We start from the raw sequence: 70,762 nt of genomic DNA, 5'->3' as shown, positions 1-70,762 counted from the left end.
ACACTAGTTGGAGTGCATGCCAGGCCTCTAATGGCCTGGCACTCATTAGCATTTGATTGTTACTGGAGACCTATATGACATGAAATGATGGTCTCGCTCCAATTCCTGGTGAGCAAATGTCAACACCATTATCACAGTAAACATCCATCTTTGTGGTCTTACCAAAAAAGCCAAAGACTGAATGGGAAGAAAGGCTGATCTATGTCTCATTGTCAGTGGAGGGGACTTTCCAGGACAAAGCTGGGGTGAACTAGCAGGGTTCAGAACTGTTGCCTGTACAAGTCCTACTTAATTTTTTAGCAGATGGGACAGGATGCAGGACAGGATACAGTGCAGGAAAGATGCACCAAAAGAGAGAGAATGCTGCCAGACAAAGGTAGGAAAGAGAACTCTGCAGATAAGCGAAAAACCATCATGGCCTGAAATTGCTAAGTGGATAGTGGAATAACACAGAAACAGAAACTCATTGTAAGTACATAACTGAGCAGGACACTGTAGCAAATTCAAGGAATATTTACCAGATTTCACAGGCCTTTCCCTGCAGTTTACATTTTCTTCACGCACTAGGAACCAATAGCAGCGGTAAAGGTAAACCCCTCAACTTTTCTGTGTCAATTAATCCAACAGCCTAAGGCAGAGCTTTCAGCACTCTGGAGTCTTCCTACAGCTTCCTCCTATAGCAAACACAAGAGCTTTCTGCACAGTTTGTGTAAATTCACAACTAAATGCTTTATCCTGGCTACTTACTAATTACTATTATTTGCTCTATCGAAGTTTTGTTTTCATGACAAATTTTCATACCATTTTCATGACATTTTTCATACGAACCACTTGAACTAACTGCTCTTCCAAATACTGGTTATGGGTGAGGCCTCCTCCTCTGAGATAGTCCTTCATTGTCCTGTATAACCTCACTGCGTTTCTTCTCACTGTACAAGTCTTGGTTTAATGCTAGAACCATAGCACAGACAGTAAGACTACAGAGTGACTCTCCTAAGGAGATTATGCGAAGAGTCACTTAGCATTAAGTTTCTATTTGAAAATGGAAGTTTTTTTATTCTTAGTTATGCTAACGAGAACCAGAAAAGATACTTCATATTTCTAATACTAAAGTGGAACCCTTAACTGTTTGAGAATCCTTAGTCATGCCCTTCTGCTACTGCATAGTCCTCATAAATTCACACTTACATGTTAACAACTTCTTTTATTTCTGAAAATAGATATCAGTCTGAAATACTTTTGTTTGGTTAGCAGTATCCAGATGCATTAAACTTCTATTATGTAAAGAGGATTTGTACTTTATACTAAAGTTTTCAGGAGAGAGATATTTAAAAGATTATGAAATACGCTTGTGAAAAAAATATGTTGGAACATATCCATCAATATTTCAGTACAAATTGTTGAAGCACCAGAATTACATCATGCAATTATCTTTCAGAATGTATAGCTCCTAGCACTGATCTTTATGTTTAACAGAAAAAATGGTTTAATACTTAGTAAATGAATGTTAATTGAGGTGCTGGAAAAAATTCTGTCATAATTCAATAATGAAACTAACACACCTTGTGCATTTGTTTAAAAAATGCTATTCTGACTGTATCAAGCATGAGTGGTCTTTTATGTGATATACTTACTGACACAAACCTTTACACAAAGTCTGATGCTTTCTGACTATTGATCAAAGATCAGATCTGGTCTCTCATAGCAAGCAGTGCCATACTGTATATGCAGTAAAGTCAGTGGTGCTTAAGATGAACTAGACAACTGGAGTCTGGCTCCAAGAAAGCATTATGCAAAAGGACTTGGATTTCTCTCAAGGGTTCTGTTTCTTTTACAGAAAAAAAACAATTAGAGACAATTCTGTTACGTCACAGAGTCAGTCATATTTTGTTTGGGTTTTTTCTTCTTATATACAGCCTTTGCAGAAATATTTCCTAGTTGTCTATCCATTGATCTTCCTATTTTACAAAGTGTTTGACAAATCAGTCTGGGGTTTGATCACAAACTGTGTCAATACGAGGTCTGTTTATGGCATGTATATTTAAGATGATAAACAGGGCAGGTTTTGCAATGGTAATGCAGGACATAAGAAGAGCCCAAACAAAGAATCCCATTGACATAGCTGTGTTTTGGATCTGGCCCACTGTGAATTTGAAGACAGAATAAGAAGCAGGATGACTATCCCCTTCCAGTAAATATGCAAAGTTCTCTCCTCACATACAATGGAAACAGTTCTACACTGATGTAGATCATGGTCCATGGATAATCAGCCCACTATTCACTTCCCCAGCTTTGCGGAAGCATAATCAGGAAAGCATTATGAAGAAAAACCTGCCCTGCAGGGATAGACTTGCTTTAATAATGTTTATGACTTGTTCATATTGTATTTATGCCTGGAAGTTGATTTCTTGGGTTTTCCCACCCTTCCCCCTCTTTCAGCCCCAAAGATAACTTTCAGGCTGATTCCTTCATCAGAACAAACAGGGGAAGCACCAGTGACTGATGGACAGTACTCTCCTCTCTATATGCTCAAGATCACATCTGGAAATAATGCTTGATTTTATCTAACGCACAGGTCAAAGCTCACCTTTTCCTGAAGTTCACAGATTAACAGGTTTGGACTGCAAGTTCAACACTCACCCTGGTCAGCTGCTGGCCTCCTGTCGCGCTTGTCTTGAAAACAGTCCAGATTCATGCCACAAACAGCAATAATAAAAGAAAATGATTGAAGACTTCCCCAGTATCTGCCAGGCTCACAATTTTTACCAAGCCTTACAAATGTGTCATCAACACTAGTTCTTTTAAAGCCATCAATCTTAGTCACCCAAATCCATCAGAGGAAACAAATCCCAGAGAGAAACCAATCTGCAGAGCAATTGCAGAAAGACAGGCTGTGAGAAAAAACATGCAGAAATTTGCTTCGTCTATGTACTCTCAGACACGTTCCGCAGGCAGAAATCTGCTGGGTTTGCTTTTGCTGTGTTATTCCACTCTTGATTTCATTGCTTGCTTCTGCAAAATCTGCCTCAGACTTCCCAATTTCCTGATGCTTTCAAAAGCCACCAAACACTGCAACTTGATTTGGCTCGTGTGGCAGTTAAATTTGATGACATTCAAAGGTATGCACCGAAATGAAATTTCCAGGGAAGAAGATATATAGGAATTGATAGGTTATAGGCATTTCTTGGGCTTTTTGTTACATTTCAGTGTTGTCAAAGTGCTTTGACTAATGCTACTGTAAGCTATGAAAATTCCCAGGTACCACTGATTTTGTGGCTGCCTGTTTGCTCAGGTGCAAAGCACCTGGGTATCCAGGGGTGACTTCAGTCACTAGAAACAGAACCTTTCAGACACAACTGCTACCCGAAGGGCAACTGGCCTCACCTGGACTTGCAAATGAGGAACACTCCTGAAAACAGAGCACAGCCCATTTAAACACAAACACTCCAAAATGAGACAAGGCCATCTTTACCATTTTTTGAACCAACCCATCCTGAAGCATGGAGCATGTTTGGGCTCCTCAAACTCCAGGCTGCACTGTGGCTCCTTCCAAGCCCCGGACCAGGTGCCCCCTTCACATAAACACTGTGAAGACCAGGGAAATTTGATCCAGAGAGGCTGAGCCTGAGACTGCCTTGAACTGCACTGAGCATAGCTGCAGAGCTCATAACCAAAATGAGAAAGATGGCTTTTACTCACAGCCTTGGGGCATGCTCTGACTTCTGCAAGGAGATGGAGCAGTAGGTGTCACTTTCAATGGCTCTGATGACCTCTTCTTGGCAGCAAGCGCGTGCATGCAACCAAGGGCAGGTGGAGGGGAGCATCTACGGCTCTCGTGCCTCACAGCTGCACTGGACTTAAATCTTCGTTCTGTTTTATAACATTAGGGTTCCTCCAAAAGACATAAAATAAAAAAGTCAGTCATGTTTTCACTCCCCGAGCACCTGTGTCAGCCTACAAGAAAAGCCCCTGAAAACCACGAGGTTTCTTTCTTATTTACCTCCTTCATCTTTGCTTATTTTCTATGAAGAAAAGTAACCCAACCTTGGCTTAGTATAAACGTAGCCAGAAACAAAAACCCTCTTGAATTCCTCTTCATTATAAATGGATTGTCAATGTGTTAAATAAATCAGTGAAAATGGAAATCCAAAAATAAATAGCCATCCTGCTGTTGCTATGACAACTCAAATTTTTTACCTGGACAGAGATTTTATATTTCACAGTTAGTAATCACTGAAAAGGAGGTTAACATTTTTTTAATCCTGTCACATTTCACTACCTAACCCCAACATAAAAAAAAAAAGGGGGGGGGGGGGATTATTTTTGGTTACTTTTTAGCAAATGAGGGAAGATCAAAGAGAGGAGCTATTTTTCATTCCAGACAGGAGAAAGAAGATATACAATACCATTTACAACAACATAGTTTATAACATCTACTCAGCCCAGAAAGGACAGAGCGCACAAAATGTTACAATAAGATTTCAAAGGCTTTAATGTGGCCCTGCTATGCAAAAAGCATGGCATATATAGAATATGATTAACGTAGCTTAAAACCGTGTTTTGGCTTTTATGTTAAGGCAATTTCACTATGGTTAAAAGCGACAGCATCTCAGAATGTCAGCAGGGAGTAAATATTTTGCAACTTGTGCCATCATTCATGCCAGTGAAATGTGTGTTTGAATGACCCAGCAGGCAAGGCTGCAAAGTTAATACACTGCCTGGTCCTTCAAATGGCAGAAACCAACCCAGTTCCAAAGTCCACAGCTAGGGAAGGCCCAAAGCACTGAAGAATCAGGTCCACACATTACAGAGGAACTAACTTCTGGGTTCCATCTGCCACATGGGGCAGGAAGAAACACTCTTGTCCTCTGGAATGGCAAACAGAGAAATTCAGCAGAGGAGAGAGGCAAGAGCCACTAAGGGGACCCCAGGTATCACAGAGCTCTGAGCTGGTATCACCTGGAAATGCCTCAGCCAGCCCAGAAAAATCACATAACGCTATTTTATTCCATTTTACCTGCTGTAAATAGTCTACTTAGTAACTCATTGCCTGGAGGCTGGTGGGTGTATTCACTACAAAATGGGTCAAATCAGAGAGTGCCTTCATCTCTTGGCTGGTACACACTTGCAAGCAAGCCTTTCCCTCACCCCGACAGGTGACAAAAAAATCTCAAACCTCTAAAATGTTCAGAAATTCAAAATGCAGTTAAAAAAAAACAAAACAAAACACCTCTTTAAAACAGTGTCACTTCAGTATGTTTCCATTGGCCAATTCTATTGTAAAATGTTTACAGTAACAAGACAAATTTTTAACACAACACTGTTTTGACCAAAATACTTTCTTCAGTTTGAAACTTTGTAACTTGTTTCCAAAGAAACACTTAGAATTTGGGGTAGGGGGGAAGCAGCACAGAATCAAACTGCTTCTTGTGAAAAAATACCTTTTGTCAGAAAATGTCTTGACCTGCATCAACCATAATTAATTAAACCCAGTCAAAATCTAGCCTAATGGCAATAAAATGCTAAATACTCCCCAAATCAGACACAATATCCTCAGCAGCAAAGTGATACATTCTCACAGAATCATACACAATATATCTGGCCATGTTAGATATGCTTGCATAGTTTTGTTACTAATGTATGCTCCTAGTAGCCCAAGTCTGTATCCAGTTACTCTTACTTTATATAGATAAGTATACACACATATGCATACACACTGTGATTGTGAAAGTGCTCTAAACAAATATGGGTGTTTGCATCCTGACTTGCCTGAAAAGCAAAGCAGACTGTTCAAGCAGCAGCCTGTGAAAGCAAGCATTCAATTCCACTCAGAGGCTCGTTTTCCTCTAAATGGGCCTCTCAGACTCGGTGACAACTCTTAGCTGCCTGAAAAAAAAAAAAAAAAACTGGCATAAAAAAAAAAAAAAGAATGTATTTTCCAGTGCAAAGTAATCCCTGTTCCATTGCCATGGCACCAGACATCCGTCTCTTTCTTTCATTGACCAGACGAGGTCCTCCTCAGCCCCTAGCTTCTTAAAAAAAAAAAAAATTTTTTTTTTTTGTTCACGCCTGTGTGTGTGCCTGAATTTGTTTCCTTGGTAAGAAAAGGAGTCACTAAAGTATTAGTTTAGGTTGATTGATTTTTTGGGGACAGAATAGGTTTCTGGGGCTTTGTAATCTCTGACATGATCTCAAAACAGAGGCTCTTCAGCATGATACAATATTGAAATAATGAAAGGAAGGCACAGCTTGCCCCTCGGAAAGACAAACAGCACAGTTTACAGACTGGAAGTAAAATCCTTTCCAAAAACTGTGATTTCTTCAAGGTAGAGTGAAGGTTTGTGAAATACAGGAGGAATACAATGTAATCTCTTTTTCTTTTAACTTTAGAGGAGTTTGTACACATGGCATAGTTCTGAAATACCCTTTATCATGACAGCAGCTGAGAACCTGTCTGTAGAGTGCAGCAAAACATAAAAAGAGAAGAAAAGCAAAACCAGTAACTAAGACAGTTTAACATGAAAAGGACAAGGGGAGAAAAATAAATATAACTATCATCAAAGACATACCAGTGCTAAAAAACATGCAAGTACTGCGGAGGTTACCAGACCCGCCTTAGCTCTGCCCCCAGGTTTTTGGGTGCCCTCCTGTCCTCTCCTACTTCCCCAGCTAAGGAAAGCCAACCCATTTCCAGCTTCTTTGGGTGAACAGAGTAGTACAGAAGTGCTGGGCCATGACTCAGCATCTCTTGCTTTGTTTCAGTAGATTATTGTATTTGGGTGAGTTTAAAAGACATATCTGATTGCACCTCAGTGGCTCTAGGAAGCTGCAATTCACCTTGTATGCAGGGAATGTTGCAGGTGCTTGGCTTTTTCAGGAATGACTCAGCACCTTGGCAGGATCAGGCTTTTTTGTGGCAAGAAAAAACCCACATGCATGCAACTGGACGTGCTGTGTGTGCTGACTTTTCTTTAAGGGAAAGAGAATCTGTGCTTACTTAGGGATTTTGTAGGAAAAACAAAAGAAAATTTCTCTCTCAGACAGAAGGATATACATCTTCGGCTGTGTGTGTGTGTGCGCCTTCCCTCTAACAAGAGTCCTGACAAGACAGATGGCTTAGAATTGCCTAATGCCACAGTTCACCTTTTTATTTCATAAAAAAAATCAATTTTCTGTGGCATCCGCAGGCCAATGCAGGAGGAAGAAGAGAAAGGGAGCAAATGTATATGCAGTGCACACAGAGACTGTGCTACTGACGGCGCACGCGCCAGCACACACACACACACAAAATTGATTCCCTGTGGCTCCTGCAGCCTATCAATTTTGCATTCAGTGCAGACCTAGAGTGAATTTATTATTCCTCAGAAACTTTCTAGCAGAAAGGGAGATGGATACATTATGGCAGAGCCCAGGGTTTCAATCAGACATCTCCTGCAGTCCCCCTGCCGATTTTGACTCATCCCTTTCCACAGTACTTTGAAGGTAAGAGGGCACCTGATTTAAGACCAGCAGGTTCAACATTAAGGGTCACATGAGTGTTACTGGCGTTGTGGAATTTCCCAGAGGCACTATTTGGCATGGAGGCCCCATTATACTACAAAAATCTTGATATTTAGAGTGCAAGACACAGCAAGAAAAAAGGGAGAAGGAGAAACAGAGCTGAGGTGACTTAAAACACACTAATGGTATCACTAGCCACCAAACCAAGACACTGAGTCCAAGCCATTTACCAACCTGTAGCCCATAACCAATTCCTGCTACCCAAGGCCAAGGGGACCCTTTTCTTGGACAGGCAGGGCAAAGTTACCTTGCAACGTTCTGGATGCTTTGGCATTGACATCTCTCAGAAATAATCTCCCACTCCAGTAAGGAAAATATGTCTCCCACAGCTGGCACAACTGTGAAACAAACTTCTGTCTGACACTTCCATGTGTGATAGGAGCACACACAGAAAGCCAGAAGAAACTTTATTCTATGATAGGGATCCATTTCAGGGTTAGGATTTCTAGGGCCCTAGGAAATAGAGGATATTTTTCTGTTCCAGGAGAATCTGGGCACCGGGAAGATGATTCTTTGGCTCATTTTATATGCAACACTGGGTTCAACATCCATGTTCAGTCTCTTTTGCCATGTGCAACCAGGAATTACAGTAAATTGAGCCCAGGAGGGACAAAAGAAGAGAGAAGACTGCTCATCTCATCACTCTCCCTGGAAAGGATGGGTAGCAGTAAGAGAATGCTGCTTCCTTAAGCTGGGGTGGGGGTGGGGGGGAGGCATTAAGTGATCTCTCTTTGCTTTTAGTTCTTTCTTTCAATTTAACCCAGTTTGTAATTCAATACCTTCCCAAGAATATTTTCCTGCCTCCTTTTAAATTGTCTGGGTAGGAGTCACAAACTCCAATGTGATTACTGCTGCAAAAAGGAAGAGAAACATGATGGAGCGAGATGGGCAGATGTTAGACAATTAGTCAGGAACATGTTTGTAGCTCAATGACCTTTATGATTAGATTCAGTTTCTGGAAGACAAAGCTTGGATATGGATATAAAGTTGGCTGTTTACCCCCACCTCTGCTTTTAGCCAAACAGAATCTTGGTACCTACACCCAGAAATATATTGCAGTACTTCCAGCCCAGAAGTTTCAAACCTGATCTCCCACGTCATTCTCTCACCCTACGTGCTGTAATGGATCTGCTCTTAGCTAGGAAGACTGTTCATGGCAGACAGATCAGGTACCTGATGTGAACATTTTTGCCTGTTGTCTATCCATGCCTCACACAACCAACCCCTCCTGAGGATGCTCTAGGATTGGCTCAATTGCCTTCTGCCCACCATGATGTCTATCTAGACAAATAAGATTTAAAGTGCTACCAAATTTCATGCCTTGACTTCTCATAGGAACAAACGACAACACCAGCTGCCAGACAGGGGAGAACCAGTCTCCCTCATTGTCACTTCTGCAAGGCGCACTGAACAGAAAGCCACACCAAACGTAGCTGAGCTGCATCCAGCGGCACATACATCCAGTTCAGCTCCCTTATGCAGCGTGCAAATTAACACCAGCAAATGAGTTACGCCAGGGTGAATCTGATACACAGCAAAATTACATCCCGCTGTAGAATTCCAAAAAGGTCTTCCACCAGGATAATGAAAACGATACCTCTGCGATGTAGTTTGCCAAAATCCTATTGTTTGTCCTAGTCTGCAACTTTCCTCCACAGCCAGTTCCACAGGCTACCAGAAGAGGGGGATCACATACAGTACTGACGAAAAGGTGAGTTTACCACCAGAATCCGTTTTCCTTTAATGGATTTTTTAAAATAATTTAATTTTGCCCTTTTCCCCTCCATTTCCCACTGGTGACAGAAAAATAGTACGAAAAAAAACCCCTCCTTTCCAAAAATCCCTGTGCCGTGTGAACAAAGCTGCAGTGAGTGAGGTCAGGTGATAACATAGTAGTTTATTGTGGTTTTCGTAGGAAAAAGCGTGGTTGTAAGTTAAATCACATCCAAAAAAAGAAAAAAAGTTAGAAATATTTAGTTCCTGAGACAAAGTAATAATGGAACAAAAAGGAATAATAATAGAAAATAACGGGCCTCTGAGCAGCTTTTATGGACCTGATTCAGGCTCCACACATAAAGCTGCAATGAAGTAGTACAATGCTGAAAAACAGAGCCTGGCTGCAGTAAGCTGGTGCAGAATTCAGACCTACTGGTTTCTTTCTTCATTTTTTGGAGAGAAAAGGCCTTCCAGCACACAGAAGGAACTGAGCAGAAACCTTACCAGTACCACCTGAAGTGGGGAAGAACCCAATCTCTGGATTGGCTCAGACTTCATGTACCCCACTAGCAGTGAAAGTCTTAAAATATACTGTTAGAGCCAAAGAGAAATCTTAGAATTCAAGGAAAAATCTGGAACTCTAAAAGCCATTAGCAGCCAATGAAGAATTTACCAGCTTTTCCTGCCTAAGGTTGCAGTCTCATTAGCCAATCTTTAGGTAGTGAGTTGGCTGAAATGAGTTCTCACTCCTTTTCTGCTGCCCATCACCTGACCCTATGCCCGCTTTCCTAACTCAGGCATGCCAGGACACTGCACAGCAGTCAGATCCCTGCCTTTTCAAACATCCCAAAATGCTCACTGTAGCAGTGCACCCACAAGGTACTCCAGTGCCTTAAAGGCACCTGAAGAATTGCAGTCACAATGACAGAGTGGGCTTTCACTTTGGTTTACAGTTATTTATTTGTTTTGATTTGAGGAGCAGGAATGCCTAATTTAGCAGACGATGACATAATACAGAAGTGGATCAGGCACCCAAATCCTATAGGATGCCAACCAAATGCCTGTCATAGTCTTTTTCCCCATCCCTTCTAGCATGGCGATGCAATGCATTACCATGCAACAAATGAAAAAAAACCCCCACAATCTCTTTAGATATCGTGGGCCAGATTCTCTACTGATCCAAATCTGAACCAAGGAGGGATGTACGCTGATTTAGTCAAGGTGGAGCCCAGGTGCTTCCCCAAAAACCCTAACAAAAAAATGAAACATATTTTCACTGGCTTACTTTCACAGAAGAGAGAAGCCAACTTCAGAAATAATCCAGCCAGACCCCTAGGCAGAAGGAGACAAAAGCAAAAGCAAACCAGGCTCCTTCTGGTGTTCGATGCAGCCGCAGTACAGCCTGGGGGCAGGGGAGTGAGTCTGGCCCAGGAAGGGCTGGGATCTGGGACCCCAGGCTGGACAGGGCACACCCGCTAACCCCTGAACAATCGGATGAGCAATCTTTGCCAGGAACAAAAGACATCTGCTGAGTAAAACACAAACTGACTCAGAACAAGGACAAAGCCAGACAGTATCACATGACGCGCCAGTCTGTTCCAGCAAGATGCCAGGGTCAACGGCAACTAATGCACCCAATAAGTCAAGAGGAATCAATAATGCTAAATAACTCAGTGTCTTCTATATGAAGCAAATCAGCGCAAATGCAGTTAAAACAGGCTCTGCGCTCCACACGCTGCAGACTGAAATCTGATTGAAGTCCGTCATGTGACACATCGGCACTGGCAGTCTGAGGTTCCCACAGCTGCAGTAAAATGTCTTTTCAAGCTTGATACATGCATAAGGCAGGTTTGAATATGGATGTTTGTTACCCATCTTTTTTTAGAGACCTAAAATGGGAGGAGAGCAAGGAGACACTGGATTTTTAGAAACAGATACATATTAAACATGCAAAGAGGCTGTTTAATAACAAATCCCACTTCCAAATCACCCCCTCACCATTAAGGTGTATTCCAGCTTCTAAATGCTGTCTGTGCATTTATATGTGTACACTCACATATATGCGTACAAGAAATACATGCCTACCTAAATCATCCGTCAATAACCAAGCCAACAATATAGATGTTGCAAGCATAATCGACTGTGCCATGAGAAAGGTGTGAGCCTAAAATTTGGAAGGATCATCGTTAGGGTCCCTAAAATGCCATTCTGCTCTGTTTAACCTTGGGTCATGTCACTTAGCCCTTCTGTGCCTTGGTTTCCCTTTTGTAAGACAGGGCACCATCACTGCATTCTGCCGCTGGAATGTTATGACATTAGCAAAATAGGACATGCCCTGATGTTACAGTAATGTAGGCCAGGTGAGAACCTACATTGTTGGTGTGAGACAATTATTATTTGGTTTAACCCAATTATTAACAAATCCTTTACTCAAAGTTAATGACAACTCAAGAAAGTATCAAACTCATATTAGCTAATATTTCAACACGTCCTTCTTTTTCTCCATGGCAGACTTGGCATGCAGATGATCATCGTTACACAAAATGGCTCACTCATTTCAACCTATCTTTCTGAATTGGCAGGTGATATCCTAACTATTGTCCTTAAAGATAACACTAAGAACAAATATCCCTTCCTTATTTGGATTCAAACTCAGATTATATCCCCCAGGGAAGCAAGCTCAGCTCATCACTTAGTAACTTGTCTGACCACCTGTAATTCAACACAATAATTCTATCAGCATATACTGAAAAAAATGAACATTGATTTTTCCCTTAATAAATCTCACAAAGCTGTGGAAAGATTACATGCTCCTTGGAAACATACTAAAAATTCTAAAAATTATTGTGTTCATACTATGGGATTTTTTTAAAACTAATTTTCCTTCTGAAACCATTTGTACCAGTTGAGAAAGAATACAGTATTTAAAAGTTCAATTTTTGATGTTTTAATATCTCATCTTTTATTACTAAAGATGACTATGTGCATCTATCTGTATACATTCAACGGTTCAGTCCACCTTGGCAATTCCTGGAACTATAATGGGAATTTTATTGTTAGATGGCACAGCACTGTAGGCAAAACCACAGTCCAAAATGCATGAATGAATTCTAACCAATTCAAACCAAGAAATACAGCAAAGGGAGGAAATGCAGAGGGAGGCGGCGCTACTCAGGAACCTACATGTAAGAATAACTGAATAGAAGTAATCTGAATCAAGGAGTAACAAAACAGCAGAGCAGCACACATTGCTTTCCCTGGTATTTCTCTCTCAATCATCTAAAGGGTTCATTTAACCTGTGCCTAAGTGCCTCTGTGGAAGAAAATGCAGATTTTTATGCAAGTACAAATGACTCATCACTTAAGCAGGAGGATCATAACCCAAGTCAGCAATTAAGTTAAAAGTAAAACTGGTAACTTAGATAAGCTGCAAAGACATGAGCAAAGATGAGCGTACATCAAAGAGTGAATGGAAAACACATCCAAAATATGTTAACAAGCACCAGAAAGTCATGTCTTGGCCTGAAAAAGTGTACAGTTCAACACAGAGGCCTGTTACTACCACAGCAACCAAATACAGAAAAACAGATTTCTGCAATCTGCAGTAAAAAACCCCATGGGAGAAAGCATGCAAATGGTGGAGTACTGCTGTCCAGAGGACAAGGCAGGAAGTGTTGAGATTTCCTCCATTTGATTTCCCACTTCCCCATCAGTTCTGCTCTCAAATATCATGGCGCATGGCTGGCCTTGGTCATTCATACACATTTCTCTACCCCACAAGCAACTGAAATACAGGGCTTTCAGGTAGAGAAAGGCAGACAAACGCTTCTCTATGCTCCAGGCATAATAACGGACAAAATACCACACAGAGGCTTTTATAGAGTAGGAGAAGAGAAGGAATTAGGAAAGCTAACACCAAAGAGGCCCCAACACTCCTCTGAGCTTCGTAAAGCAGCTGGGTGAAGTATTGCAGGATGAACAGCAGTAAGCATAGATATTATTGTTATTATTGATTATATAACATCCCATATTGCTGCATTTTCAATTCACCCACAACCACCTCCTGAAGCACTTACACTGTCACTCTGTTCTTATGTTGCCCTAGTTTCCCAGCTTCCTTCTATCTAGGTAAATATAGAGGCCCCATCTCTGAAGCAGCCGAGTACCTATTATATCCTGCTGTTTCTCCCTCGCACTTATCCTATTATGCTATTACAGCTGGTGTAGGGTCGTGTGTTTTCTATTTTGTGACATAATATTGTGGACCCAATTCCACCATCACTAACACACCAGCACACAGGAGTGCTGGTAAGAGCACTTCATGTGGTAGAAGTCAGGGCTACAAATGGTTAGACTGCTATCACTCGGTGGGAATCAGGATCAGCTCATTCCCTCAGATACTGTTATGCCTTCCATTTATGTACAGATTACCATTGTATATATAAAGACAATACCAGTCTAAAATAACAACCATAGCAAATACAGCCACTTAATATGTGCAAATAGAGACAACCTGGATGCATGTCAGAATGAATGACCTCTCTCTCTGCCTTTTAAGCAGAGGAATGTATTGGGACTACTGTTCTTCTCGGCTCCTTCCACCTTCTGCAGCTGAAGGTACTGGAGCCCTGACCAGCAAAATGGGAAGTGTGTGGTGCCAGTGGTATATGGGTTTTCCCCTTCTCCTGGACTCTTTGTGCAGGGGAATTTTTGTGACCTTTTTTCCTTAAAATCTCCGCTGACATTTTTGTTCTTGGAATGAAGTGAAAGTGACCCCCTGGGATGCTCTGCAGTGGTCACTGTGTCCAGCAGCAGTTTGTTGCACCATTTTGAGCCGGTGTCCAAGAGGGGTTTGAGCCTATGTACATCGGGCCCAGTACACTGTGGATGGAGAACAGCTGATCAGGAGAGCTCCAAGCCAGATTTAAAAGCTTTGAAAAGAGATGGGATTTAGCAATTCAGAGAGAGTTCTCCACTACAATAGCAATGTAATTTTTAAGCCCAAGCTGCTGTTTCTTTGACATCAGGTCATGTAGAACAAAAAAGTAACTCACAGCACACTGGATACCTGGATGTAGCAGCTACAACAGCAAACAATGGAAAACCAAAGAAGGTTGTATACCTGTGAGCACAGGTACAATATGCAACAGGGGAGGAGGACTGAGCAGAGATGCAGGATCTGGTGACAGAGAAGGCTTTAGCCTGTCATCTCTGCCTGAGCAAAATACAGTGCAGGCAATGAGTATGGCCTGCAAAATTAGCACACAGTCCCTGTGACCCACTCCATAAATATACAGGGCTTATTATTTCTATTACTACACATGTAGAAGGTACCAAGCATGACTGGGTGATAATTTAATAAACGCAGTATCAACAAAGAGTGAAAACTTTGAAAGCAACGGGAACGAATCCCCTCAAATTAACAACATCTTCTGAGCCTGAGCTGAAGCGTACATCATTTTTTAAGAACAGAGTAGGTTCCTAAATCTCTTTTCAAATTGCTGCTTTCAGGGAGGTCACAGAAAAGCCACTGCAGTGCTACCACACCCAGGTCTCAGCTGCTTCGATTCCAAGCCTTGGCAACAAGAACAAAGTTCCTGGACCAAGACTGACAACATAGGGACAAGGAATTATAAGCACAATTCTATCCAATTCAGAACTATCAAATGATTGCAGAAGTAGTACAATTATCAATTAGTTAAGGTCTTTTGTCAAAATCTTCATTTTTTTAATAAGGACTACAATGAGAATCTCATTTGTATTGCAAATCTTATGTTGTATCCATATTTCCTGTTATGGTTATAGCTAACCTGCTTATCAGAAAAAAAAATTAAAAATATGCAAGTAGATTAAGAGCAAATTCTGCTTTTGGGTTCCTTCTCCTTCTCTGACTTTTAAAACCGGTTGCTCTCATCTGTCTCCAGTGCCACTGAAACAGGGAAGTTGATCAACAAGGCTAGTTCTTAATTCTGAGGAATATGGAAGCTACTCAGCCAAAGGGGATCAGGAGAGCACTAGAAAAAACATAAAGAGGAAGAAGGGACATTTGTGATACTCAGGTGCTTTTGCCCAAATCAGCACCATCCCTGAGCTCTGAGGATTATCTGCACTGAGAGCATTCCGTAAACTAAATAAAACAATAAGAAAGTCCTTCACCATTTCAGTTAAGTGAATTAACCACCATCTGTCTGGACCAGACTAACTCAGGGAACAAGCTAAGGTATTCCTGTATCTCTTCCTATGAATGGTCTTGAGGACTAAACCAAAATGGGCTCAACTCTGTAGGAAAACTCAATAGGAAATGAATGCTGTTGACCTGCCAATGACTTCCCTGGCACAGCTGAAGTAGGCTCACTAAGTAACAGTGATGCAAAATGCAGTATCACTTTACTGAGAAGTATTCCAAAGAGTCCAGTGCATGTTAAAGTAATGAGATTATCGCAGGGAGGTCACTTTTGTCTACTGTACCATTTTGGTGGCTAATTTCAGCCAGCAGCTTCTTGTTTAGAGGGGTGAAAACCCCACTCTAAATAAGTAGATATAGGATAATCCACACATTAGGAAGAATTTGATTCAAAATCCATTGGAGCTCCCTGAAAGACTCCTACCAGCTTGTTGGCTGTTGAACCAGCTTCCATGAAGTTAAAGCTTTCTCAGATAAGACTCTTTAAGAGGGATATATTTTTTTTTAGTAAAGACTGCCTTGATTTGACCAAGATTCAACTGATGCAGATGTTAAATCTCATGTTATTTTATTCAGAACAGTCCTATTGGCACCAGTGACACATACGGAAAGCAGAGTCATTCCCCTCAATCATCCCATAAACCAGAATGTCAGCTGTGTTCAGTCACGATTTTCAACCATGCCATCCTGGGTGAGGATCCAGCCCAACACTCTTATGGTGTAATGCTGCTGAATTTTTGCCACAAACTATGTAATCCTATTGAGACATCACAGCTTAACAACTTGTACCTTTACAGAGATCTTGACATAAATTTCCCACTCTCTGCTTTCGGTTTGCAATTCTTGCCAGAGTCAGTCAACCATTCACTAAAGCCAAAATCAGTTCCCAACAAACACACCAAGCTTTGGACTTCACTGAATCAAGAACAGACTCATAACTTACAGTAATTTCATAACCTGAGCATCTTGTGTTGTGTTCAACAGTTCATGTGGCAAGCACAGACATGTCAACTGAGGAGCAAACTTTGCACTTCATTTTAACTGAAAGATTCAGTAATAGTACAATGAAGAATGTATTTATAAAACTCCTGCTTGTTGAAAGAGCAGAGATTTTAAACCTACTAAGGCAAATGCCAGTTTGCACATCTATCCCGTCTCTTTTTAATTCTTTCTTTATTTTCAAATTCCCTACAACTTTTAAGGGGGTGGGGGGGATGTTGTGTGTTACTGTGATCCACTGTCCATAATATCATGCATTCCTTTGCAACCACTCTAACATCCTTGGTTTACAGCCTGTAGTGGAGAATCCCACTGAATTGAAATGATGTTACAATGAGAGACAAAGCAGTCAGAGATGAGAATTAGGTTTACTGTTTCTATTTCTCTTGTAATAAAACCAGTTATCATCATAATCAATACCCGTATTTATAGTGGGTTAGTCCATGAAGACATCTAAAGGCACCTCTTCTTTTCTTACAGTCAGCCTGTAATGTCACAGAAACAAAATTATGCATAGAGTTCACAAGCTTTCACCTACAAACATGTAGCCTAAGGCTTTTTAGCTTGCTAGTTTGTCATAGCTACCTGGACTGCACCCAGGACCTCTGAAGTTACAGCAACAATTCTTTACAGCCTGAGCTGTGGAATCAAAGTCTAAGTGCCAAGACAGACCCAGTTCCTCTGCGATCTGGACACTCCAGGGATGCACAACAAACACTGACTGGCAAACTATACCCTTTTCTGAACAGCAGAGACTGGCCTGGGGCAAGTCTGTTGAGCTTCCACTAATTATGATGACAACAGTGTTGTCTAGAACACACTAGCTTGACCTAGAGTTGGGAGGCTTCAAGAAAGTCTCCATTAGCAGCATTGTGTCACATATCTGAGCTAAGTCTGAAAGACCTATTATCCCTCTGTATCTCTGCATTGCTCCAGGGACAGAGATCAGCTCAGGACCTAAAAAATATAATGGCACATTAACCTGGCATAATTAGCTTCTGCATCAGCCAGGCTGGTCCTGCTCTAAGCATCTGAACTAACCCATCTGCAGTTTGTTCTCTATACATCACAAATACCCACTGAGTGGAACAGCCAGCTGGTGAGTTCAGGGGCCAGATCCAGTTCACAAGGCAGAAAATCTGGTCTCTGGGGAGGCTGGCTGATCAACAGGCCAGACAAACTAGTATTTCTGTGTGCCTGCTTAAGTGTGTGAAAGGGCAAGACGCAGGTCAGCAGCACTTACTAAGCTGCCAGTAAAACGAGGCACACGTCAGATGCATACCAGTGGGTTACACAAACATGTGTTCACTCACATGTAGTTTCAATGACTTTAACCGGACCATTCACGTAAGCACAGTCACACACGTGCAGAAGTACCTGTAGGATTACAGACCAATTCTGTGCATAGCCGGCGCCTATATGATCTGTACATTAAGGGAAAGATTAGCATTTGATGTCTGTTTCAAATTGTAAGCAGCCCTGCTGCAATTAATCCCAGCTTGGTTGATAAATCATACTACTACACTGAAATGACAACATGCATTCTGGGAAACTAACACTGTCATCTTTAGCCACAACAAGTTTATTTTAAACCTCAGAACAATGAAGGTTTGTCACTGAGTCCCTTGTCTGATTTACTCTTTGGAATGCAGCTTTCTAAAAAGTAAGAAGCAGACAGCCCAAAAGATCATTTACCAAGGTTTAGATTTTTCTATCACCTTCTGGTTGGAGGCTTCCAAAACAGTGATCTGTGTCCTCAGAAACAACATATTGTGTTAACGACTAAAACTATCAGGTCGATATATGGAACGTAAATATTAAAGAACACTCATTCATCAGCACTCAAGGAAGAGGGTATATGCCTTGTGATGAGTTACCTTTCCATACATATTTAACTGCTGAACACTTACAACATGATTTTACTAACCGCTGAATTAAAATATATACTGGATTAATTACTGCCTTTGAAGTAATGCTGGCATTTCTTCAAATCTCTCTCTCCCCATTCAGTTTTTCCTTTTATAGTATTTTACACACTTTACCCACAATAGTTAAGTCCATCCTGGAAAGTATATAAACCTAAGTAACCATCTTAAATCAAGTGAAATGACACATAAATACTTATTTTTATTCCAACATTTTTCAAAACTTTATCAAAACTGAACCTTTCTCCCTTTCTTTGCAAGAAGATGTATATATATATATATATCTCCCCCAGGATTTAACTAACCTATTATAGCTTTAAACAGATTAATATATTACTGAAAAACTCCTGATCAGATTTTGCTTTAAATTAAGGTCTTAGTTTTTATCACAGGCTTATACCAAATCCACTGCTAAAACCTGGCAAATAATATTTCCTTTCACACAGTTTCTTCAGGTTTAAAAGGAAAAAAAAAAAAAGGCTATAACTATAAGGGCAACTATTACAATGAAGAAATGTTCCATGATCTAGACTTATTCCCAAAGCCCGTCTTTATGTCAGAAACATGAGATTTGTACAGCTGAATTCTCCCAGAAAGCTAGATCCACTTTGCTCAAGAAGCATAGGCCTATCATCAAAGACAGACTGAGGGGTGTGACTTATACCAGCTGCAGCTCGAAAAAAAAAGTCAATCTGACAGATGCAGTCTTGTTGTGAGATCCCTTCTTCTTCCCCATCACAGGTTTGTCACATGTAGGCACTGTGAGGACTGTGCCCCTATATTGTGTGGGAAAAAAGCAGTAGTCCCACCAGCCAGAGAAGTATGGGCAGAAGGCACCTTCTGCAGCTCCAGGTATTGGGAATTTAGTAGATATAATGATATTGATAATGTAAAATCATGTAAGAGAAAGGCTAAGCAAGTTTCTTCCTGTAGGAGCCACAAACCTGCAACTTGTCCTATAAGATCTTTAACAGAGATTCTTTCAGACATTCAGTGTTTGGTAGATTATTTATTCTACCAGATATTAATATGTTGCCTGATAATTCAAAGATGGAACACATGCAGTAACTAAAAAGAAAAAAAAATCCAAAAAACAAACAATAAAATATAAAATATGTAAATAGAAAATGCATATTTCTCAGATAGGCAGATGGGGCAGTGTGACATTTGCACACAAGGCAGATTTCAGGACCTTTAGATACGAGAATACTCTCCAAGGAGAAAAAAAGAAATTTGATTGAACAGGTATATTACTCCACCCAATGTTCTGACCCCTTCTTGGCTTGGCCTCAGTCTATGGTATCTCCACAGCCCTGCCCCAGCCAGCCTCCCACAACAGAGCCCATGATAGCATCAGCTGGTCATCCATCTACCATGTTCCATCAACCTGGAGCCTAAGGAATGGCAGACCTCCACAACAATTTTGCCTCACTTCTGCAGGTGCAGCTGGGGAGTTACCCTCTACCCAGATCCCACCTCAGCATGCCCCAGTAGTTGGTAAGTATTAGTCTGAATTACTCTCTTATACCAGAGATGAGGCTGCTTCTAATGGATTTGCCTAACATCACGCACAGCAATAACAAGCTGCCAGTAGAAAAGGTGGCACTACATACAAGTTCAGTGCTCATGGGTAAAAACTTTAACAGGCCACATTTCCTGCTCCTTCCACTGGCCTGAGTTAATGGGTTTGGATGTTCATAATTCCCCAGCATCAGGCCACCTACATCCACCAAATCATAGGATAATTCAGGTTGGAAAGGACCTTGGGAGGTCTCTAGTCCAACCTCCTGCTCAATGCAGGTTAGCTCTGACATCAAACCAAGTTACGCAGGGCTTTATCCAGTCCCTCATCGACTTCGTTGCTTTCAGCAAGACATAATCCTCCACTGGTAATCACCACCACTATTTGATTCCCATTGCCCACTGCGTCTTGCAGAATCTTAATGCCAACTGGGCATTTTTCAGAGCTGCAGCTTGTACCTATAGCTTACCTATTATTTATACAGAATTCAGAATTTATAACAAGAATAAATTAAATCACTTGATATGATGTCCTGACTCAAGCAGTTTATCAGCTTCTTTCACAACAAAACAAGCAAAACAAGAAAGTTAAACAAATGAGGGAAGAACCACCATGGTTACAGTGAAAATACCACACAGTTCATTAGATACGTGCCCACAGACTAGCTAATCTCTCTACGGCCTTGACAAATATGCAGATACATTAGAAGAATAAATAATTTCAAGGTGTCAATACTGAAGAAGTGAGGGTTTAGGAGGGATTTGCATGTTGAGAAGGTGATGACTTGGCAAAGACTGGAAGAATTTTCTATACACAGGCAGGAATATGAACCAGAGATGGATATCAAGGTAGGTATCATCAGCAGACTGGAGGGAGATACAACCAGAACCAAATTCTGAGGTAAATTCTGTAGGAAGAACATGACTCTATGCAACTGGTTTATGGCACTCTCAGCATTTAAACCTAATGTTGACACATTTCTTAGGTATCCGGGGCCAGATCACTCCTGCATTCAGTGTCCTCTCAGCTAATTATACCTTCTCTCTGCACAACGTATTATCAAGCTTCTTAATCTCATCCCTTTATCATTTCACCAAGTGATACAGGATGAAGCTGGACAATATAATGAAAACCTGTGAGGGACAGGAAAATTAACTGGCAGAGCTTGATTTTTGCTTTGATAAAAGCCTGAACAGGCCTCCAAACTTACAGAAATGAGTGCACATTCTGTAGCAACTGAAAAAGTAGACCAGGACCTACAAGGTGACAAGTGCCTTCCATTAGACTTCAGTCCCCTCTTAAAGCGTGGAAAAAAATGTTGAAAAATAAGTGGCAGGTGGAAACATAATCTGTGTATGTCCTCTTCAAACCTGTAACTCAGACCCAGGTTAAGTTCTTCATCATAGTCAAAGTCAATATAAAGAAATAAAATAATGTCCACGATTTTCAGCACAATGCACAGCACTTCCACACTTGACTACACTGGTTCATAAATAAATGAAAGTGGAAATCCCACACACATGTTGGAGAAAGCAGTTGTGTAGATTTCAAGCATATAAATAAAACTGAAGTTACACCACACATAGTTTTCCTACTGAAATCATCTTGTGGCAAACTGAAACCCTGCAAAGTTGAAATGATGTTCTGAAATCTGAATTAAGACTGATGTTTGAGCACATGAGGCACATCAAAATACAGCAATTGCCCTGAGTTAGAAAGAAAACAACAATTATGAAAAAAATATTTTTTCTTTCTTGCCAATATTGTTGAACAAGAAAACATGCGAGTTTTCTGTTGTGCTAACATACTAATGGCTTTCAAAGTTCTGTTTTTGTTAAAGTATGTCACCTGTTTTGAATAATGAAGAATGAAAGCTGCCAGCATAAAACTGTCTCAGCCTCAGGGAAGATCAGACCAAGCAGGACAGAGTCCCTGACAGTTTTACACAACTTCAATCTGCCTCACATCCTGCAGTTGAAGCAGATCTCCAATTGATGTTGAACACTGCAGCAGTTTTCATCAGGAAAGGGTCTGTCCCCTTACACTCTCTGTATTCAGAATCTTTCAACAGACATAGTTAACCACAGATTTGCACTGATTTACTGAAAACCAACATAATCTTACCTATTAGAAGAATAATTGCCTGGCTAGTCTTTCACTCCACACTTCCTTCCCAGCTTCCCATGGCTAAATGAGTCCCTCCGAGCAGGCTTTTCCCAGTGGAAGATAATGTATTCTTCCATGTCTTATTTCAGATGTTTTCACTTTTAACAGGGATGTAACCATCCTATTTTCTGCCTGTCAAGCTGAAATTGCTTTGCTCCTATTGAATAATACCTAATTCTATAAAGAAGCATATGGAAACCAGCGACAAACCCTGGGAAACATGCCGCCCATGGCATGCAAAGCCTACCTGGATACAAAATTCATTGCAATGGCTTGGTTCTGGTGTTTTGTAAACATAAAAGACCAGTAAATGCAGTGGGTTACCTAATCAGTGATTTAAAGTGATACTGCTCTACCTATGTGCACCTCAGGTGGTAACAGGATATGGATTTGGAATTAGTAAAAGGTCAATAACCCAATGGTTCAGCTTTTCCTGACATGACTCGCTAAGGGGTAGTTCTTGCATTTTGGACTATATAAACCGGCCATATTCATAAGCGTGTAATGTCACACAGGCCAGTGGCAGGGTGTGAAAGAACACACGGGGGGTACAAGAACCTGCCTTCTGATTCATTAGAAAACTGTAATGAGAAAATTTATATGTGTGAGAAGCAAGCACTTCTAAGGACTCACCAGCGAAGCTCCAGCCAGGGAAAAAGTGATACTTGCCTGAAACCTCAACGTGGGATGGAATCTCTGGAGAAGAGGCAGTAGGTGAGATCCTCTGCTTGTGTCTTGGATGGGTATTTCATGGAGACTCCTGGCCCTGACACTTACCTTCAGAAGAATCCAGATGACCCTTTCCCTTTGTTGTTTATATGCAATTCCCACTGAAGTCATCAAGTTACTCCTATAGGGGCAGGTGGGGAAAGAAAGAGAAATTTATTCCTATGTAGAGCAGGACTATAATGGTTGTGCTTCACTGAAATCCCACAGGGAAAAGTTAAATAGGTGCCTGGGTCTTAAGCTGATACTGTACACAGAGCACTTCAACCTCAGATTACAGAATGGATGTGGCAGGGAAAAAAAAGCCTTTTTATTTTGTAATATTAAAAACCACATGAACATAAGTTGTCTTGATAAATAAGGAGATAAAATTCATTTTACAAATTAAACACCAAGTGAAGTTTTCCCTTTGCTACCTGAAACAGCTCTCTCTTAATCCAAAGGCTGTAACAGTTCTCCAGTCAATCCCCCTGAATCACTCTTTTTTGCAGCAAAATACATACATCTGTGGGGCCAAACATTTCTGTCTTTGCTCTGAATAAACTTCTTTTTCCTCTCAGGTAGACCTAATGTTGCAGCTACCACCACCACATTCTGACTGACACTGTGGAATGTCCAGACATGCAAAATTCCACCCCAGTTTTTTTGGAGAGATTAATATTTCCCTATCCAGACCTACCTAAAGCAAGCACATGAAGTTATTGAAATATTTATTACCAAATTCTGGAAGGTCAGGCTGATATCACTCCTACAAGCATGGGTCCAGAGTAATGACTGAAAGTCAGGATTTAACCCATATGTTTGCAATCAGCATAAAGTCACTCAATGGGCATCTATCATCAGAAGTGTAAAATGAGAGCTTTGCATGCATAGCTCTCACTGTAAGATAAGGCCACAGTCTCAAAAAGCAAAGAAATGAGCCAGGCCTGATTCTGATGCTGCATCAGTATTCAGCTGTGGTTTCAGTGGGACAGCTCGGTATTTACACTGGAGTAAAGGAAAATCAGGATTAGGCACGATCTGTCTCAGAGAGTCAAGCGACCAGAATTGCTCTACACATGTGAGTCCTCTTCCCCATTTCTTTAATCTCTTACACATTCCAGGTTTTCCATTCAGCTCCAATGACAAAAGATTTTACAAAATGACAGTCCAGATTGAGAGAACAGAAATGACAACCCATGACAAAAGAAATACCAAACTTTTATCAACGATAAGTGCTCCTTCCACACAGACACTGGTCTGCAATGGTAAATACAAGGCAGATGTTGAATGGAAATTAAACATTGTGCTCCCAGTGTGGCCTCAGATGCATTCAGAGTTTGATTTAAAACAAGGCCAGAGTTCTTTCATCATTTCTTCAAAAAGTTTCAATTCTAAAGATATTCCAAACAAACACATAATTGACCTAGAACTTGACAATGCTAGACAATATATATGTGTAAAAAGGACTAATGCAAAGAATAAAAGGCAAAGCAAGTTGTCTTGTAGGAGGGACTAAGAGATTTTGTTCATTAAATCACTTCTATTCCAGCGTTCTGAGAGTTAGAAGTGAATTCAGGTGAAATATCTTTTCCTGTATCTTTCAAAGTAAATTAACAACAAACATTTATCATTTGGAAGACTCTGACGACTAGATATTCCTAAACATAACCTAAACAGGACCCTAACTATTCAGCAGCTTAAGGAGTTTTTCTCTGCAAGCTTTTTTAAGACTTAAACCGTATGTAAGTCTGTGAAAGCATTCTGCCTGTTATTATTAGACATGATAAAATAGCAGTAGATTTTTGCAATGACTTAGATATTCAGACTCAAGAAGCACATATTTGAACAGTCTGTAGTGTTTTCTTTTTATAATTTCTGATAACATAATAGCTCAGTCAAAATAATGTAATACTAGACTTTTGAAAATTAAATCCCCAAACTGCTAAATATTCTGTACAGTTAGGAGAGTAAGCATAAATTTAAGAGTTGAAAAAACACTTGTATTTACAAAAACAGTTGAAAGCATAAACCAAATTGCATTTGCTCGTCTTTTACTTGGTTAGATTTTTTAAAAACAAAAAAATATTGAAAGTGAAATTACTAGATTATTTACAACTTGAATATGTAAATATCTTTGCACTCTTCTTGGAAGCCATGTTTTAGAAATAATTTCCTTTTCTAAACAATTTAATCTCAAACACAGTAAAACAAAAAAAACTTTTGAGGCCGTAACTTTGTAACCTCCCTAAAGTTTTGAACACCGGAAAAGCTGGCCTGTTCACACAAGACAATCAAACACATACCTAAATGTCAAGTAAAGTCTTGTATATATATTTTTTCCCCCATGAAAGGAAGAAATTGTGACAAGATTTTACTTTTAGATGACCTGATGAACTAGCACTTTCTGGCACAAGCAGGACAGTCATTACCCCTTCATTTCCCAGTACAAGATTCAATCGTCTGAAACAGAAACCTCATTCTACCCTGAGATATTTTCAAATAAAACCAAGGTGCAAACAGTCTCTCTGGCCTTTTTAAAAATCATTTTCAATTGCTTTAAACCATAAAAAGATGGATGGATGGATGAATGAATGGACAGCTAGAGAAATGCTTTCAGTCATGCTTCCCCCCCCCCCCCCCCCCCACCTTAAAATTGAAAAGCATCAGTATCCAAATAGCAACAGGAAATTTTTACCTTGTGGCTAAATAGCTCACTGTTCATTTTGCAGCTGCCTCTATTTTTTGCTGGGCAAAACACCAATACAAAAGTCTTTCCTAAGAAACCAAGCTTTTGACATAAGGGCAGCGACAAACGCAAACCTACAAAGAATTTTTCCCCCATCCCGTCGTTATAATTCCTAATTTTGTGGGATGTATTGCTGGGCTGTTTATCATAACAGTGTGCAATAAAAAGGACGACTAACTCTTGCAATTTTCTCCCTACTCCTCCCCTTGACAGGGGCCACTGATAGGGAAAGAGGCTCGGAAAAGCAGAGCAGTGAAAGGCTAAGAAACAATAGGCAACCATGGCTTTGACAATGCAGCCCTGAACCCTTTTTGCTCCCGCTGTGACACTTGCATTCAAGAGCAAGGGCGGCTGCCATCATAAGAATGGACAATGGCATGAGGAATACAAGCGAGAGGGGGGATAAAAAAAAAAGGAAATCAGATGAATTCAGAGCTAAGATGGCAGAGCTCTCACCTTTTCCGCTTTTTTCGAGTAATCTGGATGGAGACGTCCCGCAGAGAAGAGATAAAAAGGGTGTGCTGAACTGTTGGATGGTTCTGAAGACTTCTGCATTTGCAAACGCATTTTAGAACTATTTGTAGGGGTATATATGCTGCATGCCATCTCTCTGTCTCTGTCTCTCTCTCTCTCTCTGTGTCTCTCTCTCTTCTGTTTTATGTCCTGCTATCTCCATCACACACCTCTAATAGTATGAAGACTTTCTGCCCATGTAAGTAAGTGAGAGTGTGTGTTCCTTAATGTTTGAATCAAGACACACGTCTGCATGCATTTCTAATCTAAGGAGCCTATAGCAGTTACTACAACTATCAATTAGTCAGCAATAGCTTGAGATCCCCATGTGTCTGGATGAACAAAGGTGAGAAACACATGCAAATAGTACTACAGCACCTGGGTCACGTACAGTAACTCAGCTAGCAACAAATAATTGCATCTGTTTCTGCCTTTTTGATGCTTCTTGCTCATTGTTATGTAAAGTTACAGGTTATTAATGTGAATAGTAACACAATTAGACATGGCATTGTATATTTTCATTTGAACAACACAATAAAAGGAAATTAAGCTTAACTAGATGGAAATAAATGGTGACTTAAAGGCTTTAAACGAAAATATTCTCGGATCTGTAGCAGTGCTTCCATTTTTTGATCAATTGTTCCTGAAGTAAAGATGCAAATTACGTAGATGTATTTGGTCATTTCATATATATTAGGTAAGAAACTGATTATTCCAGAGGAGACAGAGTGGATGCCTAGTTTCCTGAAGTTATGTCCCTAAAGAGGGTAAGCTAAATCTGTTATTATTTTTTTACTTCAGCGACTGTTACTTTTAAGATAATTTTAAGGGTGTTTTCTCAGATGTTTTAGACTTAAGGCAAACAAGAAGAAAGATACAGTACCTTTTACTTTCTCCTTCTTCTTAACCTCACAAAATGAGCCTTACCTTTAAAAACTGTCAGAGTCAGAATGGACTAAACAAAATTAAAAATGCCCTGAACAAAATCAAAAACAATAAAAGGAAAAAGCTCCAAAATCCAGCACCACCCTGACTCCACCACAAGACAGAGCTAGGTTGCTATCCATGAGCAGAGAGCATTTCAAAGGTGACAACACAGTCTGTGGACAATGTTATTTACACAGATTTTGTAAGAGCAACTATGGCTCCAAACTGTAATTTAATTTGCAGAAATTATACCCCACGTTTCAAAGTGCAGGAAGCTCTAAAAATCAAGCAGTCTGACAGAAAGAGTTTGTTGCTGAGAAGTAAGCATTTCTTCCTCATGATATGCTTAGAGTCCTGCAAGGATGTACGCTGCATAACCCTCTATCGTTAGCTCTCTTTCTACTTATATCGGTTTCTATGGGAGGTTAATTAGTGACACCAAAGGAAAAACATTCATCCCAATTTTGGGTGCCAAGAAACTATCAATTTTATTTAGCTTTAGACAGCATAAAGAACAAAAAATCTTAAATTTAAAACAACAGAAATATCTCCTTAAAGAAATAACTCCCCATCTCCCTCACCTTTTAAGAACAGCCTAGCAGCTAGAAGATTACAGCCAGCCACTGCTAACAACATAGAAGGTGCTCGCAATGAAGCAAAATTAAAGAAAAGCTGCAGTAAAACAACGTCTTTGCCCAGAGAAGCCCTGAATGCAAGCATCCCAGAGCTGACAGTACAGCATAAAACAAAGCAATAACGGGCTTTAAAAGAAACGGTGCTAAATGGGTGTTGTGCTGACCCACCATGCAGTTTCATTTCAAAACTTAGCTGTTGGGAATTGCAGGCGCTATGGAGACAGAAGATTTCCAATATGCCAAGCGCAGAGTTTATCGTAGGCTCTTTGCTCCCTGAAAGAAAGACATTGCATAGAGGACCAGCACAACACGGAGAGCAGTGGCTGGCTCTGCAACTCCACCAGAAACAACCACGCTCACAGTCCCTTTGCGAGAGGTCCTATCAGGCAGACAAAAGCATAACAAAACCTACAAAATAATCTCACCCTTCGCCAAACAATGAGACCTTAAAATATATGTATGCGAGGGTATTACATGCAGAATAGGCAGGGGGAGGGGCGGGGGGATGAGAACAACATTTCCCATCAATGTGTTTTATTTCTTAGTATCTGAAAAGGCTGTTTCCCACTTTAATGTGAATTACTCATCTCTTTTATCGGGCCAGTCTGTTGCCTGCAAATGCACACCTCAGGTGAAAAAGGGCATTTATTTAGGAGTTCAAACAGAAACTAATCGCTCGATACTTATCTGCTGTTGAAAAGTAGTTAAATAGAACAGTAAGACTGTAATCATTCCCATGGCTATCTATCTACTAACACCACTTGGGCATGCAGGTCTGGAAGACAGTAAGGTAGCTAAGGGAGGAAGGCAGTTAAACCAGAGAGTTGGGTACTTTTACTACTGCAGTTTATGTCCGTCTAGCTCCTAGTCTGAGTCCTGATACTGTCGCTTCTTCAAACATAGCACATTCCAATAAAATAAGTCAGCTTTCTAAAAAACAAAACAACAAAAAACCAAAACCAAAAAACCGCCACAAACAACAGATGAATAGACACCACTAATCAGATGTAATGTAATCAAATGCTCTTCTTCATCTGATCTGTCTCCTCTGTGTAATCTAGCTATTCTACCAGCTCCAGCATTTGTAATAGACATCACTGATTCAGATCTCGTATAACGTTATTTCAGAATTTTATTCTTAAATGAAACTACAAGTTGGGTGGCTACTTTGCATTCAAAACTCTTCCTTGACTTTGTAAATGATATCATGTGTGAAGCAAGGCTGTTCTGCACCTTTCTTCTACTCTTTAATTGTTACATTTCATAATGTTGCAGGTATTTCTCAGAGCATAGCACAAATTTTTAAACAGACAAAACAGCAACAGGAATTTAACAACAGAACTGCCTAGGATCAACAGCAAAAAATGAAGAGCACAAAACTATTTGATAAGATCTGCCTTCAGACACAAGCTGGAAAAAGATGAAATCTTGTCACCATACAGCACTGATACATTTTTATGTCTTCTAAAATGCAGAATGATTTCCTTAAAAACAAGCATTTAAATAACATCCACCTAGATTTCCCCCAAAGAAAAACCTCCTTTTATTTTACAGGACAAGCAGGATACACAGATTAATGGACAAATCAGTCTGCTAGGTAAATGACAACAGTGGAAAGAACAAACAAACCCTCTCGTACAAACAAATATATTTGAATGTAATAAAAATGTTGACAACAGTTATGTGATTAAAGCAATTGTTTTTTTCATTTAAGGCCTTACCATTGGTATAATTTAAGTGAGAAATATCAGCCCCTTGGGTTTTGCAAACGAGATTTAATTTGTAGAAATAGTTGTGGGTTTTTTAGCTATTTTCAATGTTGCAAGATAAAGCTCTCTTTTCTTTTTTTTTTTTTTTTCCTAATTTTATTTTAAGAATAGACCCCATTTAGGATTTCACATTGTAAATCTCCCTATGTCTGAATGCTGTTACAAGGTTTGACAATGAAAGAATAATTCATGTCAGACAAAAAGAGCCCTTCAATCAGCTTCATGCAGCTTTTCTCCTGCAGGGCTATGCCAAAACGAATGTGGAATCCTGAACTGAACCATCCATCACATTTCCCGAGTCTTTCAATTAATGACACTGCAATCAGATCGATGGCGTGTAATAAGAAAAGAGCTTTGCATTTCTATACCTATTAATTCGCTGAGTAACTCCAGTGGTAAAACGTGACCAGAAAGGGAAAAGAAAAGAAAATTTCATCCTCCTAGCAAGATTTTTGGGGATGTTTAAGCCACTCCACACAAGCCTTGGTTCTACATTCCCATATCACCCCAAGTCCCAAATGCTCAAAGCAAAAATCACATAGGATATTTTTTGTTTAAAAGCAGGACAGTCTCCCTTCCAGACAGGTATTTTCTCTTCTGCTGCTAAGCACATGGAGCACTAAGTGTTTTCTAGGTAGACACTCTAGATTATAAAGGAGTCCATTTTTCTTCCAGGCTCAGACTGGTCAAACCAACCCCAGCAGATTCCTGTTCGCCAGAAATGTCCTCTCTGCAACGTGAGCCATGGAGAAGTGCAGTCACTTACAGGGCAAGACTCTGCAGACTTGTTCTCCGGTGCAAAGGCAGTAATTAGCAACAAAATTTCCAGATCACAGAACATGCCAAGGATGGAGTTACCTCACACAGTGATTAACCTCCAACAAAATGAGGTGGGGGAGAGAGCTGGGCAGGGGGTGAGGGCAGCAGGGACAAAAAAAAGTCTACCAGCAACCATGGGATGAAATTAGAGTGACCTCACATCAGTGAACTGGCATAAGATTTTGGATCAATGACAAAAATCATCGAGGCTTTGCAGAATGGAGCTGCCAAGCACATTTCAATTCCCTTACTGCAAACATTGTGGGTATTGTTTGGAGAAGCCGAACACCACAGGAAAGAGAAAACTGCAATTAAGCAGAACATTGCAATTATTAAAAGGATTTAATTTGGAATGGTCTTTTCTTTTAAAAGGTAGCTTTTTGGCATTAAAATGCCTGGCTTAAAAACCACCCTCTCTTTAAATGTTATGCAGCTGCACATTTCCTAAAAAGCTACCCAGTCTCTCCTTTCTGGGTCATGCAGGGTAACACAAGCTCAAACCAAAGGCTTTACCACCTTGCAGCTGATGAGCAGCTTAGAAAGCAGTGATTTGGAGGACCTCGTGGGAGACAAGGCTGGGTCACAGGCAATGAGATTCACATCTGGCCTTCAGAAAGATCGCGTTGTGTTGCCTTGGACAGGAAGCTGGACTTGAACTGCTCTTGCCAACATTAACCCCTTCCTCTGGATCAGATGAAGCCTTCAATCTCCAGCACTGACACTTATTTCAGCAGCTTTGGCTTTACCTCAAAGGAAAGAAGCTGCAGCTGTGACAGGAGATGGACCCAGGTCAAAACCTACAAAAAGACTGTCTTTTGGGAGCAATAGACTTCCCGTGAGGTTGTGTATTTTGGAAGTCTTCAGAAAGGGAAAAGAAATCCTTAGGAGACAAAACAAGAAATGGAGCAACAGAAAACAAGGGAGGTTTTTAAGGTTTACTTCACAATCCTTTTAAATATCAAAGGGCGCTTTTAAAGGATCATTTCTCACTTTGCCTCTTAGCATCTTTTATAATCCAATTTCAGCAATTCTGAATTTCAGCAGCACCTCAAAAAAAAGGCCTGTTAATGCTGTATCTGAACGTACCCATCCATGTCACACAAGGAGTCAGAATCTTTAAGTTTGCAGGCCTAGGATGGGAACTGAAAACACCATGGCAGTAAGTGAAACGGGACAATGCCCATGAGCTGACTTGCAAAATAATTGCAACTAAAGCACAGTGAGAGATGCCCACTTACTGGCAGACAAAAAAAACAATAAACAAATAAATCATGTAGAAGCAAAGCCAGTCCATGTACAAACAAAACCTGAGAGTTGAATGCAGGCTAAAGAAATAGGAAGAAAGAAATCTAGAATGGGAAACCTTTAAAACCAAAAGGAACTTTGACTAGGAAGCCAAATGCAAAATATTTATATTGCATGTGACTTTATCTTGCCCTTTCTCTACAGAGCACATAAATACACACAATCATAGGTGTCTCAGGACCCCACCACATCTCAGACAAGCAGGTTTCAGAGCGCAGTTGCAACACACATACCTCGGTGACCTCCAAAGTACAACCAGCCACTCAGGCTAGAATTCAGCCGAGATCACCTCTCCTGACTTACACGTTACACCGACAACAACCTCAACTCCTTTTTGTGCGTATGTCACCATCTATACACAGGGAGGTGTCTTTAAGCCCAGGAAGGCTGCAGGAGTTGGGGGGGGATATTTCTGACATAATACAAGATTCTCACAGCGAATACGTGACTGGAGATTTACAACTCTGAACATTCAGTGCCCTGCACTGTCCAGTTGCAAAGCACAGTATGTGCTCCACAGCTTAATAATGTACAAATGTCTTGCCTGCTAGTAGGTCAGGGAGAGGGGAGAAAAGGGTGCCGCCTCGAGCCATTATTTCAGCACTGGCTGCCTTCCAGGAACTAACAGAGCTTCAGAAGGCACGGGCAGGCTTGCTTAACATCTGCTTCCCTCTGCCGTGGCTGCAGACAGACTTACACATTGATATTTTCTTTTTCTCTCTCTTTTTTTTTCTTTTTTCTTTTAATGGGTTTGGACAAGCTTTCGGTAGGTATTCTCAGGGTTCTTTTCCTCATTTCTCTCAAAGGAGCTTTGGGAGCAACCACTGCAAATGAATTTGATAAAGAGAAGGCTTCTATAATTGTTTGTCTTGTTAGGCGGCTGGGGCAATGGCAGCACCTGGCCTTGTGGTAACGCGTCTGTCTACAAAAGCTGTGGAGCCTGTTAGCCCTTGTCAACAGAAGAAGTCAGCTACCTGTCTTGTTGCCATACAGACAGGCACACAAAAATCCACCTGGACTGTTCAAAGTCATGATCAATTCTCAGCTTTGGGAGTCAGACCTTGTCCCATGTGGTGGGATGCATTCCTGCAAATTTAGCTACAGAAATACGGAGCTTCAGCTACCAAGGTCGTGGGTTCAGTCCCTATTGAACATAACAGTTAAACAGTCATCATTGTTCAATTTCCTTCTTTCCACTGAAATAGTAACTAAAAAGACACCTTCACAATGCACCTGGTGCTCCAGCACACGATTAATACTGTAATACAATTACATATCATCATTAAAACAATCAATTCAACAAGGACACTGCAAGTCAGCCACCACCTATAACCCCCCCACACACACACACACACACACACCCCGTGTCTCCTTATCTAGGGATCCTATCCTTAGCTTTCTTCAAATCCCCATTCAAACCGTAGCCCTGCAATCACTCCTTTCCATCAAAATAAAAGCAGGTACATTTCAGTACCTGCATTTCACAAATAATTACCTGACAACACAATATTATGAAAAGGTAGAGAAGAAAATTAAAGAAAAACCTGAAAGTAAGTGAGATTATAGAATCAAAGAATGGTTTGGGTTGGAAGGGACCTTTGAAGATCATCTAGGTGCTAAAATATTCTGAGGATGTGTATGGGATTACAAGGCTGGAAGAGGTCAGACATGGTTTAAGTTCTCAGGTAAGGGTGGGGGTTTCCTAAAGAGGCAGGGACCTATTTCAGGACAGTTTTACATTTCCTAGTCACCTAAATGAGATAAGGAGGCACTGGGTCCTTTTGAAAGGACAGTATGTTGCCGCTGGAATGCAAAAAGGTTGAGGAGCACTAGTTTAGGAGTCATAAAGATGAGGGTGGGGTGGGGGATGATCCCAGCTTCACATTCCCTCATGATGCCATGGAATAAAAAAAAGCACTCTAGTTTTGTTCTGGGCTCTCTCCACCGACTGATCTCATCCTCAGATAAAACAATAGAATCACATATACAAATATTGGCAGGGTTCAGCCTTGTTTTTCACTGCAGGCCCAAAGGGCACGCGGCAGTGCAATTGCAAGCTCTTCTGAGCATGTCTAATCAGCTCTGTCTGCCAGATTTTCAATCTCTGGTGGCCAGTTCTGTTCCCAATTTATAAAAAAATGCAGCTTCTAGTATGCGTGGTGTTCTGCGGACAAGCTCCGGTCCTCAGGCCCATCTGAAACAGGAGAACGCCACACACAGAGGGAATGGGCACAGAAAGGAGCTTAATTGGCCTCTCTTGATCTTCCTGCTGGGATCTTTACTCAGAGCCATGGGGCTTGGTAAAAACAGCTCTCCAATGGATTTATTTTTTCACTGCGCCTCCTGGAGATATAACCTTGGAGGTATAGCACAGAAAGGGGAAGACTAACCACACCAGGACTCCCAGCTGCTCTGCAAGTCAGTGAAATTTGAAGGCTGCTCCACAGCAGAGAGCAAGAACTACCCTACGCACTCATCAGTCCCACCCAGCTCAGAGAGGAGCGGACAATAGTCCATCCTCAACCAGACAGAAGCAATTAGCTCTTGTTCCCTCATCAGGACTGTTTTTTTCAGTCAATTAATTAATGCCAACAAGTCAGTAGTGCCAATTTGTTTTTAAAGAACAAGAAGAGCATTTTTCTTTTTTTTTTTTTCTTTCAAGAATTCTATAAGTGCCTACAGGTGCTATAAAGATTTTCAGAAATATCCAATAAATGGCCCTTTACCTGCATCTTTCAACAACTAAATCAACTTTTAAAATATCAACATTACATGTTTAGGGCTGATGCTATACTCATATCATTTTGATGTAAAAAATCAGTTGCCAAAACTTATTCACGTAGTCTCCCTCTGCAGTGAATGGAAAAAGCAACACTTCCAATAGGCAATTCACTTCTTCCTAACACAGGAGTCAAAATAGCCAACATCATTCACTCTCTCAAAGTGCCCTCTTCTCTCCTCTGATTAGAAAGAGATACTGACTGATCAGCATAGCCCTAAACTACTAATTTTTAGATAAGATTAATTCTCTCCAAAGTGCCTGGCCCTTGTATGACTAACATTGGGATTTCCTACAGGGACATAGCAGCCTAAAACTGAGAAAACCCTTGAATACCCTATGTCATTTGGAAACAACACATTTCAAAAGCCCTAGCCAGTATCTCAACTGTCCCACACAACTTTTTGACATACAGACTGATATGTCTCATGATTCCTCTAGTACCTTAGGAGTGGAAACGTGTGAGAAAGAGGTTATGGATGTTATTTATGCTACTTAAGCAAATATCTTCTTAATTTCAAGTGCCTAACAATTTTCTTTTGTCTGTTACCTTGGTTCTCACCTTCATATTGTTCTACCTCTACTATACTTATTTATGTACAACACACACACACATATACATATATATTTGGTCTTGACAGATATGGAGATAACTCTTACAAAAAGGAGTTTGATGTTAAATAATGCCAGGACGGAGAAAATAATTAAAAAATCTGTTTACATTTCTGTGGGCTCAGAAATGTCTTATTCACTCAAAAGCTGAGAAGTGATATAATTTGAGGCGCTGTCGAATGCTTATCAGATTTATGCCAATGGTTAGTAAGCCTTAACTGCAAACACAGACATTATCAGTGTGCTTGTAAGTCAGCTGCTGCATGTTTTAAAGGGAAGTCACCTCTTCTCCAAGAGTACATTAGTCACATGTAAACTGTTGAACCTAGAGAAATAACTTTCCTGATGGTCACAGTAATTGCCTTATGGAGGACTTTATTAGCCTTACATTAGCCTATAAAATTACCATTCTTTTTGAACTCAAAACGAACCACCAGTGTTGACTCAGCAGCCCTCTGCAGCAGAATACAACAGGCTGACCATGCACTGTAAGTATGATTCATACCTTCAAAGGCAGAACACAGGGATTATATACTGCTTTAGCTCACTGGAGCATGAGTTGAAATACCTGCTCAAGAGTAATGGACTTTTTTGTTCTCCCCAAAGTATTCTGAGACCAACCACATCTCGTCTGAAGTGGGTTTATCAAAATGTTATATTCTAGTGGAAATCTCATGAAACTAATATTCTCTAAACAGTTTTTGGCATCTAAGCCCCCATGCAGAAAAGATGACCCTACTGAACACAGTGAGTCTGAATTCTTCAGTTTACCTTCAGCCCTTACACAGAGCTCAGAGGCCAACTACACTACAGAAGTTTGATATAACTCCACTGTCTGATTTCTGGACACTTTCAGCTATTTATACAAGCACTAAAACTGGCTGCTGGGCCATGGTACAATTTTCCAAGTTTTACCATCCAGTTTCATTTAGAAATTCACCTTCAGAATGTGTGGTGAGAAGCTGGTACTGTAAAAACAGCATTACTACTCTTGTGTTACCTGGGAGCTTGCTCAGACTTCAAAGAAAATGCCTGAAGAACCCCTTGTAAGCCAAGTTTAGCCTGGTGTAAGTAGGTGGTTTCACTACTAGTTGTGACGTTTCGGTCCATTTTTTCAATTGAAAATCTGGTACAGTGAAGTCTGCAGAACTGAAAAAACATATACAAACCATGATCAGAGACTTAGGTTTCTAAACTGTCTTGGGTTGCAAAAACAAATTGACATCAACATATGGGGAAAGTCTGAAGTTGCAGCAAACATTCACATATGTGAGACACTTTGGCATGCAAGAGTCCCCATTAAATTCAAATATACAATGCACAAGATTAAAGTTATTCAGAGGCATTAGTGTTTGCAAGATCAGACCCTGAAATTTCTCTGTGTAGTAACAGTTACTTTAGGTTTAATCTGTTATTGCATTAATATCTATAAAGAGCATATATAAATACAAATCAGATGGCAGCTGCAGTCTTACTGAAGGAAAACAAAAAGATTTGAGGGCTAGGGGGGAACTAAAATTTCCATGACGGCCATTTCCAGTGTGACGTATTTTGGGATTATCATCTTGCCCAAACTGCAGCTAATTTTTTTTCCATACACAATATATACACACATATGTATATATATGAGAACAAAAAAAGCAAACAAATTAATTTGGGAAAGAAGAGAAGGGCAACACTGATGAGGAAATGGACAGACTAACCTTGCACAGGAGCAAGTGATAGCGTTAAGTCTAGCAACCCCCCTCAAACTCCTGTGAAAAGCCTGATGTGCTCTACTTAACATTTAAGAAAATTCACTAGGGAATAATGACCTCTGATTTATTTTGGCTACAGTGATCTTCATCTGTGTTTCTGTTAATCTCACTCTAAAGATTTCAGGGTACTTTTTAACTAGAGACTGACTCATTCTCTAGCCGCCTAGTAGTTAATCTGCTTAGATATTTCCCCAAATAACCATCTGCTCTACCTTGTATTTGTTTCAGTCTCTATCTTAGTTCTTGGTCTGTCCTGCTGGCTTATTCAGCACTCTTTAAATTTCTCCTCTGGCCTTATGTCTGGTTGCTTATGTTTTGGACAGACAATAGAGGTGATACAGGCCATTATTCATGAGAAGCTTCAAGTGTAACGTGAGAAACATCTCATCTCCTGACCCCTGTTAGCATAAGAATTGCTGATAAAATTCTGGACTGAAAGAGAAGAATCTTCTGGGAAATATAGAGGCAAAAGTTTCACTTGAGAGATGGGTTTTCTAAGAAGAATCCAGATTCTCTTGCCTAAGGACCAGATCTAACTCCTAGCGCAGTTACTGGGAATCTAGAGAGATAGCGCAGGAGAGACCTTACATTCTTGTGAGATTTGGAAGAGAAGGATATTCTTTACCACTCCTACAGCTCTGTGCTCTTGCATTTTATATTTTTTATCCAAGGATCACGAAGTGATTTGCACACTTCAGTGAATTAAGCCTCACAACACTCCTGGAGAGGGTGTAAATGTAATTCTATTGATTCCACATCTGGATTAAAGTTAAAGATTGAAGAGAGCTCCTTGGACCATGCATCATCAAGTTACCAAGTTTTAACCAGTTTCAACTGATTTTAACAGAGTTACATCTGAAAGAATTTGGGGTGATGCAGTAGAAAAATCACACATATTGAAAACAGTGTCTGTCAAAGGATCATCAGACACTAAGAGTATGTTTGATCATAGAAAGTAAATTTTGGTAACAGTAGAGCATATATCTACAGGTTAGAAGCAAAGGTAGGAACTGACCCACCCTGCTGTCTGCTGACACACCTACGGAAAGCCCATAAGACAGACAGATGCATTTGTCCTGAAGCAACAAATGCCATGCTACAATATAGAACACAGCATACTGAGGGCCAAATCCTTTCTAACAAAGCTTTTCAAAGCCTACTGACTTTATCCCAAGTCATTCTATTTACAGATGTATCAGTGGCTTCCAGCAGTTTTGCATTACATTTGCTACAGAAAAAGCACTGTTAACACTGCCCACGTGGAGAGCAGCAGAACACAATATTGAACTAAAACTCCAGTGGAGTGGCATGCACCTTAACCATAAGGGTATCTGATAGCACGGACAGGCAGCCACATCCATAGGATAATTTTCATTAGAAAGAAGTTCTGTCCTGCTTGCTGGGACAGGATGAGACAAAGTGTTTAGGAAACCAATTCTATCGTGTGTTCTCTGCAATTGGGATAAATTATGTGACTGAAGTTTCTCCACACCTAGCTTCGATGATCCTAACCACAGTTACTTTACTTCTTCCTTTTCCTTGTTTGCTTTGAGACACTCTGTCAGTCCCAAGTAGACTCACAAGCAAAGTATTGATGCTGTTTGTACTTCCACTGGGTATTATTTCACACCAAAGTTGGCACACACAACTGGCATCAACAGCGTTGCCTTAGCAGAAGTAGAGCACCAGAGATAACAACTTCATTTTATTTATATGACATATATAGACAAAATAATGTGCCAATTGTCGAAGTGGCAGAGAGATGTCTGGTTTGTCAGTTCTCACCCTCAGCTTTAGCTAGTGGAACTGCACAAACCAAAACTGAGATGCACTATGTGCTGATTCACCATACGGTAACAGACTACAGGACTTGCACATGAACCTTGCTGAAGCTCGTTAGCTGAATGCTTGTCACATCAGAGCACAACCTTTCAACCCATTTCTGCCCTCAACCAATACTTAAAGGTTGATCATGCATCCAAATTCAACAAGGTAAGACCTGGCACAGATGTAGGGGATGCTGACTCAAAGCAACTCGCAACAGATGGTCCCACTTGGTCTATCTGGAGCCCAAAGTGTTTGTCATTCAGTCGCAGGGCCAGGCATGGGATTCAAAAGGCAGGTGCACTCCCAAGACAGTCTCTATCTCTCCACTGGATGATCCCACAGATGAATCTGGGATGGTTAGCTCAAATTTGAGGTGAACATGGGCCAGCAACAGAAGGGGATCACTACCGCTTTGCAGATTTGCAGACACATTGGAGCCCAAATCTGACAAGCAATTTAACTGTTTAGCAGCACAAAGCTGTGGATAATAATTCACATATTTGAGAACCTACACAAGATCACCTCTTAAATGCACTAAGCTCTGCCATTAATAAAACGGAACCACTACCATTTTAATATCATATTGTACCAATACTACTAAAATCTTACCACATTCATGAGGGAGAGATGTTACTTTCATCCTATTACAGTTGGGTGAAGTGAGATGCAGAGGTGCATGATTTGACCCAGGATATAAATCATATCCGTGTCAGTCACAGACCACAATAGTTCACAGCTTTCAGGTGAGTTTTCAGTGCACTAGATCTTACTGCCTTTCACCAGTGCACCTGATTCAGCACAAATGAATCCAATACTACTTTAAAGGAAAAGTCTTAAATAAATGGCAAACAGCAAACCAAATGGGCAATTAATATTCTCGGACGGATTAAAGGAAAAATCTACATGTACATATTCAAACTATTAAAAAAAAAATCTAAACCAACTGGTAAATGTTTATAGATGTTCAAACTGCTAACAACATGCAAGAGGCTCATCTTTCAAATATCATAGGTCAATAAAAAGGAATATGCGAATTTCCAAATGTTCCTTGCTTGGATGATCCATCACTATGATAACTAATACATACTTAAACTCCTCAATGTTCTCCCTGAAATTAAAACAACCAGATACCAAAGAAAGAGCTTAAATAACCATTATCAATGGATTTCAGATAAAAATCAAGAAATAATTTCAGAAAAATCACCCAACACAATCAAATGAAACAGCTTTGGAAATGGGTCAGGGAAGTGTGAGCTGGCAACCAATTACATTTTGTATGCAGAGGCAGTTCAGCAACAAAAAGTCTCCCCAGATTAAAAGCTTGACAAAGTTGGTCCAAGCTATGCTTCTCACTAATTGATATGGAAAAGGCCTTTGAGAAATAACTTTCTATTTACCAATAGTGTTCACAATAGAGTGGATGTTTGCTCAGAGACATGGTTTGGGTAGAGGCTGCACATTTTCCCTCCTTGTTTTGGGAAATCGGGAGGGGGCTATTAGTGGTCCCCACTGCCTCCCAACCCATGCATCGCACACAAGCAGGGAAGGACACACTCCCCTCCTCAACCCATAACATGTCCCCAAATGACATCACTGGAGGCAGGATTGCTGGGCATCCTTGTGCCAAGTACAGGCTAACAGGAGCTCACAGTGCCTGTAGCATTGTGTTGCCTGTGCAACCAGCACAGCTCACAGCACAGCTGGGGCACTCCTGATGTAGGATATTTTGACATATGTGTTGAGTTAGGCAAGCTGACTACCTCTGTATTAAAGCTTAAGGGAGAAAACAGAAAAAGCCTGGAATGCCTACATAGGTGCCATGGTTTAATGCCAGCCAGCAGCCCAGTCCCACACAGCCACTTGCTTACTCCCTCCCCAGTGGGATGGGGGAAGAGATTCAGCAAAGTAAAAGTGAGAAAAATAGTGGGTTCAAATAAAGACAGTTTAATAGATAAAACAAAAGCCACACAAGAAAAAAGTAAAACAAGGAATTCATTTGCTATTTCCCACTGGCAGCAGGTGTTCAGCCATCTCCAGGAAAGCAGTGTTCCATCACACTTAACAGTGACTTGGGAAGACAAACACCATCCCTCTGAACATCCCCCCATTCCTTCTTCTTCTCCTAGCTTTATATGCTGAGCATGATGTCATATGGTTTGGAATATCCCTCAGGTCATTCAGGGTCAGATGTCCCAGCTGTGTCCCCTCCCAGCTTCTGGTGCACCCCCAGCTTGCTCGCTGGTGGGGTGGTGTGAGTGGAATAAAAAACCTTGACTCTGTGTAAGCACTGCTCAGCAGTAACGAAAACATCTTTGAATCATCAACACTGTTTTCAGCACAAATCCAAGACATAGCCCCATATCAGCTACTACGAAGAAAATTAACTCTATCCCAGCCAAAACCAGCACAATAGGTTTAGTCACCAGCATTTTAAAGGCATTTCAGGTGCTAAACATAGCTAGGAACTTCACTGAGGCTTCTGCAACACTGAAACACTAAATTCCTGTTTATTTCAAGAGACACTAGAAACCATGCCTTTCTTTGTTGTTTGATTTTATCTCATTTTCAACCTATCTTTGTCATTATCAAACTGAGTACCTATCAAATTCTGGCCTTAAAAGTGCTTAAGGCACTTTGTTGTTGTTGTTTGTTTGAAATAGGACTTGGAGGTCCAAGTAATTTAAATGATCTTGTAAGTGTTACTCTGCTCTCAGTAAAGTAAGAGGAGAGTCCTAGAAGACTACAGTATGGAAAAGGAACTCACAATATGGGAAACAAAGGAACACCATAGAGGAATTAACGTGTCGTCTGCATGACAACACTTTACAGGTTTCATGTGTGGAAGTGTGGAAACACTTCCATCTTCCTTTATAAATGGTGTTGTTATGTTAACTTCAGTATGATTCAGAGGTTCCAAAGTAAATTAGGGCACCTCAATGCTACTGACATGCTCCTCTCACTGTACAGTCCAGGTCCTTCAGAAAAATATCAAGCATTACCCAATTCACCACAAAAACATGCAACTTAGGAGCACTGGAAGAGCAGTCTAACTAATTAGTTCAAGGGAGGGCATTTCAAAACAAGGCAATCAAAACATGGGTCAAGGTTAGCACTGAATTCGCACACATGAAATTTGAGAGGAAAAATGCTCTCTGGGCGTCTCTTCCTGTTAATCTTGTTTTGGTGCTGGCCGGCCCAGCTGCCTCGTGTGCTCTACTCTCTCCTGGGCGGAACCCTGCAGTTCTTTGATTTCCTTTCATATTTGCAGCTATGTCATTTCTGGCTGACCCTTCCCAAACCTCAGATGTTTTCCTCTTGGAGCTGCAGGAGCATTATGTATGCTTATCAAGAGACCAGCCTGGAGCTGGGCTAGCCTTAGGATTTTCAGGGCACTTAGCAAATCTTTGACAATTCTGAGAGGTTGGGGAAACCAGGAGGAAAGATGGGAGCTGTTTCCCTGATAACTTTAGCCTTTATTTTGCTTTCCCCCAACATGCACCCAGAAATACAACACCACATATTTTTCTGGCTGTAGAGCCATTACTGGATAATAGGACAGCTGCTTACAGACATCAGTTACTGGAAATCGTGTACAAAATTGTCCTGTCTCCACTTCCTGCTCCTCTCTCCTCCTCCACACAGAGTCTCTTCTAAAAAGAGCACAAATTACTATCATTAAAGATGAAGCCTGTGGGTTGTTAAATTTTGGCTGCTTTAGAAATCAGACAGACCAAGTCAGCTCAGTCCAACTTAAACTACAGAATCACAAGAGATGGCCAGACCACCATGGACTTTCACAGAGAGAAGCCCAAGCCACACATCTGTGCTACAGTTTGAAACCTCAGTGTTTCATTTTGGGCTGCTCAGATATAGACTACATGATTTAGCCTCTTATCCCACACAAAATTTGACTCCTATATGGGTATTGTATTGGTGGGTTTATGGGAGCTATCTGGATACTTTTTGGTTACTGAGCAAGAAACCTCTGTTAATTAGTATTCCCACAGGATGTTTCTTATCATTCCTGATTCCCAGCACATCAGAAGTACCATCTTAGCAGCTACTCCTTAAGCACTGCAGCAACTCACTCTGCTTGTGCCTGTGCATGACTGGCCAACAGTACCACACAAAAATCTCAACTGGAAACACTATGCACACCAGAAGACAGGTCACGCACAGACCCTATAAATGCCACCCATAAAAGCCTAGAGCACAACTCGTTTAATAAAAATGAATGCCCTTTGTTAATGTTACTAAAGCTTACTCATTTAAACACGGCATCATACATATTGCACTCAGAAGCCTATCAATACAATGCAAACCCACCAATTTTAGGTGGTAGCTTCTTTGAAGGGGCTGGAGCAACATAAATTAGTCCTAAACGTCTTGGACTTTCTGAGGATAAATATTTCCATGAACAAATGAAGAAAACAGACTCCCAAGGCCACTCATAAATTCTGGCACAGAAAGGCATGTGCTTCCATTGAGTACATTTCAGAACAGTATTTCCTGAGGCATTTCTGAATGGTATTGACTTACATGCAAAAGTTTATGTCTGGAGCCATGCAAAAGGACCGGACAACAAAGGTGAAAGAACAATGCATCAAGAAACAAACGTAGACCTTTTTTCTTCAAGTTAATTAAAAGAAACAAGGTCTCATTCCCTTTGTTTGACATCAGTAGGATACCATCCACTGCTCAGGAGTTAATCCTGATTTACTGCAGCAAATCAGAGTGATACACGCTCAGCATATGAGCCATGCTAAGTTGCACTCAGACAGAAGCTTCAGCACAATGCTCCCCACATCTGCAACAAACTCAGATCAAATTTTAGTAATCACCTACCTCTTTTCAATCCATTATGTTGACCATTAAGATAATCATATGAATTTGTAAGTCTGAGATGGGGAAGCCATGTGAGCCTCCATGGTTGTGTTTCTATGGAAACAATTCCCCTAGCATCTTCAGTCCACATTCGGTATTCTTGTCTCACTGTTCATCTCATTCACACACTCAAAATCCCTGTTTTCCAAACACTGGTTTCAGGAGGGCTATATTTTCTTCCTTTTTCTATTCATCCATTGAGCTGGATATCACAGGGACGATGAGGTGTCTGGCAGGTCCCTGTGCGCCATTCCTGACCCACAGAAATCAGGATGAGGGCAACAGGGCAGCACAGCCTCCACAGACCCTTTTAGCACTTTTGCTTTTCTGGTGCAACTGGAAAGACTGAAAATTAGTCCTTAATTATGTTTTAGAGGTTTGGCCGCTTTCATCCCACAGTGAAGATCATACAGGAATGACAATGGAAACTGCTATCTATAGCAACTTCTATCCAGAAGCGACTGCACTCCCACCTCCTTTCTCTGCTCTGTGGCAGCTTCACCCATCTCCTAAAAGTAATCACGTATGGGAAAGATGGCAGCTTATGAATCCACGCGCAGCCAAGCCACACCACACTTCAGCCCTGGGACAGAACGACTCCTTACTCAGCTGGAACAAGGAGCATGCAAGGGAGCTAGAAATTAATTTCTCAGTTAATATTTGGCTCTAATGATTCAATTAACGCTCCATCCTTATGAAGAGTACCACATCCCAGGCAACTGGGCCTCCATCACTTCCCTTCTGAGAGTACTTCGCAGTACAATGGGCTTCACACTTAGTTCTCCTAAGTCAGCCCGTTTGTAATTGCTCCGTCTCACTGGAATTCAATCCCCATGGACCACCAGGAACAATTCATTCCTTGTGTCTGCTAGAGTGCCCACCATCTCGATCAACTCAGCAAGGACAGAACTAAGGGTTTTTTAAGGCTGAAAACATCAGCTGCTATACCCTACTCCAACTAGCTACACTCACTAACTGGAATATTTATAGACTGCTCCTCTTTGCAAATTTGCACAGGAGGAGACTTGTCACATACATCCAGTAGCGGATTGTACCTGCAGCTTCTCAGTACATCTCAGGGCAACATCCCTCCATTTTCTGGGTCTATGTCAGGCTTCTCTGCACTGGCTTAAAAGCTCTCTGTATTTCTGCAAGAGCATGTGAAGAAAAAAGTAATAAAAGTGTCCTTTCCATCCATCCTTTTGCCAATATTCAGCTGAAGCATTAAACAAAATTATTAACCTTCTAGTACCAGCTCTGCTTATTAGCACTCTTGCCCCAGAACCGGCATCAGCAAAGGCAGGGGTGCTACAGAGGGAAGATGGCCAAATCTCTTCTGCATTCAACCACTCTGTATTCTGAATATACCAGGAATTAACTTGCAGGAGTTTAAACACCAGTTGCCTCCCTAAACTACTGGTTCCACTCCTGCGTTGCCAGTTTTAAAAAAGCACAAGGGCCACGTTTTTAGACAGTGTAATTTGGCACAAATCCCTTAGCTCTGTTGTTTTCACTGGAACTGTGGTAAGTTACACCAGGTCAGGATATAGCTCTAAAAAGATTTTGCTTTAAAACAAACACATAAACAAGAACAGGTTTAGACAAGACTGGGGATTTTGAAGCTGCACTTCTGTCTCCAGAAAATTCCAATGGCTTGCAGTAGTCTTTGCTCCACGAAGCCACAAATTTGTAACGCCTTTAATCTTTCCATGTAAGTCTGTTCCTCTACTCCCGTAATCGCTTTTGTTGCTCTTCTCTGAATTCTGTCCAATTTACCACACAGTACAGACTACATTACATCTGAAAGGCCAGAAGTATGGTGTACAGAAGCTCATTTTCAAATTCTATGACCTCAGTTCTTGGGAGGATTTCAGAGACCAGACACCACGCTATAAATGAGGAATGTGTGCCCATATAGCTAGGTAATTTAAATGCATTTTCTGTGAATAAATCTACTCAGTACTTTCTTGATCTGCACAATCTTCTGCCATAGGGGCGTAACGTAAAAATACTTCAAAGGCTCTAACAAATTCCCTCAAGATGTGATCTTCACCATTTCAAAAGCTGAAAGACATAGACAAGGTATAAAGCCATCATGATATATTTTCAAGGTAACACTCTTCTGCAACTCCTGTTCACCCATTTCTTGAAAGTGAAATTGTCACTTCTCTCTCTATATATATCCTTTTAACTTATTGACTTTCTCACGAGCAATGCAAAGATGAAGTGAATTTGACTTTTGGTTAGGGTTTACTATACCCTCATTATGTTTAAATGAAGCACAGCAATGCTTCCTTCCTTCAGATACCTCCTAGACAGTTCCAAATGGAAATCCTCTAGCCACAGACCCTCACCACTTCCCTTGCCTCTTGCAGCACCAAGAAAGTCTAGATTTGGATTCAAGTTTCAGCCCTGATCTTTCTCCCCTTGTTGGGCTGAAACAAGACCCTGCATAGCAACAATCTTGTGAAAGATTATTTTTCTCTTACACCTCAGTCCCATCTCTGATATTAATTATACAGTTTGAGCTTTAAGCCAAAAGGTATTTTGGAACCGGTGCTCTTGGCTGAAACCAAGATTCCTCATATCCTCCAAATAGTTTCATAACAAATTCTCCTAGACTGTGGCATATTTAATGAGAATGCAGATGATCAATTGCAGCCTGCCTTGCACGGTTAACTCAATCAACAAACTGCTAATGACTCCAGCATGTTACAGCTTTTTTGGCTAATGAGAACCGTATTGACCAGATTTTTCCCTTTCTCCCAGGATCAAACGCCAATACGGAATGAGTTCTGCTACAACTGTAACATTAGCCTGCAAGGAAAATGCTGACCAGCAATAGCATGGCACAGCCTGCATGTCATTAGGGAGAGAAAGATCTCCCAGGCCTGTAAGACAGCCTTTCCTAACCCTTCCAAGTGTCTTGTCTGGTGAAACCAAAGCCCTGAGAAACAGAGCTACAGCGCGAGCATGGAGCTTCCACCTTGGTGCATAGCATTGAGTCAGAAAAGCCTTTTGTCCCTGGCATGCTGGCTGCACTGCAGTTGTCCCGCCTCTCCTCCTCTTCCTCCCCATTGCGTTCTGCTGCCATTGTGCAGCAGAATAATCTGTAGCAGGTGATTAGTAAATACACTCTGCTTCCTCTTTCTTTCGCTTTTGTGCTGCCTGCTGCTCCACTTTACCATCACCTCCATTTCTTCTTCCGTCCTTCAAACAGAAGTCAATTGACCATTTTCTGTATGGAAATCTAACACCTGACCATGCTCTTAAGTGAAGAGCAGTATTTATGGTGGAGTCTGAGGACTGAGCTGGGAAACAGTTTGTTGGGTGTTATCTTGCCTGTTATCAACCAGTGTTAAACAAAGATTTGCTTCCATGGAAAGAATTCCCGTGACTTCAGTCATCTTTGGACTAGGCCTTTATTTCCTTACAAAATAACCTCTAGTTTCTGGTATGGTTTGATTTCTAAAATGACCAATTTCTAAAATAGACTTTCTTTTCTGTACCCTGGAGAAAACACTGCAGCCTGACCAATTTCTCTCCATGAAGAGAGCCTGGTTCCAATTTTGTCTACACCATCACTTTGCTGGGTGTTAAGTCACTTTATTTTCCCAGTCCTTCACTTCCCTCTGTCAAACAGGAATAACACAGAATGCTTTGTCCTTGAGGAAGTAAAACTGCTACAGAAAAGAACCCCCAAGTATTATTTTGCTTTTGATCAGCTTCATACTGCACCACCTGAGAGCCACACCCTGCCATCCCTAGCTGCAGCCAAACCAAAGAAAAAGTATAACTACAATGGGTAAAAAAGGAGCAAGAGAAGGAGTAATTAGGACTTGTGAATCAACTGGAAAGCATCAATTCTCCAAAGCTTCTTTTCAGACTAAGCTAATTTGTTAGTATCATTTTGAACAAAAATAATAGAGAATGCACACAGTTCATCAATAAGGATTGTGCTCCTTCCTCTTTAAGAGGTGCTTCTATGCAACTCTCTCCACTTTAAAAGGCTTAAATATTAAATATCATTCAGCTGAGTCATCATGGGGGTCCACACTTGACTTCATTCCTCTCTTAACAATGTCCTCAGGCCAGCTGCCAGGAATTCAGACACTTAATAACTTCCCTGGGCTGAGAACTCTTCACCTCGGGCATGCTCTTCTCTTATCTACAGTGGGAAATGTTCCTGTTCATTTCATGGTCTGCTCTGACCACAGCACTCCTTGCTCCACTGACTATCTCCTGCATTGTTCTTCAGGTTCAAACTTCCCAGCCTCACCTGCAGGTCCACCACACCCTACCCTTTTTCTGTTAGCTTCCAGCTCCCTCTTAATTTACCCTTAGCTTTCACCCTACAACATTAAAACCCCTTGTCCCTTGTTCCTAACTTGACTTCCCTGTCTTCTGTGCCACCATCCCCTCCCTTGCAAAGGCTGAGCCACAGAGCTCTATGACTGCTATGGTGACCAGTTCTGTTAAAGGATCTCTTGCTCAGCCTTGCATTTTTAATGCTGAAGGGCCTGGTTTCAAAGCCACGTTTCCAACAGCATGCCCATATTCATTCAGCTTTGGAAGAGCAGTTCCAGTAACTTGTGAGCAGAAACTGGAGCTCCATGTTCACAAGCAGGTTACTCTTCCCTGCTCTTCCCTTAGAGCATGCTGGGAGGTCCTGCAAACACTGATCATTATTTCTCTCCTCCAAACACTTCACACACCTTTCCATCCTCCTTTTTTCTCCAAAGGACACAAGCTAGCTAGCTAGAAACCAGGCTAGCCGCCAGAAATGTGCTTTCACTGTTTTAATCTCCTTCCTCCCCTTGCCCTGTACAAAAGAAATTCCAAAGAAAAAATCAGAATTGGGTCCAAGTCTGTGTGATTTAAGCCCATTCTTGTCCACTGGTAGCAGATAGGAGATGTTCCCTACCAGCAAGGTTTAAGAAATGTCCAAGTCACTCTAGGCGCTTTAATCTCCTGGGCATCAAAAATCCAGTTCTTGAAATACATGACTGGCAACTTCTGGATTTGGCTGCAGTCTAAACTAAATTAGTTATGGTATATATAACTTTGCCACTGCTCTTGGTTTTCCTTTGTAAATGGAACAGGGCATTAGCACAGCCACTTTTTGTACTACAGGACTCCTTACTCAGACTGCTTTTAAGTTCACTAAGTTCCAGCTTCAGGAAGAAAATGGTAGCATTTGATTTATTGGTACAGGGGAAGAAGAATGAAGTAAACAATAAATCTAGTAGCAGCGGTGCTACTCAAGCTCACTGCAAGCCAGTCCCGAGGAGTACCCAGATTCCAGTCCAAGATTAGCATATCTATCTGATACACAGGGCAAGTCCTTCCCTTGCTCTGTGTCTCAGTTTCCCTGCTCATAATCAGATCATGCTAACTGTGAAGCTGAATTCCATTATATTTGACAGAAATATAAAAATATACAATCATGTACTCACAAGCAAATCCATGGAGACAGTGTTATCAAGCAACATCTATATAAAGTATATCTCTAGGATACACACAAAAGAACCAAAGTGAAGGCATTAGAATAATCCTGCAGTTATGACACTGTCTTAACCCTTGAGGTATTTTGTCCTGTTAGTGGCTCTGCCACAGTCTCCCTGTGTGAGTCTGGGCAAAACATCAAATCTTTCTCCATCTGTACAACAGAAAAGCAGTCCATCCTTTCTTGTTTTCTTTTTCCTCTCAGGGCTACTGGCATTACAAGCTCTTATAGCCGGAAAGTGACTCCTGGATATGTTGGCAAAACTGATCTGACAGAGCCCCAGATTCAACTGCTGCACTACCAATAAAAATAATGGGTCACCAATGTGTGCAATACTGGATAGATCCAGGCTCGGTGGCAGAAAAGAAGGAAACTGCTTACCTAGAATGGATTATTTGTGACTTCTGAAGCAAATATGAGAAAATTTTAATGAATTTTCTGCCCCCTCCCCCACTTTTTTTTTTGCCTTCAAACAGTGCAGAGCAATGACTAGAAGGTTCTCTGGACAAATCAAATGAAACTAACACCCAACAAATGACCTTTCCTCAGTGTCTTATAAGTACCTGTCAACTTCATGAGTGCCACCACAATTGAATGGAGAGATTTAAAGCCAGACTATTCATTAGAGAGCAAACTATTATTCTAGAGACTTAAATGACTTGGCTAGTGGCCAGCCTTCCTTACTGTTAGGTACCACTAGTAAAATGGAAAGTGGCTGCTATTTGGTTTGCACAAAAGCATAAAAGAGAAAAAAGTCTTTCAAGAGGAACAAGAACCAGGCATTTCAACTGATGATGGTCTGACATCCTCACAAGATGGCATGAAGGGTAAACAGATATACAGCATAATCAGGGAACAAGCAGAAGTCTGTAAACACCAGAGATAGCCTCTGTTTCATGGCATCACTAACAATCAACCAACTAAGTACGCTATAATGAATGCATTAATAAAACAAAGAGGCTAGGAGGGTGTCTCAATAACTACAATTTTCTTTTATGCAGTAGATACTACTGACTTGCCATATGAGGTTCTGAATTAAAAGCCAAATTATTATCTTCTCTGATATAGCTCACATTTGCATTAAATGCTAATATTTCAAAGTAGGAGTTACAAACCTCACCATTAATCATCTGTTTTGTATCAAGTGATATGTCACCTTTATCTCCCTAGAGCCCTTTCCTCAGTACAACCTTACTTCTCAAGTTCCCTTTCTAAAACCGCTCTTTATGATGACTAGGAGGAAAGTAAAGGGGACTAACACGAGCTCTGTTATACAACATTGCACGTGTCTGCACAGTAGTACAGCCAGGAACAGCAACTCAGCTAGCAGCAAGCAAGCCAGCCTCTGAACAAGAAGAGCACAGCTGTACTGGCTCTTCATTATTCCCAAGTAATGCCGTTAGTATACCCACACTATATTGAAAGGGAGCTGTTATTATTCTGTTAGTACACAAGAAACAACCTACAGGAGCATAAGAATTGAAAGTCTACTATGCAGAATGGACAGAAAAATTGGGGCAGCAAGAGTAAGAAGCCTCACACCTCACCTTTTTCCAGTTCCATGCTTTGCCCCTTCCTCATGTTTAGAGCAGCTAGAAAGCCTTGAGATGGTGACACTGAATGTTGCTTACCATAATGAGAAACCCTAAGTTTGTTCTGGGTTACTCTAATCTGCTAATACAACAGAATCTTACAGGTTTACTTTCTTTAGCCTCACTGTGAAGCAATTAAACACAGCAATTAAAACTCTCTGCAAGTCACTTTTCTATCAAAAAGTATCAAGCTACTTGGACAGACATTTGTCTTCTAGTGCTTCTAGTGCACAACAGTGGGACATAATTTTCTTTTTGATTAAAGCTGTCTCTAATACTTGCTAACAGCCCTCGGTGAAATATTTTAACACAACACAGTCTCCATAACTTCTGACAAATAGCTGTCTAAGATTTACCCTGCTATGGCTCAAGAAGTCGAAAGACCGTCATACTGGGCAAGAAGATGAAAAGTTCTCTCAGAAAGAGAACATTTATACAAGCTAATCTCTCTATGACACTGGTGCTTGTGATGATGGTCAACTTGATCAGGTCCTGTGACTAATGTAGAGAAACAGTATGCAAAATCCTCAGCCAGTTGGATGACTCTGAAGCTCCATGTCTTCTAGAAAGTTCTCCTGGGTGAAAGAAGCTCCTTTTGCAGATTGCAAGGTTTGAAAGTTGAAGGAGATCCCATTACTTCATCACTATAGCTCTCCAAAGACCTTATCCAGACCCTCAGTATGATCACTACACAAATCTGCTAAAATATGTCTAAGACGTTCTTGCTATTACACATACGAGTAGCTCAATGTGCATTAAAACACAAATACAGAGTTGCCTACCTTTCCATACCCCTTTTCTTTGCCAGTGACACACAAACTGCTGTAAGGCAGCTAGATTTTTCTGCTGCCCTTCTTCTCTTCCCCACACTGCAAGATTTTGCAGATCACAAAGCAAAGAGCACTTTCCATGCTCTGTTCCTAATGTCTTTGAGATGCGTGTGCTTCACGTCCTGCCCTCCACATTTAAAGTGGCTGACTTTCCTGCATTTGGGTTGTGTCACCTCAGGATAGGTATTTTTCAGTTCAGTTAGCTGGGCACGAGGCACTTAGGTTTAAGGTCTCTGACAGATGCCATCTTCCCATTTGTTTTCCAAGAGGTGTCTACTACACTCCTGCCACTCTTATTTACTCATCAGTCCATTTGAAAACTTACTATTCTTCAGCACTTTAGCGGAAGCTCATGGTTACTTGTGGCTTTCAAAACGGAAGGGTGCATTTCAGATGACACACAGTAAAACAGCCTGACCATGTGTAAAAATAAGATTATACCATAAAGCCCATGTTCCAAGTAGTCCAGCTTTGCCACAGATAAGGCAGTTGGAGGAGGCTTGGGATGCAAATTGAGCACTTTTTCTTCAAAAACTACCTAGCTGCTGAAGGTACAAAAGACAGAGTTTTAGGATAAGCTGTACAGTGCAATTTGTTTTCCATCAAACTGTGCTTATGATGACTTAGCTGAGTGGACCCAGAATCTGTTACAGTAAAACAGGTCAAAGTGGATATGGAAAATTATATTTCCATTCTTAAAAGGCAGAAAAACCATTTTTCATCTTTTCTGACTGGATACAGTTGAAGAAGATTACAGCTGGTATGATTACTTTCAGCAGCCTCCTGTTTGACCTATAATTCTGTAAAGGTGCAACTAACCCTTCATATATTGACTGTCAAGGATTTTCCCCTACATGCTTTTTGTTCTTTTCAGCCTATTTTATATGGAAAATTTGTCATATTATAGTTCTTCATATGAAGATTCCTTGGCTTATTTCATGATCAGACAGAACAAATTGAACTAGAGTATAACCACAGTTCAAAACTATGTCTGGTCATCTTACCTGCCCAAAAGAGTGCACCTTCGAAACAGAAAAGGTAAGGAAAGGACAAAAAAGGAAAGATCACGTCTCTTCCTGGTGTCCAGACAGCTGAGAGAGCACTTCAGTGGCCTGTTTGTGGAAAGATGTCAAACAGCAGTAACTCTGAAGGACTGCAACACACGTTCCCCACTTCCAAAAATGAAACCATACTGTAGACACACAAACGGGGAGGCAGCAAATCCATCTGCCTGATCTGTCCTCCAACAGAAGACAGCACTGCTTTTTGAGCTACCACAACATGTCACACAACAGTACCACATTATAGAGCTGTTGCCTTTGCACATGGACTTTGAAACTGAGGGAAACATTTGTGCAGAAGCCCAACCTAGTGTGAATGTGTTGACAAAGCTCAGAGGAAACAGCTATCCCGCACAGAGACTTTCTGCTCACTCTGAAACAAAGAGGGAGGGAAAAAAAAAATGCAGAGTCTGAAAACTGTTTCCCAATACTGCTGCTTTGTGTAACTCTAGTAGCTTTCAGAGAAGTATCTGTAAGCACAGAAAGGTAAATTAACTCTCTCATGTCTGTAATAGAAGTAAGAATATATGAAGTCCAACATTATCCTGGCACACCACACCCAGACGCAGCCTGTGCTTTGGGGAGTCCCTAAAGTAGGGATTGCTAAGCGTGGGGAGGACACACAAACCCCACTTCTACACTCTTCCCTGAAGCACATGTTGCTCACTGCTGCCAGCGACAAGGCACAAGGCAAGAACCCAGTGTAACAGTCCTTACCTTCTTGCTGCTAACACCCCTGCAATGTGGAGCAGCTGCACATCACATCCTGATGTGCCACAAATAGCAAAACTGGATAGTCGTACTTAAAGTGAAGGGAAGCTCTCCAAGCATCTGAGCTGTGCCAGGTCCCTGCTTTCTCCATCACCAGGGAAAAATCCCTCACTTTCCTCAAAAGGCCGTTGTTCACATGCATGTTCACATGTTCACAACCTCAGCTTGGCCAGCTCACCAGAGCTGACGGGAGCTCAAGACCACATGGTAGACACAGGGATTGCCTTGTGATTTTTGGTGGCTTGCTGTTGATGACAGACATCTTAGCATATGATGAAAAAGTGAGGTTAATGCAGCTGAGCACTGAATAGGACCTGTGCAACTCCTTACTTGCCACTTTAACTTTCTGTTTACTTTTTAATTTAATGTATTCTTTTGATCTCTCTTTCTCTCCTTTCTTTCGTCTCCCTCAGTTTGCTGACACAGTAGAAGCATGACAAGCACAGACAAGCTAACCTACTTTTTTCTTTTTCTATTCTACATGTTAACGCTTCCTCTCTTCTACCTAGCATATGAAAGCATATTGCAGGTATCATTATAATGATACTTCCAATCCCCCTGTGAAGTAATTCCCCCCAGTGACAGGTGAAGAAACTGAGACACACGGCGCTCTTAAATTACTTGCTCCTCAAGCTTACAGAGGAAGCTAGCAACACAAATGGAAACAAAACCCAACAGACTTCTGTTTTTCTTGGTCCCAATCTGTATAAAATTACTATACCTCCACCAATTCAAGGTCTGTCAAATACATCTGTTTCTAAATACATTAGTAATAGCAAAACTTTAGACATCAAATACACAGACTTACACATTTCTGTGACCTAATTGCAGCCAAGGAACACTGATTGCCATGCCCTGTGTGCCTTCAGTCTGCACTGCTGCCCGTTAGGCCTGGTGCTAGGGGTCCATGCTGTCTTTGATGCTCAAGGTATGTGTTAATGGGAAGGGGCTACAGCTTACCTGCTTTCTGTGGCCCAAAGCCTGTACAGTGCATGGAACAGAGTTTGTTTACATGTTAAGCCACATAAAGTGCTCTATTTTTTTACTTTTAGCCTGAGCTTTCCAACACTCTGGACTTGGTTCCCTGTGCCTGCTCACATTTGGGAGTTTCAGCTGGACTTGGACAGGTTCAAACTCACACCTAACTGGATTTCATCGTAACCATGGATATCGCTCAGCCAAGGTGTTTTTCCTCTATGTATGGAATAATTCAGTGCTACGCCATGAGCTCGATTTTACAGAGATTAGATTTCCAGTTATGATACTGACTAAAATTCAATATCCATCACTCCCTCCAGAGTACTGAATAATCTTCAGCATTTACAAACCTGAACTTTCAAAAGCAAGTACAGCTTTAAAATTAGTCTAAAATTACTTGAATTCAGATATTGACACCTTTGGGATTAATATTCTCAAAGATGTTCTCTGCAACAAATCGAGCCTTTTTATTTTATGAAAGCTGAAATTAGCACATTATCCTGGAGCTCAGTCTTAAAGGGAAAAAATCCAACTACTACAATAAGTGATTGATAAAATAAAAAGTGGACTTTGGACAAAGCATAGAACATCTGCACCAGAGCACACAAAAAAATTAAACCATATTATTTTTTGAGGTAAGTTAATGGAGCACCATTTAAATCCCTACATAGACTTTCTACTTCACAATCAAAGTGGCTTTATAGGTTTCTCTAACTTTACTTTGGAAGCGAATCAAGTTTAAAAGTAAAAGAAATCACTTTCACCAGGAACAAGAGTGACCACAAAGGGGTTCAGTGCCGTTAAACTAATGCATTTTATGTATGCATCATTAGTTTAATACGAATTAACTTCTGACTATTCCAGTGTAGATAAGCCCACATTTCTTTACATCTAAATGCATAATAATACTCCCTTTGTCTTGTCAGTTTGAACAGTGAATTGCTCTCTGGAGCAATTATACTGAATGCACAAGACATACTACACTTAGGCCAGGATGTCTTGGGATTCAGATGCATACATCTCCTGCAAGTAAGCAGTAAGGAGCTTCTTTGGACTACTCTTGTGAGTCAAGTTACTCACACACGTACCTGCAGCATCGGATACAAAGGAAAACCTCAAGCCACCTAGCACCACAAGCAGCACTTTCTCACGTATGCACTACTTACACCCAAAAGTTTCATCTACAGTGTCTCACCCCAGAACACCAGGGTGAATCTATGCATGTGTTTTTCAGTTCTAATCTTTAATTATCTTGAACACAGCAATATTCACACCACTCTAGAAAGAAATCAATGCTCCCTGTGCTCTGAACTATAAATGCATCTATTCCATAATCAGCTTAACAGAACAGACATATGGGATTGTACATCTGGGAAGCATATGAGAGGCCTTCTCATATATAAAATTATTTTGCAAAGCATCTTTCTCAGACCCAGCTTTATGTATTTTTCCTTCATTTCCACACTGGAAAATTTGATTGATGTTTTTGGTTTATAAGATACTAAAAAATAACCACCTAGTTGCATGACTGGAATGCTTTTCACTCCTAAAGTCTCCCACTACAGCTTATACATCTTATCTGCAGTATTTCTTTGACATACTAGTACTCTCTGTTTCTGCCATTAGCCCTGTGACTCATTTCTCCCATCACTGACATCAGGCTATCTCTGGGGACAAACTGGGCACACAAGTACCTTTCTAGGCTAGACAGTAAAGGATGAAAAATCACAGGACTTCTAGAAGACAAGGACGCAGACATGAAGTGAACAGAAAATGGATTCAGACGTTTTCAGTTCTGATGGCTCTGAGGGGTTTCTAAAACCAAAGGAGGAGAATTCCTACTGCAGGGCAGCTCCTCAGGAAGGCACTGCCACTGCCAGTGACTCAGAAGACAGCAAGCACATTCCTGCACAAAACACAGAGCCGCAAGCAGAGCTGCAGCGCTGCCTGGTGCTAGACTCCAAAATGATGGTGGCCCATCACAGGCTCATAGCAAACCAAAATTCCAGTCATCTTCCCACCTAAGATCTGATTTTCCTTTCATTCCTTCATTGGCAACAAAACAATGTAGAACAGCACCCTGGGCAATCCTTCAACTGCAAACTGTCAGTAACACCATTTCACTTTTGCCACCTCCTGCCTGCCATGTCTTTAGGGTCATGGACTCTTACTCAGTACGTACAGCATTTAACACAATGAGGGGTTAAAACTAATTTGAGGGTATTAGGCATTCTAATTATTATATTTTTGTTTTTTAATTTCCAAATCTGCCCAGCTGGTGCCATCCGACATGGCAGGGTGAAAATAATGATGCTAAGATAAAATTGAGCCTCAAATGAAGCCAGACTTGTCCACAGCAGAAACCTTCATCCTGTCCCACGACACCCTCTGCAGTAAGAACTGAAGACCTCTGCCAAAACATGAGTTTCATGGAGGGACAGGCACACACAAGTAACCAAGATGTGCACATTGATTTGTACCTGAAGCACAAAAGCATTTTGATGGTGGCGACACAAGAGTGGAAGAAATGTTGAAATCTTAAGGTTTCCCTCCAAGCTGTAAACTACTCAATATTTTACTATTCAGTTAAAAATGCAGCCCTCGTGGAAAAATTGGGGAAATCACATTTTGGTCAACTCTTCTCCAGTAATCTGCTACCAAAAAAAAGAGGTGGGTTCTAGCGAGAATTAGTCTCTGAATCTCTTACTAGTGAGAGATAAACCAAACCCCAAGGTGTTGTGCTAAATCGGAAGGGTGGCTGCTACCATGTTTCAGTTAAGCATTTGCATTTCTCCTCCTCTCTTTCAGGTTTTCCTTCGAGACCCAAGAAATCATTTACATGAGCACAGGGTCTTTTCTGTGCTGGATCTGCCTTTCTTTTCTTCCTCCCTCTGTTTTGGGAGAGTGGCAATACTATGAAAAGACTGGGTCTTGTTTTATTTTATTGCTATTAGGAGCCAAGGAAAAACAGTGAGACCTGTAAACGCAAGGATGCCAAGATACAAGGAGACTACATGCTTGACTGCCCAGCTCTGGCTGCTTTGTTTTATGAGTAATACCCAATATGCTGTCAGAGTCATATATATGTTTGCCATAACACAGGAAGTGGAGGTACAAAAAGATAACACTTTATACCAATGGACCATTTCATTTCCCATGCCAGCGCATCCCTTTTCCCCTTGCAGAAACCATACACCTTCTTTTTATTCACATTTCTCCTCTGAACTAATACCTCCTGTTCCACTTTTCCTCTCTACAGCAGTAGGTGCTACAGAAATGTTTCCAACTGATTCACTGCAGAGAACATTGCGGGGAAGAAAACCAAATGTTTATGGCTGTGCAACATGGAGCCACTTGGAACTCAAATCACATGGCAAATAACAAGATTTAACTATAAATTTTGAATTCAGGCCAAAGCAGTTGAAGTTTCACTAAATTCAGTAATCCCAGGATAATTTAGTGCTTTCTGTGGCAGCGGCTCCCAGCAAATCACCTGGAAATCTCATATACTTCAACTCCACAGCACTCTGCATTCCTCTGAAGCTTGACCTTCCCAGCTGGCCTCATGCCCTGACCCAGAGCAGTAACCCTGGGCCAGGTACTCCTGGGTCAACTGTTCTGAAGTATGAGCCCTAAATTTCCAGGGAAGGCAGTAACTTTGCTTTATGTGCCGCTCGTGTTTTGACAGAGCTCCTTAAAGAGCTGCCTCTCCTCTGCTGGAGAACTCCATGAACTCCAAACTGAACAGCAAACTTCAGTCTGAATTGCAGTCCAACCAGTCAGTCCAGGAAATCATTCAGTATCATCATCATCTTGGAGATTCAGTGTTCACTACTGTGTGCCTCCAGTTTCAGAGGACTGAGTGGCTACTGATCAAAAACCTAAGTAAGCTGAGAGGAGGGGGTCCATAGAACACTATCCCAGTGCTTGCATACAGCCCAGGAAAATGGTACCAGTCCAACCAAGTTTTCCAACAAAGTTCACCACAACCCACTGCAGCACACAATGCTCGGCCCTTCCAGGGGGAAACTTGGAAGCAACATGTTTGCCCTAGAGCAATCCTATGCTTTTGATGAACTGCATGAGGCAGGAGGGAAAGACCTCAGCTACACCAGCAGGTCATGACAGCAAAACCCACTTGTTTCAATAGAATAACGAAAAGGGCCAGGTGCTTAAGCTCAGTACTTGCAGAGTTTAAGCGTCAGTGCTTACAAATCATTTAAGCTTCACACATTATTGTTGTTTATAAAAACTGAAAAGAAAAGAATATGTAATACAATGTAAAATAAAATAAAATTTAAAAATCCGTAACAATCCCCACCACTATGGTCCAAAATGAGTTTCAGCACAAAACCAAAGTCTTTGTCCGTCCACATTCCACAAAGCAACTTTCAATAGATTAAAGCAACAGCATTCAGATCCAAGACACTTCTAGGCCATCAAGGTGAGACTTTTCATTCAGGCTTATAAACTAGGATGTCACTGTAAATGGCTTAGAAGCCTAGCAACATTTTAATATACATGCCAGTATGCATGACCAAAGGGATTACCCTAGAATGGCTCACCTGATTAGTTATACAAATGCCTTTTTTTTTCTTTACTTTTAATCCAAGACCATGCAGAATGGCAAATGGGAGAATGGAGCGGAGTACGACTGGAATGTCTGAAGGCTACAGACTTGGGATTTATATTCCATGTTGAATTCATTGTTCTCTCTCCTATCCCTGCTGCCCTCTAAAATATGCTGCAGCCATGACAGAAATAAATTAGCCTGAGGTACAGGTCACACCTTCAAGGGCAGTAAGCATTCTGGGTAAAATCAATAGAGAAGATCGGAGTCTCTAACAGCTGAAGCAGAAAGAATGACGCATTGATAGCTTTACATATACTCAAACAAAGGCACTTTGGAGAAACCCTTGTCCCTGCTGCCCTGTAAACACAAAGCTCATTTTTTCAAGCACCTGAAGCCGAACAGCAACAGAGGCAATTCAGAAAGGCACCCATTTCTTGGGAGAATTTGCATATCGATGCAGAAAATTCTGTTTGTTTGCATCTCTGCTCAGGAAGGACATCCAGATGTTGAATTTGCACCCAGGTTGAAACTCCCACAGACTGGACAGAGACAGGAATCTGCACTGAACTTCAGCTTAAATTTTGTAGCACTCTCTAGCCTCTCAAATAGCAGAAACTGAAGCCTCAAACAAAAAAAAATCCCGTGAACTTTGGTGAACACACAAATGAGTCCAGGAGGCACCAACAGACACTAATACTATGGGTTGCATTCAGTATTTCCACTTGTGATTTTAAAGCAATGGATAATATATTCAAAATCATTTACATCTACTGAGAACCTTAAACTCAGGCATCAGTATTTATGAATCACACTTCCTCTGAAATGAGGTGATACAAGATTTATAAGGATATGGGAAATATGAAGATTCATGCAGAAGTCTGGTGGTTTTTACTAACACCTCTATGGTGACTTAAGTATTAACTCTCAGGGTGAGGCACATAACCAGCTCAGACACTTCACAGATCCCATGGGGTTCCTACCTGCGTTTTCAGGTTCGTAAAAGCTTTAGAGTCTGATTTAAGCTTCCACAATACTTCTAAAAATAGGATTTAGACTCCTCAGTCCCACAGGAGTTTTTGAAGTTGCTACCCTGGAGGTTTTTCAATAGACAAAGCTAAAAGCGTTTCTCCTCTTCTGTCCCTCTCAGACTTCTCCAGAGACAAAGGTGGCCCAAATGCAGCAGGATCTAAATTCAAATGAACCTTGATTTTGTGCAAAGCCAGCAAGAGAATGTCAAATATGTAACTTTCCCCTAGCCTCCTTATTTGATCTTTTTTCTTTTATGCCCCCACAACATTAACATGTGTATTGTTCTTTGATTGTTAGACCCACACTTCTACCTATGGTGAAGTATAGTGCAGTTTTGAACTATATTTGTACTTACATTTGTGGTTTCTGTGAACAATACTGTAAATAAAATTGTTTTCATTTCCACTGCTACCTGTAAAAATAAAAGGAGGAATTCACCATTAACACCAGTGCTGCACTGAAGGATTGTCTTTTGCTTACAGTCACTGCCCTATGCAGACACATAGCAACGATGTGGCCATACCTGCAGCATCCCAGCATCTCTCTGCCTTCTAGGAACAGTAAAATCAATACCTTGAGGAAAAGTGTCCTCAGAAGTCATCCATGTTTTGCTGCTTCTGCTCTGAAGGCCTTTGCATCTTTTATGGCTTCTTCAACCCACCAGTACACACAAAGAAATTGCTTCACTTTGGTCAGTGGAGAGGAGGAGGCACTAGTTAAGCTCCTCATCAGAGCAGATCCCTGGCTCTTCAGCTGGCCCTACAGTAGTCCTGGGCACTGATGCTCTATGTGTGGCTGTGATGAGCTCAGGAACAGACCTCAGCAAGAGGTAACTGAGGGGACACGTTCACATGTGGTCCCTTTAGAGTGGTGGAGCTGTGAAAACACCACTGATGAAAAGGTGTTACTTGTAGATGCGCAGCCTCCACTAAAAATTATAGGTGCGGGAATCAGTTTTACCATGAACTTATAAAGATGCTTTTAGTCAGACCATAGGCTTCCTGCTCCTACACGGCTCATTCCCTGCAGCTACTTTCACATGCTACTCTTGGGGACAGAGAATGTGGGGAAAGAAAGGCACATTCAAGGTCGAATGACCAAGATCTTCTGCCTCAAAATAAACATCAGACAGAACAGCCTACAATGGACTTGCCAATTCTTCAAGGACAAAAGCACAGGGCAATAATCCACATTACTGCCTGCAATACTCTAAAATACTGCCTGAGGGACCATTATCAGCTTTTGCCTTGCATTTGTGTGTTAGGCATGAAAAAGTACAGTTGCTCATTCTGACACGTAGTGCAAACTCTGTGCCTCCTCAAAAGACATGCAATGTCATCTAGTACAGCTTTCTCTAAAATAAATCATCCCCTATTTGCTTTATACTTCACTGTGCTTAGCTATAGGGAAAGTCCTGCCCAGTTTTGGAGAACATTCCAATAACCACAAGAGTACATTATCTGAACAGATCACATTTAGCATCTGTAGGTCAAGAATGACCCATTAGAGATACACCCATTTGGGGTCTGATTTTCTACAGCAGTGCCAGATACCAGCTGGCTTGCTTTCCTGAGTGACTTAGGCAGCGTGTTTCAGGTGGGCCTTGACATCCTGATACTCAAAATGCTCTGAGCAATCACCATCTTCAAAAAAGGCCTTAGCAGGATGTCTCTATGTAAGCACTGAAACAAGGAAACTGCCACAATTAACTGCTCCAGAAACCAAAGATCATTGTGCTTCTGCTCTGCACATCCCAGGACAGGAACAGACTCACAGCAAAGGTAATTACTGCTCAAGGCAATGTGACATATCCCATTCCTGCACCTCCTGCTTTCTCCATTCAAATTTCACCTCTGCCTGTTTCAGAAGATATGCCTCCATTTCAAAGAGCAAGATCATACATGGAACTCAGAGAGGAGATGTGCATTGCTAAGTTTTCCCCCATTTAAATTGTTCAAAAAGCCAGGATTCAACATGCAAATGAAAGACAGACTGAAAACTATGCTACACACATTTGCAACAGCTTGCTCCACTCTGGAGGTAAATGAAGCCTTAGAAAGACCTGGGCCTTTCCAGGAACTATGAATTCCCCTCCCTTGTTTTCAAAACAACCAAGGATTTAAATTCAACCAAAGAACAATAGTAGACTTGCCTTGGGAATACCTGGGAAGATGAAGGATGAAAATAAAGATGGGCAAGAGGCTAAATGCTTTATTGGCCAAAATCTGGCTAATTCTCATTTAATGGACTGTACATCACAGGTAGAGTGGTTAAGATCTGAGCTCCACGGCCTAAGAATTGTTTTCCACTTATAATTTTTGTAAACCTAAAGATTGCAAAATCTCAGCCCTAGGAGGGGAAATGAAATAATCCAAAAACATTTCCTGTGCCTAATTATATTTTGCACGTGAGGTGGATTCATACAAAACTGCTGGATTTGGATACCTGAAAATGAAAAATGGCATGGGAGAGGCCATGTTGATTGTGTCTGGACAAGAACATTTTGCCTTTCCACTGTCACTAAAAGGATCTAATCTAAATCTGTGGACCTGAGGTCCAAAAGTTTGCATTCAAAACTCAAATCAGGATGTGCAGTTTTGCAGGTTGGGCTTATCGCTCCTCCGAAAGTACAAGGCGTTTTTCTTCTATAAATATGCAAAGTACCTTACAAAAGACCCTCCCAGTCACCCTCCCCGTTTCACAGCAAAGGAAATGGAGGTATCGAATGCAAAGAGGGGAGAGAGGAAGCTGTGGCCACACCGATTCTGTGTCCATCTGCAGCACAACACTGACTGCCTCCATAATCCCCTGCAGTCTGCTAAATCAAAGAAGAGGAAAAATGCAAATAAATTTTCCCAGCCTTCTCTCATCAAAAACTTCCGTGGATCTCTGGGGGTAAATGTAAGGAAAGATCAGAGAGCTTCACATTTGGTCATTTGCAGATTCTTTCTGCTCGGCCTAGCTGTTCCCCGTCCCTCCATATACACGCGGCAGGTAATCCCGGTGGGAATCAACCAAGAGACCTACTGTAACCCAGTCACTTCTACTTTTGCTCCACTCACACCGTTTGCAAAGGAAAGATGCTGACTTTTTTCCTGTAAAGTTTTCAGCTGAGAGGCGTGAACAGCAGCATAACCTAATGTAGTCTGCAAAGATATTATGCACTTCTAATCCTGTATCTAGGAGTATGGCATCATGACTAAACTGCTACTCTTTTTTTTAATAAATCCTTTGCATGGGAAATCTGCTTCTAGTTTAAAATAACCAAATAATAAATATATATATTTTAAACACAAGGACTTTACATCTGCATGTACAGTTATTTCTTCAATTATCTCAAGTTTACAAAATTCATATAATTCAAATATTAAAGGCTGAATATAGTCTTCACACTTAGAAAATTAAATGCTAACTTTTTATAAGCAATATAACCATCCTGAAGAACATCAGAAGACAAAATTCAACACTAGAAACGGCAAAATGTTTCTGACCTACTTCAAACAATCATTAACTATAGTTCCTAATTATTTGAGTCCATTTCACTTCTTAGTCAGTGGTCATTTTATTTCTTGACCATTTGGCCTATGTTCAGAAAAAAATCTGCATTAGGCAGCAGAAAGTCTCAAAACAAATTATTCTCCTTCCCCTTTCTAAGGTTGGGAATATTTCAAAACCTCAAGAGACAAGGTTCTAAATATGCCTTTAAAACCAAAAAGTAGAGAGCACTTAATTTTAAAAGCGCAATAGCCTATTACATTGAAAAATGTTGTTATCAAGTAAAATTGCTTTCTCTCACCCCTCTATTAACAGTTTTGCGACTCATTTTCCAGAAAGAACTGCGAACGTATTAAAAGGCAAAACATCTATGCTCAGGCTGGAAATGATCACATGAACAAGCCACAAGATGTGCTTGATAATATACAGAGCTTATTATTCACAAGAACGAGTCTCATTTTCAGCTCTAAGGGAGAGGGCGGGGAGAGAAGGGGGAACAGTCTTTTAAAACACACACACTGGAAGCAAAGGGCTGCATTTATAGGAGCCACTAAAAAGCAGAAAGTAAAAGTAAAGAAAGCAAACCTCTATGTTACCAGCAACTTGGGTTTTCATAAACTAAGCTCAGCTCCCACAAATCTCGTAAAGTTTTCACTTGAAACAAGTTTACCTTATCAGAGAGGCTGAACAATCAGAAAGCCGCTAAACTTTTCTGAAAGTTCAGCTCTGCTAAAGATGGGAAGGGATACAGGAGAGCAGAAAACAAAAGCATTAGTTAGAAGTCAAAAGCTGCTCAAAAAGTTAGTTTCTCTGCACCCCTCTTACTGACCTAAGAAGTCTTCGTATCACAGGTAGCAAAGTTTGTCTTCCTTCTCCACTGCAAGATTCACACTTGCATGCAGGCACATTGCATTACTGAGAGTGCATTGATCCTCAAAAGAATATTGTTTCCAATCTTCCAGTGACTAAGGAGGGAAGGAAAAATGCAGTCCAGCCAGGTACTGTTTCTTTGTGAAAAGTAAATCCAGCGTTCTGGAATGAGTTCAAACATAGGGCTTGACAGGCAAAGGAGAAATGCTTTTTCACTGAGCATGCTTAGTCCTGCACTGCCTGCACACTTAATGAACATTACTTCCTTCCCAGTGGTTACTCCTAGTAGAAATCCACACCCCCTACTCTTTCAGAAGTCAGGAATGCAGCTGAAACCAAAGTCCAGAAAACATGCCCGACACCCAGACAAGGCCCCACAGATCAATAAACTCAGGTTGTGACCTGCAGGTCAGTTTGTCAAACAGGACATCATGGTGAGTTTTTTCTACACTTGATATAGTTTGCTTTATGCTTCAGCTAATGCTGCTCACTCCCCAGAGATAATAAAACTGCACTGCTTTTAAAGAATGATTAAATGCTTCAATAACAGATGGGAATTCTCTTTCAAATCTTGTATATCCAAACCTGCTTTAAAGTGAGGAAAGAATGCTATATAAAGAAGGTTTTCACACAAAATTAGGTCATTAGATTCCTGAACAGAAATTATTTGAATTTTGAATTTGTCATAGGTAAGGACTATCCGGGGGGGGGGGGGGGGGGGGGGGGGGGGGGGGGGGCGCGAAGTGCCTTTTATTTACCTAGGGCTTAATCCTGTTCCATTCGCAATCACATGGAATTTTGTCATTACCTTCAATGTGAATAGTGCTTGGGGTTTTAGATTACGAATGTTTTCAGGCAAGAGCTGTGTCTACTTCAGTGACCTGTACAGGACAGACTGGTTTTGGCACTTCAACTTGCAATTTACTGTACTGCTGTGTCTGAGTGTTCAAACTCTGCAGCAGAAGTCCCCCTCCTCAGAAAATCACAAGAGTTGATGAAGAAAAGCAATTCTACAAAATTACATGTGTTATTTTTAAAGCTTTTCATTATAATTCAAGCTTTTCAGTTGCTTTCCAATTTTTCCTTGAGGTTACACTTAGCTCTCACATCTCAATTCTCCTCCACAATAGGACTAGACATTTAGTCTTTCTGTAATGAAGCCTATGCTGGCCCTGACCGCCGTGTCACAGCCTTCATAAAAACATCAAGCCGTGTAAGAATTATAATGAAATAACAATAGCCATAATATTGTCAGAGTAATGCGCACCAATCAGAATTACAACTGGAAGGGCCGTTATTACTCTAAGACTTCTAAGATAATGAATATCGTTCTGCGTTTTAAAATAGGCTAAAACTCGATCATGACCTCAGTGTCTGAGGCACTCCAGGCTTCACAAGGCTGTGGGTCCTGATATGAACAGGACAGAGCACAACAGATGTTAAACCTCTGGATTCCAAATGGCCCAGACCTTTAGAATATATAACAAATTTAGACTGCAAATTTTAATAGTGCATATTGGGACTGTATTCACATGGATATGTCTCAGAACCACTGTGGTGATTGTTGGTGGTTTTTTTTTTTTTCTCTTAAGTGCTCTTAAGTGCAACCAAAGTTGCATTTTTAAAAAGTTTGGTTTAAAAAACCCGAAGTTTTTAAAAAAATATTGTTTCATTGCCCCACAACCCTGCTCTTCCTGTTTTTATTCAAGATCATAAAAGGAAAAGTCTCAAAACTGCATGACAAAACCAAGCCATGCTGTATTTCTAGGATGCTGAACTTGAACAGATTTTGGAAATCCCCAGAGAAAGTTTCTTGCAGATTTGGAGAAGCAGCCACGTTAGGCTAATTAAACCCAAGTGAACCAAAAGACTTTTCCCTTTGACATGTTTCCACTTCACAACCCAAAGCTTTTCTTTGGTCAGGAAAATCCCTAACAGGGGACTTTCCTAACAGGCAGCTAAATTGGAATTTTATCTCTGGACCATCTCTCAGACACTTTTCTTGGCTGTGCCAAGAATTAAGCCTATTAGGTGTTCATTGAGCCAGAGACATTGAAAGCAGGTGGACACTACATCTCACTCATGACTAAAAGGAATTACCTTAAACCTCTGAACTGATGAACCCAAGGCTTAAACACATGTTCGCTTAGAAAACAGTTGTGGTGATTTTAGACATCCTTGTCTCCCTTGGTCGTTCATTATCATTTCTGCAGCCCAGCTGGATGGACAGGGCACGTGCATACTTTGACATGGCATCCAGGAGCTTGAACTGCCATCAGAAGTAGGAGCCAAACCAATGGACACCACACTGAAGCACCTTAGGAGCACGTGTGTGCGCTTCATCATCATGGCATGACTCTGGGATGGTAACCTGATAGAGAGACAGTCAGACATGAACACCCACCACAGCTACCCACAAATTGAACATGTGTTTCAGTCCTCCCTGGCCACTTACAAGAGAACTGCTCTCTGAACTGCTTCAGATATTCAAGCTGTAACCGTGCACTGTCACTGCAGTACTTCTCCCCATCATGCTAGTGATTGAGCTGCAGAGTACCTCAAGGCTGCTGTATGCTCAGGATCCATTTTCCTCATGAGTTCCACAGTGCTGAAGCCCTGGAAGCTAAAGGCACATTGCAAATATGCCATCTCTGATTCACAATGGAGGGAGCAGACTGCTGATTCCCTTCATGCCCAATTACCCATAAGTGGTTGGCACGGATGATTTATTTAGCACAGCGTTGGCCTAGCTTTCAGAGGAGTCCTGTGTCCAAATGGAAAACACTCCACCACCAGTTTTCTTCTTGAAAGAAAAATCATGTGGGGCATTCAAGTCCACAAAACTATTCCTTCCTGTGACTTATTTGAAAACTATATGGACCACTGTATGCCAAAGCTACAACACCTGTACCTCAAGATGAGCTTAGCTATATAGATTTTGTCCTGACACAGGATTACTGGTTTCTTTGAGAGAAACTGGGAGCAGTCGTACATGAAACTGTTCAGCTGGGGCTGCAGAGTGACATACAAGGTAACAGTCCAAACTGAATTTAAGTGGGAATGAGGTGTCTAAACACCCTTTAGGCTTTGCAGTTAGGGTTTTTGAAGAGCAAAGAGTTGGGCAGGATCACAAAACAGCAGAAAAAAAGAGCTGTCCTATGCCAGTTACTCCCAGATGGACCATCAGCAACAGACAGAGGAGAAGACAGACTCCTTCAGGCTTCCATGAGTAAGGACAAGGACTGGGGAAAGCCTGGATAAGTCAAAAGCCTGTAGGGAATGGTACAAGCTTTGGACAGAGAAGCTGCTTGGGGTTTGGGATGCTGCCCACATACTCTGTTTAACCATTAAGGTGTGCCCTAAGACACAGACCTGAAACAGACTTTGGCATGGCATCAGTCCTTCTTAGGGTGAACAATAGAGCCCACCAATACACGTTCACAAAGATCCAATAGGGAACTATTGTTACTTCAGATGTTGCCGCTTTTAATGAGAGCCAAATGGCTTCCCCTCCCAGAGCTAACAACTCCAGCTGGGATAGCTTTGCTTCTCTTTTCCCCCTAGGATGCATAAAATGCGTTTTTGCTTTCCTTCCTGACACCAGAAAAGCCTGGATTGCTTCCCACTGTACTGTGAGAGCTTGAAATTTGGCCATGCTATTTACAGAATCTTCTTTGCCCAGAGGAATTGAAGACACATCATGATTTTTCCACCATATGCAAGCAGCAGGCACTGCTGCATGTGCCAGCACTACTATATGGCAAACTCAGCCCTACCTGTCGGTGCTTCCTCATGGCCACTTGAAGCACTACAGTGAGAAAGTACAGGATTTCCCAAGGGATGCTCTCTGCTGGCTCAAATGCATCCATCCATCAGTTCTTAGTAGGAAAGGACAAATTAAACAAAGACTGTAAAGGGTGGGGCTCCGTTTCTGGTCCTCTTAAGTTTTTGGCTATAGATGCTTTTCAAAAGGACTGAAGTGACTCAAAAGCCTCAAATCTATCGTTTTACAGCAGGAGTTGGGCTCCAAGATTCCTGCTAGAATGGCAGAAAAGCGCGTTCTGCCTATGAGTGTCTGGAGAAATATCCAGTCCTTTCTGCCTCTTATTTAACAGCCCCAAGAAAGGGTATGGGCATCCAGGTGTGAGCTGGGGTATGACTCAAGGGTGACTTAGAACCTGTCATGGAGGGTTGACCTTGGCCAGCTGCCAGGCACCCACCCAGCTGCTCTCTCACTCACTCTCCTTAGAGGGACATGGGAAGAAAATCAGATTTAAATGCTCATGGGTTCCTAGAGGCTGCAGTCCTTCAGGATAAACCTGATCCAGTGTGTGCTTCCTACCAGAAGACCCTGCCCCGGCATGGGTCATTCCCAGCTTTTACCCTGCTGGTCCCAGCTCTGGAGGAGATACCAGCCAGCACCTGTGAGCACCGAGCTCTGCAGAGAAGCGGTCCTCTGCAAGGTGGTGAGCCCGGGCTGTCACACTGCAACAGCCACGAGGAAAAAGCAGCTAAGGACAGCAGATCAGCTCACCTCTGTAAACAATGTGGCCACAGAGCTGGCATCGAGTATGTCTCATGTAACGCAGCCATGCTGGAAATCTCCCAGACAGCAAACCACAGTGACCTCCATTAGCAGAACAAGCAGATGTGAGTTTCCAAAGGTGTGTTTTTCCCTTGCTTCCCATTTACTTCAGCAAAGTTTATTCCTACATTGTGCTGAGAAAATGTGACCCAGGAGACCTTATTCCTGCAGCTACTCAGTGGGCAAGTGGACAGCCCACACAGGTAGAAGAACTCAGCCTGGTTTTAGATAATGGTGTGTGCAACATCACCAAGAGAGGTGCCTCCAGGAGATTATGTCACAGGACTAGAGGTACCAGATAATGGAGCAAAGGATGCTGAAGGAGGAAGCTTCAGAGCTGGTACCAGAGGTAAAACAGTCAATCTCAAAGGGAGGGTGATACAATAGTGTGTCTTGGCACTATCTTTCTACTCAGGGTAGCCACTGTAACACTTAACCACATTATAGAAGGGAATTGCTTGGAGGTACAGTGAAAGCTCAAATTAATTCAAATTTGGACAAAATGCTAACCAGCTTTGGAACTGTTACTCTTGTTAAAATGTCACAAAATTAAGACCACATATCCTGCTAAAAATATACTTTGATCAAATGCAGGTGGCTGGATTCAGAGGAAAGAAACTGAGTGAAAGTGAAACTGCATGATTGTATACAAAGACTGACCCAATTGTCTAAATATTTCTTCTACCATCAGGATCTACTAAAATAGAGGAATTATTGCACATATGTTTTGATTAAATACTAATTATCAGTAGCTGGCATGTTTTCCAGATTGCAGCAGGTAATCTAGGCATATTAAAAGTTAAACCTCAAGAAAATTGAACTTTGAAGATGTTACAAAGTACTTTCTTTGCTGGGACAGGAGGACAAAACAGTTACTGTGAAGCATAACAGTTTCCAAGACTGTACTACTGTCCCACAGGTCTTCCACACAACTTTGGGCAAGACACTTCACATCTCTGATTGAAAGTAATCAAAAGGAACTGGACATAATTATTACCAAGATTGGTATGATAAATCTGAGACAGCACTGACAAAAGGCTACAAATAATGCAGGAAAGATCCAGCCACAGCCACAAAATTCCAGGGTAGTCAAACTCAACTTGACATGAATATGCAAAGGAATTACATATCAGAAAGAAAAAATTGGAGCAAGCATGGTGTCATACCACTCAGCCATTGCTTTTGAAGCTCCGGATGAACTGACTACAGGACTTTTTGCAGCAGAAACCTTTTCAAGCAAGTGGTTCAAGCTAAGGGTGAGGGGTAGTGACACCTTCAGAGAACCGTCTGCAACACACACGCAACAGAGAGCAGAATGCTACCTGCCAGAAATGACACCACTACACATCAGGCTCAGCCTGCTAGAAAGGGATGTAGTTCTTCTGAGGTCAAAGTGACTACTAGCTCCATTGCACTAGCTGAACCAACATTGGTCACCGTTCTGTCATCTAGTATTTCACAGGAATTAGGACTGTGGTTCACATTCACTTGCTGACTTTTCTTTTGCATTTCTCAAAAATTTGGAGTGTTTGCTTTCTCCTGACCTGTAATACCTTTCAATTACATGGATTAGATTAATTATGATTTCTCAGAGTCTTATTGTAGGATAATAAATGACAGCAAGCATTTCCTATGACAACCTACAGTTTTATATTCCAAGCAAAATAAAGTTGATTGAGGGAGGAGAAAAGACAAACTGCACGAGCAACAGCATCAAGCTCAAGGAATTCAATTTTTCTCCTCTCACAGGAGAGCTGTCTCAAGGCTAAATGTTTTGTGTGCATAGGTACATATGATAAATACTTGTAGAGAGAGGTTGAAGTGCAGTTCTTCTGAAGGAATAGAGCTACATCATTTTTGCTCTGTCTCTAATCTTAAAAAAGCTAAAGTTCAACAAGATATAATACTTAAAAAGTGACAAAAAGAAAAAAAATCAAGATTTATTAGTAATTTCCGATATAAGGCAAAAAGGTTTAGATTTTTTCTTCTGATCAAGTATAACTAAAAGCCATTATATCTTACTGAATGGGTTGGATGTGGTTTTGCTAGCATAAAAATACTCACCATCTAGAAATCCCTACAGGATTAATGAGTTTGCTGGTACCTAATCCCAGCAAAG

The 70,762-nt window shown here is 41.1% G+C and overlaps 1 long non-coding RNA gene across 1 annotated transcript; it reads right to left on the bottom strand.

The window, feature by feature from the left end:
• Positions 1-18,863: 18,863 nt before the first annotated feature.
• Positions 18,864-64,289, bottom strand: LOC114016123 (uncharacterized). The gene is made up of 3 exons (XR_003560423.2): positions 64,018-64,289; positions 60,049-60,105; positions 18,864-22,922 (listed from the first exon to the last, which is right to left on the bottom strand). It is a non-coding gene; the product is annotated as an uncharacterized LOC114016123 (long non-coding RNA).
• Between the last annotated feature and the right edge of the window lie 6,473 nt (positions 64,290-70,762).

This window comes from Falco cherrug, chromosome 17 (genome assembly GCF_023634085.1).
Source record: "Falco cherrug isolate bFalChe1 chromosome 17, bFalChe1.pri, whole genome shotgun sequence".
NCBI classification, from domain to species: domain Eukaryota; kingdom Metazoa; phylum Chordata; class Aves; order Falconiformes; family Falconidae; genus Falco; species Falco cherrug.
Note: the sequence above shows the minus strand (reverse complement) of the source record. Positions and strands in the feature narration are given on the sequence as shown.